The following is a 72,089-nucleotide window of genomic DNA, read 5'->3' on the forward strand; positions in this document are numbered from 1 at the left end:
GATTTTGGTTCTGTTGTTAGGGATTTTACTTGTGAAGTTATTTAAGTTATGACGTCATGTTTAATGTTATCAAAGAAACGCGACCATCAGGTAACGGTTATTCATGTTTCTTGAGTTGCTATATTTTACTAGACTTCTCAAAGTCTCATGACAACGAGACCGGAAGAAGGAAGTAGATGCGCAAATGCGGGAATTAAAAAAAGTGACAAAAAAAAAGTTAGTACAATGATTTTTTTTTTTTGATATTTTTTTTTTTATTTTGCACTGTAATTGAGGACTTCGTCCCATATGATCATACAATTTCAGAATCAGTTCATGCGCAGGCAGTATCGACAAGAACAAGGAATGAAAACAACACATAACTATCTCCACCAGAAACGCTCAAATCCAAAAATTGAAAAGCCGGGTGTGTAGTAAAATAAACACGTGGAATTATATTACCACAAAGAACATGGATAAGAACAGCCAAATCTATCATAGTTCAACTTCGTCTGAAAAAAAACTTAGTTTTTTCATAACTTTTAAGATTTGATAACAGAGAATTTTAGAAACATATGTAATAAGTCCTGACAGTACCGAGCACCAGAGCTAAGGATTTCGTAGGGTATTACATGTCCACCAGCATGGTGTCAATCCAGTTCTAAAAAAATGGAATTAACACTTTATTTGTTGTGTCAGTGGCGTTTTTCTGGATGTACCTTTATTTAGAAAGCCCAAATCCCAAAATTGAACACCTAGGGATCTTTAAATATTTTAATACGTGTGTAGCTATATGACCATGGTGGACGTAAAAGAGAATAGCCAAATTTATATAAGGTCAACGTGTCTGTGGGAGTATAAGTATGGGATAATTGCACAATGTGTGTCTTAGTATTTTGTGTATGAACATATTACTATGAAAAAAATATAATTATTAAAATATACCTTTGACACAGATCCTCTTTTTGAAACTACACTTGTGCGTCTGTCACGGTTATCTGTTTTAGAAATCTCAGTTCGCTTGTGTAAACGATTGTTCTCTGATTTCTTCATTTTTAAGTTAGACTTGCTCTGTTTAGATGTATCATTAGGGTTTCCTTCTTTCGCCGGAATTTCTTGGCTGCTATCATCATACCTTGTCTTTTCTGTACTTTTGTTTAATCCCGATAATTTAGACTGAGATTTTCCTTTCACTTGTTTGTCTTTCACTCCGGTTTTATTTTTTGAGACAACATCTGTCTTGCTTTTTACTACTCTTATATTATCAGAACTCGATTTTAGTTTTTCTTCTTGATTTTCACCAAATTCTCTCTCTGTTTCTACTTGTTGTTTTTCTCCGATTAATTTGTCTTCTTCAATAATGTCACTTTTTCTGACATCTTCTTCCCTTTTACTACTACCATTTTCTACTTTATTATCAGACATAATAATTGCGTTTTTATTAAAACGTGGAATATCGCTCGCTTCATCGGGATTATTATTTTCCTCGCTTGAGTTATGCATTGTCGACGTATGCTCCCTATCTTCATCTATGACAGGTAAAACAATAGGCTTTTCTTTGTGGTTTACAGGTATTTCAATATTTACATTCAAAATTTCGTCTTCCTGACTTCTACTACTCGTTATTTCTGTATCCTCATTTACTAGTTCATCATGTTGTGATCCCTCAACAATTGAAAGAAGATTCCGAGTCTTTTTAGGTGTTATTGTAACTTTTGTTATGTGTTTAACTGTTTCGTCCTCTTTTGAATTACTGGGGCCTTGAGTAGTGTTAGGCTTTGAAGATTTTCCTTCATTTGTTTCTATTTGTAATTGATTGCATCCATGATAATTATCCTCAATGGAAACATTGTCGTTACGTCTCAGTTCTTCTTTAATTATTGTATTTTCACGTGATCTACTTGAATTTGAAATATCGCAAACGCTTTTCTTTGATCCTAGATCTTTTATAACATCTGCCAAAGGTCTAGTTAGAGACGACGGCCTTCGTCTATTTTCTGCACTATTAGAATCCCCATATACAACACGACTTCTAGGACTATATTGGGTGGACAAAGTTCTCATACTCTGTTTTCTTTTGCGTATACTTATAAGGCTTTGTGAATCGCTTTCTATTGTAGCTTCTGTGGTCGGCGTAACATTTTCTTTATAAAAAGTGGTACTTTGTTCCATTTCTGTGTCGTAATTGATCTGAACATTCTGTTTTGTTTCTTTTTTTCTCTTTTTTATTCTGTAATTAATAACATCTTCTAACGATGACACAGTGCTAGTTCCTTTGGTTGAAGCCGAATTAAGATTTCGTATATCTGAACTTGACGTTGAATTCGATGCTGGAGTAGATATACTGGATGGATTGTCTTGTCTTATTTTTATAATACGTTCAGCTAGTGTATTCTTTTGCATGTCTTAAATTATAAAAATATCAACATTGAAAACGACAAGTGCTACAAGCCGTTAACCTAGCTTCGTTAGTTGGATAGGATCATGAAAAGGTTGTTCTCGGACTGACATCTGCTCAACATTTGTTTTTAATACTGTAAAACGATCAAACTTTCTTAAAATGGTTGTCAGCTAGAAATATTTTCGTATTATTGATGATAAATATTTGTTCTAGTGAGTAGGGTCGATGAAATAAAGATAGAATTATAAAAACCTACTAAAGACAAGGAGAAAAAAAACTTCGAAGGAATTCATTTGCCAGATTCCTAAGTTTTACAGTATTTGTATGAACAATGCATATTAAAGAGCAAACTTTGGGGACAAAAACTAACAGCAAATATTGAGAGTTTTTTAAAAGGTGAACAGCGTATTTGATGTACAAATAATTAATTATAAAACTTTATATTCGTTTTGTTGATTGTTTTACGCACAATTTTATTTCTTAATTTTATATAAAAAGAGCAAACATAAATCTAAATAAAAATTACATTACTTACTGTATGATCGAATGTTGTCAAAATAAATGTCTCTGATGCTTTCAGAGTCAAAATTGAATTAAATTAATGACAATCAAGTTATATATGAAAGATAAAAATATCAATAAATCACTTTCATATACGGTTACTCTTTACAAAATCCTACTCAGTCAATACAAGGGGATTTATACAGTTAATTAAAACATGTATATAAAATTATCTATATATTATCAATAAAGTGCTCTCCATGGAATTTACAAAATCAACAACGGCAAAATATTGATTATTGTTAGTCTCTGACAAATTTTTACTGTAAACTAAGTTTCAGTTTTAATTTAAGTTTTGTTTGGTTAATGCGATGTAGATTAAATAATTGATTGAATTCAATAGAAATGTATCCATAGTCTAAAAAATATTAAGCTTATGCTCGGTTGAGCCATTGAAATAATAATTAAAAAAATTAACACTAAAAGCTTTTTTAATTTGTTGATGGGTATGGAATGCTTAAATCTACAAATTATTTTAAAATAAAATTAAGCTGTAGCACTGTAATATCAATATCTGGAATTTGAAACAATCATAATGATAATCCAAATAAAGCCAGCCCAACAAACATGGTTTTATACCTGGACACGTATTGAACTATAGTTGAATATAAAGTTTGAAGAAAGTGGATACCTGAAAATTATCAATGAGCAATCTACTCAACCCCTAGACACCTTCAAGATGTTAACATATTTCTTTACAATAGACACATGTCGATAAAATATTTCTAGCTCTCAGTTACTTGGAGTTTAAACAAGATATCACAGAAAGTCTCAAATATCTTCCAAGAACAATACATATTCATTAAACATTATCATTATCACAACCACGAGCGATTGATTGATTGAGTAGTGTGTAAAATGCAATTTTCAGCACTATTGGTCTATTTCGTGGCGGTTAGTTTATATTGGTGGAGGAGTACCTAGAGAGAACCATCGACTTTCGGTCAGAAAACTTATTGGTCTATTTCGTGTCGGTTAGTTTGTATTGGTGGAGGAGTACCTAGAGAGAACCATCGACTTTCGGTCAGAAAACTTATTGGTCTATTTCGTGGCGGTTAGTTTGTATTGGTGGAGGAGTACCTAGAGAGAACCATCGACTTTCGGTCAGAAAACTTATTGGTCTATTTCGTGTCGGTTAGTTTGTATTGGTGGAGGAAGCCGGAGTACCTAGAGAGAACCATCGACTTTCGGTCAGAAAACTAATTGGTCTATTTCGTGTCGGTTAGTTTATATTGGTTGAGGAAGCCGGAGTACCTAGAGAGAACCATCGACCTTCGGTAAGAAAACTAATTGGTCTATTTCGTGGCGGTTAGTTTATATTGGTGGAGGAAGCCAGAGTACTTAGAGAGAACCATCGACCTTCGGTAAGAAATCTAATTGGTCTATTTCGTGGCGGTTAGTATATATTGGTGGAGGAAGCCGGAGTACCTAGAGAGAACCATCGACCTTCGGTCAGAAAACTAATGGGTCTATTTCGTGGCGGTTAGTTTATATTGGCGGAGGGACCCGGAGTACCTAGAGAGAACCATCGACCTTCGGTAAGAAAACTAATTGGTCTATTTCGTGGCGGTTAGTTTATATTGGTGGAGGAAGCCGGTGTACCTAGAGAGAAACATCGACTTTCGGAAAGAAAACTAATAATCTTAGTCAATTAAGATTGGAGTTGAGCGCACCAGAATTTGGACTTACAACCTCAGTGTTGACAGGCTAGCGATAGAGTAAGCTCGACTACTTTGACCACTCGGTCACCGAGGTTCTAAACAATTATCGAGGTTATAAACTTGAGATTGAAACAATAATAAGTGGCGAAGGTTCTTATAAGCTTTTTCCACTTTTCCTTTTAATTTCGATCAGTGGAATACTGAAAGGAACTTCGAAAGAACCACGATGTCTTTTTTGAAGAGAGTGCTTGTATATATACGTGTATCGGTGTAAGCATAAATATTAAACAGCTTTTTTTGCATAATAAAAAGCATTTACTGGGTATCCTAGTATGTATTTTTTATCGCTTACCCTTTGATTGTAGTTGGTTAATTGGATAACTGTGCTAGTATTATTCTCGGTAGAAAATGTGTAATCCCTTGTGGTCTTGCAATTTTCAAGTTTGTACGTAAATTTTACCTTAAATGGTCTCTTCTCGTCTAGAAATACATATCTCAGATCAATTACGTGGAGAACAAAATAGAAAGCAAATATTTTGTAAATGATCTTGTGGAAAATAGTTACTCATTTAGATTTAGATTTTTATGGAGAATAACTTCTTCGTGGATACAAAATTGTACTTGAAGTTTTTGTCTGATTTTAGCAGAAATATAACATATTAAATGTTTTACATAACTTATACAACTCTTGAAATCATAATATATTGTATAAACAATATCAGAACAATATCTCATAGAAGTTTGATAGTTTCCAAAAGCTCATGTTATATTTTAGTTATACCAGTAACGTAGATCGAACTGAGAGTGAATCCACAAAAAATCCACCGCAAATACGATTATCTCACCTTATGCATGTTGGTCTAGGTTTATGTTCCTTTTCGCACATCATCGGTAGTTAACTACAACTGTGCAAAGTTTCTTTAAATTCTATTTAGCCTATTTAAAGGAGTTGCGCTTATACATCACAGGGACAAACACACAGATAGACAAGCGGTCAGGTTGATTTCTATTACAGACCTGTTTTTAGAAATATCAGTACTCATGAGTCTTGTAATTAGTCATACAATGTCGATAGAGGTCTAACAGGGTAAAAATAACCTCTTAAAAGACATCAGATACCTGATTTTTATTTCAAGTAGCCTAAGATATGTCAATTGATATATATATAAGGACAAAGTAGTATGTTCGTGAAGAGTTTATAATGGCACAAACATTTTGATGGTTTTTTTTAATCAGACCAAAATATTACAAATTTCATATAGAAGTAGCTGTGATAAATCTTATTTTTTGAATATTATATTTAAAATAAGAAATATAGAAAAAATATACCCCTCACGTATGGATCATTTGTGTTGTAAGGTAAATGTTGGTTAGATTTTCAATAAGAACAGTAACAGTTTTTAGCATGATTTACTTTTGTCGCCACCTCTGATCCAGAAAGTTTTTATGTCTAGGGATTCAATTATCTTTGTTTTTATGTCGTAGGAATCAATATCATCTTCAGCAACTTTTGACTTCAGAAGAAGTGTTTCCTAAAACTATTAGTTCAGAATAATGCGCAAAATCATCTTATTCGACGCAACGTCAATAAAGAGACTTAGAAGTCTAGAATGTACTCTAATGAAGCACATTGTTTAACCTAGTGGTAACATTTTTGAAATAGATCCACGAAAGACCCAAATTATTGTTATTTTGAAATTTGATGTAAAAGTTCATATTTGGCCTAAAGTGAAAAGTAAAATCACAAAAATACTGAGTCCCTCATCAAATGCAAAATCAAAAACTTAAACACATCAAATAGTTATCAAAGGTAACAGGCTTATAATTTAATACGCCAGACGCGCGTTTCGACTACATAAGACTCATCAGTAACGCTCAGATTCAAAAAGTAATAAAGACAAATAAGAAAATTCTTGGTATTAAAGAAAAATTACGAATAGACAACAGCTGTCTTATTCCTGACTTGAAACGCGCATTTCTCATATAGAAAATGGATTATACCTGCATTTATAGTTAGCTAAACCTCTCACTTGTATAACAGTCGCATAAAATTCCATTATATTTACAACGATGTGTGAATTTTTATGCTATCATATGACATGTTATAGAATGCAAATCAAAGTAGTCCTAGTATAGGCATACATATTATGCTCTGATGACCTACAATTGTTAAAAATCAAGTTATGAAGCAATCCTTCTAGTATCAGTAGCACCCTTAATTTTAAGTTCACTGGAATATATGAGATACAAGTACTGACTGAGATATGGGTTATTCAGTAATAGGACATCATTAATATATCTGAAAATAAAATTAAAGAATTTTGCAGGGTGCTTTTTCTTTTTGTCTTTTAGAAGGTTCTGAATGCATTCTTCTTTATACGAGTACAAAAAAAAGTCGACCAGAAGAGGTGCACAATAAGTACTTATTGGATTACCGACTGCATGTCTGTTGAAATATTAATCCTCCAAACTCAACAAATAAATTGTCGATTAAAGTCCAGATTAATGATAATATCATCTTCAGTGTATTTTCTGATAGAATTATTATATATCAAAACAATATATCCACGATTCTCATGTTCATAGAAAAAGCTCTGTTAAATGAAATGTTGAAGGAGGTCTTTCAATTGCGCATGGGTAATAGAAGTGTAAAGCGCAGAAAAGAGTCGCAAGGTTGCTGGATAATTGCAGAGATGTGATCTTAGATATAGCAGTAGATCCCTATTATTTTAATAATTGACCCCATTTTTTGTATATTTTGAACACCTGAATACCTCTGTTGCCTTTATTGTTCTTTTTTATGACCTTGTTGAAGCAGTGTTAAATGTGTTTGATCACACCTATGTGATTAAAGTCAGTAAATTATGAAAGAGAGGTGAGAAAATGAAAATCTTGACCAAATCAATATACAGAAAACATTAACTTTATTGAACTTTTATATTGTATTATTTCAAAAGAAACATTTGAAATATACACGTTTAAAACAAAAAAAGGCATGCTACTTACACAAGAGCTACCCAAAGAAAATCATTACATTGAAGCATACATATACAAGATAAATGATAGGAGATAGTTGAATATGTAAATGGTAATCAAAGGTACCAGGCTGATAATGTCTAAAAATGAAAAAAGACAAACAGACAAACAATAGTACACTTGACATAACATAGAAAACTAAAGAATAAACAACACGAACCCCACAAAAAACTAGGGGTGATCTCAGGTGCTCCGGAAGGGTAAGCAGATCCTGCTCCACATGTGGCACCAGTTGTGTTGCTTATGTAATCATAAATCCGGTAAATAGTCTTATTCGGTAGGATACATTCATGAAAGGGAAGGGGATTGTAGTTACGACGTAAGGAACATATCCGATATTATTTATTCCATAACGGTCAACCAACTCGTGATGGCGTCCGTAAAATTTACGAAGTGATGATTTCAACTTCACCATTTGGAACTCTTGGTTTAATAGCTTCCTTGTGAGCAGCAGCCCTCTTTTAAGAAAATCATGATAGGAAATACATGCACGGGAATATCGTATCAATTGGGAGATATCTACACCGTATGCATGTGCTGCTGGAATGTTACTACTAAGAAATGGAAAGTTCACAATTGGAAAGCTGAAATCATGTCTTTTGTCGTAAAATTTAGTTTTCAACCGACCCTCATTGTCAATTTCTAGATGTAAGTCAAGATATGAGGCCGATTTAACTGTATCTGTTGTATCCTTTAAAGCACATGAGCAATTATAGCACATTAAGCAGAAAAAAAATACTAAAAATCAAATTAAGAATACCATTGAAAGTAACAATAAGTTTATAAAATTTGTTAACATCTTTTTCTTCTCTATAACTCTTTTGTTGTTCAATCCAAAATTTTGCAGTTGTGTATCGAACAGAATTGGTGCCATAGCTTGTTGTTCCCACCTTTGGCTGTTCCACTGTTTTATATATGAAGAAATATTAGTAATCTATTGTATATCAATCAAAACATATAAATAAGATGGACTTTTTTGTGTTTATCTTTTAAAGTTGCTCTATCCATTGATTGTAATCTTCTGACTTTAAGACATACAAGTTTTGACTTGGGTACAATATAATCATACGAGTTATCATAATCCACGTCAAGAAATCTCGAGGCGCTTTCTATGATTTTTTCCATCTGAAATGTTTTTTTTTATTAATACAAAAATGCAAGGTGACTGAGCCAAAATTAAGAGTATACATGAGTACGACCAAGTCTATTGAGATATCTACCAATACGTTTGCGAATATCAAGTTGACGAGAGGACATCTTACAAATCATAGTTACCGTATATATTTGTCAAAATTTAATTGTCAGTCAAGTGTAACTACATTATTTTCATTTTTCTATCATATCTCCTTTCAGATTAAAAAACAATGTCACGATTGCAAGTTTTTGCCAATTGACAGAGCTTGAAATTTATCTGGATTAGCTTTCATTAAATTGTAATCAAACCAGTCCAGCATTTTGATACCACATTGTTTTTTTATGACATTCTGTATGTCAGTATTGAATAATTTGTTGTCCACATAATTATATTTAGTACTATTGTCAACTACACCAAATTTTTTTATTTATGAATATATTAAAAAGTTAATAAAAGCCAAACGTTTCAAGCTGATCCTTTTAAATAAGTTTAAATAACACGAAGTAGAAGTCTGTTTGAGTGATATTTAAATTGTTTACACTTTAACAAAAAAAAAATATATGTTGATTTTTGAATGTGCATATCATATGAACTCGTATCTCATTTCTTAAAGGGTGCGTTGATTCAGAACAAGGAAGTGAGTTTTGGAAATTCGGTTAGCTATCGCCTAATATGTAGCAGGATCCTGTTTTAAGATATGAACATTATATAAAAACGGTGACTATATCAACGTTGTTCTGGCAGTTTAATGTAAGTGTAAATTTGGTTTTTAACAAAATCTATTTAATTTGGTCTTCCAATTGTTTATATACAAATGCCACTGATGATTCTTATGAATACGAATTAAATGCTTGTACATGCGTACTATATTAAAAGGCAAGTAAACGTACACTTAAATGTCATTCATTAAATGTACTTATATTTTCCGCATTTATCATGCTTTATTATAATATGAGACCATACTGCTGAAAAAACCCTCTCCTAATTCATTTTCATTAATATCAAATCATTCAAAATGAATATTAAGATAATGAGGTGTGGTATAATATATAGTCAATGAGATAACTATTCATAAGAACTAAAAGAAAAATGAAGTCATAGGTAATATAGCGATAAACAGATTATCATTGGTCATCTCAACTCGATTGCTTTTCTCACTTTCGCAGTCCCGGCTCAAGCGAGAAAATCAATTTCGTTGAGATGATCAACGTTAATCTATAATTATTTGTTGAAACTAAGGGTGCACATGCCTGTGGTCAATGAAATAAATGAAATTAACAACGTCGTCATATGTAAAATAGCGATAAACAGATTATCATTGGTCATTTTAACTCGATTGTTTTTTCTCACTTTCGCTGTACCGGCCCAAGCGAGAAAATCAATCTCGTTGAGATGGCCAACAATAATCAATAATTACAGGTCACCATACGAACACGACTATATATTATAGAACGCTGTAAACGTGCATTACTAGTATATGATAAATTGTGATGTAATTCAGAAAATAACACCAACGCCGAGATTTATGCTATAAACAGAGACATATATAAATACAATTGTATTGTATGTCTCTGCTATAAAAAAAATAAAAAAATAAAACAAATGTGACAGACAGACAAGAAGCATAAACAACAACTTTATTAAAGGAAATGCAGAACGAGATGAGACGGGTCTAATAGGTTTATGAGCGCTTAACCATTCCCTTACACTGGAAGGGGTGTAGCAATGCAACCTACGAACACACTGTTAAAATAAGTTGACAGGGCTTTAATTAGAGGCGAAAGATATCAAATGGACATTCAAGTTAAAAAGAAAAAAATAAACTGACAATTTTCTGGCGAAAAAAATAAAATATCAACATAGAAAACTAGACTAAGCAATAAGAACCACACCAAAAACTTGGGATGATTTCCGATGCTCCAAAGGGTAAGCAGATCATGCCCAACATGTTGTTTTACTCATGAAATAGGTTCAGAGAGTTTACCAAAACTTTAATAAGAAGACAAAAATCACGAAGTTTCGATTCAAATTGTCATTTGAAAGAAGATTCAAAGAAGTCAGATTTCTACCAATAAATACATGTAAATATTTTCGTAGACAAAAATATCTGTAATTTACTGAAAATTTATCATGTTTTCTTATGAAACTTAGGGATAGTATGGATTAAAAAAAAAATTTATACAATTTTTTTCTCCATCATTATTTAAACATTAAATCCAAATGCAGAAAAATATTAAATTACGTTTATATATCCTTCAGCATTGACAATAACATATTGGTTTAGATTAGGTAATGAAAGTATCTAATACATGAACATTGTTATGAATAAAATAAATGTTTTTACAATATAAATATAAGGACATGTGACTAAGATTGTCAATGAGACAACTATCACCTAAAGTTCAAATGAAGTGGAAGCAAGCAACTAAAGGCAAACGTGCAGACTTCAACAATGAGAAAAAACATATACCGGATAGTCTGCTATAAAAGTCCCCGCCACAATAAACATGAAAATAAAATCAATTAAGAAAACGGCCGAATTTATAACAAAACAATTTAAATAAAACAAATTAGACAGACATGAACCAAAAACAACCAACATGACCAATGAAGTATAGGATCCTGACTTTGGACAGTATATACAGTATTTGTCACGGTTGCACATGTTTGAAGGCGCTAACCCTTTCCTAACTTGGGGCACTGGTGTAACAGTTAAACATAAGAACAAATTTTACAAATCAGTTGAAAAAAGGCTTTTTCTATTACTAGAATACAGATGGCACTCCACCGAGAAGTTTTTGACCGCTAAATTGGAAAATACAAAAATGTTTGATATAATGATAGCTATGTAACCAAGAATGTTCTGAAAAGAATAAATAATATCATTGACGCAAGAAGTGTTTATTTTGATATTCAGTATTATAAATTTGTGTTATAAATTGTAGTATTTTCATCACAAACACCTCTATTTATAGGTAAACATCATCACTGGTGCAACATTTTGTTTTTAAATTTAAACTCCTATAAACAGTTATTATAATATTTTAAATACTTCCTTTTTTTAGCGCAATATGTCGAATAAAAAAAAAAATGATAAAAAGTCCTTTTCAAAAGATTTTTATAATTTGTTCTTATGTTGTATTGTCCCAGGTTAGTGCAGTGTTGGTGAGTTCAAACATGTTATTGTGATTGTCCCTTTGGTATCTTTCGTCCCTCTCTTAAACTCCACCACATTATGTTTTTACCTGTCAAAAATCTGCAGGCTGCAGTCAGGGGTTGTTGTTGGTTCATGTTTGTTATATTTGTTTTTCGTAAGTTGTTTTGTTATAAAGAAACATGCAAACGACTCATTCTTGATTGCATCTGAGTGAGAGGACATCTATATGATTCCATGCCATTGAAAACATGCATGCTAGTTACAATATTTGTTCTTATAATGCTAAAAATAGGAAATATTAAACAACTATCCTGACTGTTTATAAATGATTTCAATCTTTAAAATGTAATGCATCAGTGATGATGTGTTCCTTTAAATAGAGTTTTTCATGATGAAAATATTTAAGATATTTTTATTCAAAAGAAATATTGAATGACTGCATACGAATTTAAACTTGTGTTGCATCAAGGATGAAAATAGTTCTTTTCATAACATCCTTGGCGTATACTAAATTTAGTCCTGGTATCTATGATGAGTTTATTTATTATTTAGCTGTCATTTGAATTATACATCTTTGGCTTTACCAAATCAAATGTCTAAAATTTCCTGTTGGAGGGTATTTCCTTCAATTTTAAAAGTAAGATATGATAAGAAATTCAAAAGCTTGCAAATTACATTAATAATGAAAAAAACCTAATTCAAATAGTTTATGAATAAGTCCGGACAATTAAGGAATAACAGTACTGTAGTTAAAGAGTTGCCAGCGTCAATTGTAGATTTGACGGTCGCAAATGCAGTTTACCTGGCGACGTAGCGGATAAGTTTCTATAACAATGATTATTTAAAACATTATTGTACCGTAAGATACGATTTTTATAAAATTGTTCATAATATACTATACACGTAACACGAGTCTGTTTCATATATGTTATTCGTACAAATAGGTTAAACGTTAATAACTATTGAACACGAACTTTCTGATAAAACTCGACAAAATTTTGTTACCACGTCCACGTCCACTTTTCACTTATTACCCAATTCAATGTATCACCGAACTTATACTTGCCGTGATATAACAGGTGAAATAAGACCTGCTTACCCTTCTGAATCACCTGATGTGACCGTTTTATCTCTTCTAGGCCTCTAATTCGTGACAAATGTATCGTTTTTATTATAAACTTCTTATTCAGTTTAAGCAGCGTCCTATTATACCGATTTGAAAGTATTTGTCAATGTTTTCGAACAGAGAACCAACCGTCTAGATCATACGAGGATGAAGCGGTGTCCTTTTTTTTTCTTTATTGTTGGACTGTTTTAATACTATTAGTTGTTTGTAGGTGTATAGAAAACGTGAAGGCCTTTCAACCTCTCACAAGTTTGAGTACCGTGTGATTCGTCATTTTGTTCTGCATTTATCTTTACATTTTGATTTTAATTGTTTCTTCAGATACACGCCTTTTAATGGCAGAGAAAAGGGGGAACCACAGCGAGTCCACTTTCTTAAACAATCCATCGACTGAATCCGATGAACTGTTGTGCAAGATACATCAGAAGGAAATTGTCTTCTTTTGCCGATGTCATGATAAATTATTGTGTATGGTGTGTAATCGTTTGGATCATTCAAAATGCAAGGACCAAATCTTTGAAATTGCAGTTGCAGCACAAAAAGTAAAAACATCAACAGCAATGGGCAAACTTGAACTGGACATTCTAAATCTTTTGCAAAACGTAAAAGACAGCCTACAAATCCAGAAACATAATTTATCAAGCTTACAAGAAGTTGAAAAAACAATCCGAAAGGAAGTTCAAATGATTATAGAACGAATTTATATACAACAAGAAAGTGTTCTGTGTGAATTGAAAACCCATAATGATAAAGTGAAACAGGCAGAACAAGATTTATTTCAACAGGAGTTGAGAATTTGCAAAATACAGGAAAGACTTTTCGCCCTTAAACGATCTGGTACAGATAAACAATTTTTTATTGAAATGAAAATGGCTGAAGAAAATGCATTCAAAGAACGAAAGTCATTTTTGGCAGAAAGTAATATGAAATATAAAATCGGTTTTCAGATTAATCCCTTCTTTTCCTCGGCGGACAATACATTGGGAGAGATCAAATTTATGTCAAAATTGAGATCATATTCTACTTCGTCATTACATGAAGCACAGATAGAGCGGCCGATTGGTTCAGATATTACCAAAAATGTCCTAAAAATTGAACGCACTTTTAACATTCACCAAGCAAAACATCTGATGGAATTATACGGCTGCGCTATTTTACCTAATACAAATGTAGTATTTATTGACAGCAGTAATAAGCGACTAGTCATACATCATGAAAGCGGAGCATATTTAAAGGAGATACTGCTACCTGAAAAGCCATTTTATATAACTGCTGTTGGTATGGATGAGGTTGCTATATCTTTTTCGCCAAGACTGATAAGAATAATAAACATAAAAACCAACCAATTTGAGTCAAAACTTACAAAGTATATTGAAAATTACAGTCGTGGTATCTGCTATGATGATGGAAAGTTCTATTTTGTAGATCATGACGTTGGAATAAAGGAAGTAAGAATTGATAAAGAAGTGGTACGAAAAATACACGTCGATATAGCCGGAATCGGGAATATTGCTGTATTTAAAAAGAGGATATACTACACGGCTGATCACAACAATAAACTGTATTGTTCTGATACATCAGGAAAACAAATATGGACGATAAGCGACGACCGACTCAAAGCAAAAAAGAATTCAGCTCCGATAGCCGTAGATAATGATGGAAATATTTTTGTAGCTGGACCCGATACCGGGGTCGTCATAATAATTTCCCGTGATGGTAAGCACCAAAAGGTACTTACTGACGAGGTTAATGCCATACTACATCCACGTGGACTTTTCTATGACAAGCATCACAAGAAACTACTATTATGTTATAAGAAAAATGGCTTGGCGCACCTTTTTCGTCTTCGATAAATGAATACGAGCTTGAAGAACAAAGACATGGAGAAAGCTTTAAACCAAATGTGCTAATTTTTTTACTATCAGTATAATGTACATAGAGTTACATTATGCGAGTTTTATTGTTACAAAAACTTTTAAAAAAATTCTAAATTTTAAGCTGCTAGATTAGTTTTGAAGTTAAAACTTTCGAGATGACATAAATCTAAAAAAAGCTACGCGGGTTTGTTCATATCTATTTAAGCTATACAAGCTATAAGCGAAACTGCATCTTAGTTAAACACCAACCTTTTTATAATTTACGAACCTTCTTTTTTTACGCATTGGTTAGAGTTGTATTCATGACTCAACAATTGCTTTTAATTAAATCATACGAAGGAAAAAAGATATGATTATACTTTTGATTTGATCTTTTAATTTTATTTCATACTAGTATTTTCTTGTCAGAAAAAACGCGCGCCTGGTGGAAAAAATTGTAAGCATAGTATATTTAAAGGTTTTTTCTACCAGAATTGTCAAACGACTTCTTACAGGGTGCATTGCCCTTACAAGACAATTTTTCAAAGTTTTTGAAAACTATATGATTATAGGTAAAAATTACATGACGGAAAAATAACGAGCAAAATAGTATTTACAAATAAGTCATTTACTCAAAACAGTTAGTCGACACCTTACAGGAGTTAATGTTTCTAAAATACTAGCTTTTTTGGATTTTGTCTTTTTTTTAGAAAAAAAATAATAAACAGAGAGAAACTTTGCTAAACACAATCATAAAGACAAGATTTATCAATAAGTCAAATAGCTTAAATTGTTGTAAAATATATGACTCTTTTCGGCTGTTTTTTATAACTTAAATTACGTTTTTACACTGCTATGACCTGCTATTCTACATGGTCAATTGACATATAGACTTTATCACCTTATTGAACTTAGAATAGATACATATCATCTTTCTTTGTGAAAACGCAAACGGGTTCCTATTATGAATACAATTAATAAAATAAAATATAATTAAAAAGATTTTTTTTAACAACTTCATATTTTTTTAGTTTGGTTGATTGACAGCAGTAGTCAGTGTTCCAATGTGCTTTTTGTGTAACGCTACTGATTAATATGTTTATATGCATCTTTAGCAGATTCCATACACAACCTTCTCTAAGCCATACAGAAAACGAACATTCCTTTGGCACCATCTTACGGTGTTTATATCGCTATGCCCGTGTCTGTTGTGACGTTTTTGATTTTAACGAACGCAACCTATGTATTACTGGTAAATTATTAAACCAGGGATACCGTTACCATAAATTACTTAAAACCTTTACTAATTTTTTCCATAGATATAAAGATTTGGTTTTGAAGTTTGGTTGTACCTGTAGAAAACTTATTTCAAACGGGATAGCACATCCTCATTTTTACGGAAATGTTGTTACCGTGCCCGGAAATTTAGAAATGATCCATGTAAACTTGTCGCTCCTTCAAATAAACTTTTTTTAAAAGGTTACCTATTCAACACTGTAATAAGATCATTGAATATTGTTTTTATTGGTATAAATATTGATTTTGTTATCAGTAAATTAGAAGCTAACTAAATATTACTAGTATGTTATATACATATACATATTCATGGATCTACAATCTGTCGATACCTGTAACTTGGCATTCGTTGCACACGGTCATGGTTTTCTCTGGCTGTTTATGACGTCTTTACACTAAATCCATTGGATGTTGGATGTGTACGGATTGATAGTTTAGTCTTAGATGCATGATTTTTTTATTAGTTGTTAGTGGCTTTGAACTAGCTGTCAGATAACTGCGAGTACTATCAGATCTGTCCATTGTGTCTTTTGGTGTCGGGATGTATAAGTACCCGGCCACGTCCACTTGTATCACTTGTATTTTTGTCCATCTGATGAGTTAAGCCTTTTTCAACTGATTTTTATAGTTCGTTCTTATGTTGTACTGTTATACCACTGTCCCAGGTTAGGGCGAGGGTTGGAATCCCGCTAACATGTTTAACCCCGCCACATTATTTATGTATGTGCCTGTCCCAAGTCAGGAGCCTGCAATTCAGTGGTTGTCGTTTGTTTATGTGTTACATATTTGTTTTTTTAACATAAATAAGGCCGTTAGTTTTCTCGTTTGAATTATTTTACATTGTCTTATCGGGGCCTATTATAGCTGACTATGCGGTATGGGCTTTGCTCATTGTTGAAGGCCGTACGGTGACCTATAGTTGTTAATGTCTGTGTAATTTTGGTCTTTTGTGGATAGTTGTCTCATTGGCAATCATACCACATCTTCTTTTTTATATCTTACAAAGTTAATTAATTTCTCTTCAGATATTTCAATGATGTCCTGTTAATAATCAATAATTCACATTTCAATAGGTGCTTACATCTTATATATCCATGTGAACTTGCTGTTAATTATACTACCGTAGAATATATGCTTCATATTTTAATTTTTTCAAAATATAAACACATATAGACGACTTCAAACTAAAATCCATGACAAACTTGATGACTTTAACTTTCCATCTCTCAGCAGAAATATGCTCGTCGTTATATGGAGTTTATAAGAATAAATATTAAATAATACGATGCGCTCACGACGAGGGGAGGTTCTCCTCTCACAAAAACTACTTAAACAGGAGATATGTGGAGGAATGATTGGATTCGACACTATACATGTTTTATGGTCACACTCCGAAATAGGTTGATTAAAACGTTGCATCGTTGTTGTAACTAACAAGCTATATGTTTTGCAGTCTTATATCTTTAAATTCCATTGTAGACGTTTAATTTGTAATTTTATCAATTACAAAACTTTGAGTGAGTTCGAATTCGAGAATGGAGGTTGATAAATGCATAGCAATATAGAAGTTTACCCTACCGAGGCACCCGAACTTGCTCCTGGTGGAGTTCATCCGATATCAGTGTCTCTACTTAAACAATTAAAGAGACTTGACCATTGGTATACTACTGTCGCAGTAATGTAGTATACTGTTCCTTATTTGTGTAATGAGAAAGACAGTTTCATTTTACTTCATTGCATCTTAGTACTGTTTTTACTTTATTTGCAATTATATGTAATGATATCTCTCCTTTACTGGGGTCTCCATATTTCATTACAATGATAAGCCAAATGTTAAGATGCATTGGGTAACTCATCATAAAAGGAAACCATGTGCTTACATTTCATCTTATTATATAAGAATACTTTAGTCATATGTTAGCACAATCAACAGAAATAACCGAAAAACAACAGACAACACTGGTCTTGAAGAAAAGTTATTTAAGAAAAGATAATGAATGGAGATTTCAACGCATGAAATAACCTCTCTTAACAAATCAACATCATCTAGCGTTGAACTAGTCACAACCTTGAAACCAAGCTTCTGATAAGCTTTACATTTGAGATATACTAATATACAATGTATGTACGTATACTGATGCAAAGAAAAAAGTTAATATGCTTAAATAACGAATTTACAAATATTTAATTATAACATTAAACTTGTTCTAAGAACTGACGAATTTACAAATATTTAATGATAACTCTCAACTTGTTCTAAGAACTGTGAACATCAAAATGGCGCTACAAACTTTTCATGAAAAAATGTAGCTAATAAATCATCGTTGTTCGCATATGGTCTCCAAGATAGGAACATGTGTCCTTGGGCATGTTTCGACACTGAATCCATGAAGTTACTGGCGCAATAAACGAAGTTTTGGCCATTATCAAGTCCTGATTTCAATGGCATCTGGTTCTGCGTTATCAGATTTGATTTCAATTTTCTCATTTTCTTCATTCATGTGGTCGTATAACGGAAACTCACAACAACAAAGACATTTTAGGAAATGTGGACACGCTCCATAACATGACTGAGGTAACGGAACTAAAGCACTTGTTCGGTTCTTGTAGTCAATATATAACTCATTCCTGAAATTAAGAAAAAATATTTTTTTCAGTAAAAGAAAGATACAATTTACATGATAAAGATATGATGCAATCATGTGTCGGCATACAAAGAATAAGATCAAAACGTTATAAGTGCAATACTTCATTAAAAATTAAATAAAAACAAGAAAATAAAATCTGTTTACTTCAGAAGCCAAATTTTATTCCAATGATTTATAATATAGTATGCTTGGAGTGACAAATACATATGTTCTATTATGGCCTTTTCTCCTGTATAAATGTGTTACAATTCATAGTGGAATATCATCTCGAAACAAACCCAATTCATGTTCAATGTACTCGACAGCAAGCACAAATGGAGCATATGAATCACATTGTAAAGTTAAATTGGGTCATGAATTCCAATGTAAACGGTATATGTCGTATTGCTTATTGGCAATGATACAAATCTCTTTAATTTATATTGTTTCATACAACGACACGATTTACATACTTTTAAAACAAAGATTATAATTTCTTAGTGTTTAAAATGTGTTTCTGAAATAATTAACTGGAAATTCTTTACTTACTTTCTATAGCGTTCATCTGATTTCTTTTCCAAAAGAGGTATTCCACTAAGGAATAACAGTATGGTCATTGTGAAAAGTGGACTAAGTATGGCAGCCCACTGACCGTAGGTCAGTATACTTGTACTGATGATAAATACTCCCCACCAGATTACTATTTCTCCAAAATAGTTAGGATGTCTGCTGAATTTCCACAAACCTGAAATTAAAGCTAAACTTAAGGCAACTGAACGTACCATACACCACATAAACAATCAACATAAAATGGAAATAATATTTAATTTAAAGACTTTGATTGTGCACAGCAATTGCAGAATTAACTTTATACAAATAAATAGATGTTGTATGAGTGTCAATGATAAAATTGAGAATGGAGACAACTCTACATCCAAATCACAATTTATAAAAAGTTTAAAGTTATAGGTTAAAGTACGGCCTTCAAAGATGGCTCACACCGAACAGCCAGCTATTAAAGTCCTATAGTCAGTTTAGAGTTGCATGTCTGATACGAAAGACATTAGAAGAGTCTGTCATATTCTATTTGTCCTACTTTCGGAAGAGATTGCAATCAGAAAAATAAAAATATACAATGTATATAGAAATTTACACTCGGCAGTTATAAATATGTTGGGATTAAAAATCACTACTGTGAACCATTCTGCAGGGGAATAAACATCTGGGAATAAAACATTTGAACAGCCCATTGTAGACCTTATATGGAGAGTATGAATTTTTAATTAAAATAAGCAAACTTAAATATAGACATACAGTTTACTATAAAAATGAATAGTTGTCGAAATTCTTCTATTATTTTATCTCATGACAATGATTTATCATAGAGTTAGAAAATTATTGAGGCATATATAGACAAACAACACCATGGCCAAACGAAAAGACTAACAGCAGTCCACAAGGTACTGAACAAATTAATCTCCTCGAGTGATAAGAAGATACTGATTGGAAATCAAATAGGAATCTGAAGTAAAGAATTCAAAGAAAATTATTTGGCAATAAGAAACAAAATTGAGAATGGAAAAACACACAAAACAAACGGCGGTAAACCAAATATCTATGGAAAGGAAAGCTGTTTCTGTTCTAGTGGTGCACATCGTCTCACTGGAGACAGGTGCAAGTCTGATCATATATTCCATTCGTAGATAGTCACAAACGAGGAAAATATTTTTTTTATATCTCAATTCGATCTCGATACGCTGATGATAGGTATAACACTCTATGATTATTTAATGATTTGACATAATTTGTACAGGAGAACATGCTTGCTTTATTTCTTTCTTCTTAAAGAACCTTGTTTGAATATGATTAAGTTTTTGGATACATTTCTATCGAATGACAAAAACAATAAATAGGTGAACAATAAACAGCCGTCTACAGAAATAGACAGGTATATTACGTTAAGCTCTTAGATGGCAAAAGTTTAGTTAGAACGAAATTTCAAACATCTACTATTAACATACAATCATCAAATAACAAAAACATTAAGTCAGGATGATGACAATATAAAACCTGTTGTCGAAGTCTGACTTGAACATATATGATTAAAGGACAAGTTGGACAAGAGAGGAGCGCCATGGATTGTAAACCTTTGGTATAAACACGTCACACTAAGCACTAAAGAAACGTTGCCATTTAACTGTAAACTAATATATGAAACTATTCAGTTTACTCAATGAGTTATTATGCCATAAAAATTTGTAAATTCATGTTGATAACTGTCGTACAAAATCTAATGTAAATTGGTGGTTTTTTTTTTAATATCAGTTATCTTTCAATAATTTCTACATCATGTACATGTTACATTTTAGCATTTCCTCATCTATTTATAATATATTTACCAATATCGCACCATTTTCCTTTATTGATAGGATTGTTACGAAAGTTAAACTTCTGTATATCAGCAAAAGCTTCACATAACAATCCTACAATAAAGAAGATAGCTCCAACTATATCTTGTGGTGTCCAATTATCTTCTGGATTTAACTTTTTAGCACTAGCTGGTGCATTTACAAAGATAACTGGTAAACTTACTGTGAACACCCAAACTGCCTGGAAGATATTGAGAATCATTAATTCTTTATACAGTATTTTTTTTTGTTCAGAGTTTATTTTACAAAGATAAAAGTGGTAAACTAATTGTAAACACCCTAACAGCCTAAAATATATTCAGTATTATTAATTCTCTAATTACTTTTAATGTGCGTATTGTTATGCGTTTACTTTTCTACATTGGCTACAGGTATAGGGGGAGGGTTGGGATCTCATAAACATGTTTAACCCCGCCGCATTTTTGCGCCTGTCCCAAGTCAGGAGCCTCTGGCCTTTGCTAGTCTTGTATTATTTTTACTTTTAGTTTCTTGTGTATAATTTGGAGTTAAATATGACGTCCATTATCACTGAACTAGTATATATATTTGTTTAGGGGCCAGCTGAAGGATGCCTCCGGATGCGGGAATTTCCCGCTGCATTGAAGACCCATTGGTGAACTTCTGTTGTTGTCTGTTCTGTGGTCGGGTTGTTGTCTCTTTGGCAGATACCCCATTTCCTTTCTCAATTTTATTCAAACGGTACATTTTGTGTGTTGTGTATTACTTAGCAAATATTGTCAGGTATATAATTTTAATACTTTTATATGCATGCGACAGGCATATGAAAAGAGATGAATATGAAAACGCATGCTAACATAAAGCCGGATCTCAAATTTGAAGTAGCTCTGAATTATGGTTTTTGAGGAATGTGTAACGGAGGTTTCATGTGATGGACAGACAGACGGGTGTTTAACAGTATGGTCCATATATTGTTAAAACCAGAGTTTATATTTCTCTGTTCATTGATCGTTCGTTATATACCATTCGTCCAAATAAATAAAAGGAAATTATAAAGGTTCTTTTAACATTCTATTACACTTTTTAGGTGCAAATGTGACTGTCAATATCTAACTTGAATCAAACAGACTTTCTAATACGGCTTTTACCACGGCAGATACAATATTATGTGTTTTTATTGCAATAAAATACACTTGTTTTTGATATTGGGAACAGCAGGTTTTTGTCTGAAATTCAATTGAATCCGATTTGCTATTGTGTACAGCCGAGTTTGGTATATGTTACTGCTTACATCTGCAGTTAAGATAACCAGTAATAGGGTGCACCTGAACAAATACAAATGTTCATGGATCGAATACTACCTGAAATGTCCAAAATCCTGCAAAAGCCAGACAGTTTTCTCTTTTGTCATCAAATCTTTTATCTTCTCCAATTTTTATGATTCTGTATAGTAGATATCCAGACAATCGTAAACCCCAAATTACTATAAAAGCCGTCAGCACAATTTGACGCCAATTCCATGTCTGCAAATAAAGCTACACATTTATTTACATGAATATTTACGATTCTATTGAGAAAAAATTCAAAATAGTTTACGATTACAATAAAATATTGCTTCTGTAACCCTGGTGCCAATGTTGTGATAAAAGTCATACTTTAAGCCCCAGTCACACTGTCACGTTTAACTACGTTTTAAAATGCTACGTTTCAACTACATTTTGAATAAAAATGTCCCTTTATTTTGAAAGCTATGTTTTACTAGGTTTGTGCTACGTTCTTACCACCTTTTGCTCTGTAAAAGTACGTGAAAATCCACGTTTCCACCGCGCATTGATACGTTTCGATACGTAGTAAGCACGTTTTCTTACGTTTCGTTAAGCTTTGATATGTATTATCTAGGTTTATACTTCGTTTCAATTTTCGCTACGTTTGTGGTGGAATTTCAAAACATACCGGGCAGGTCCAGTTTGAACAAAGAACCACTACGTTTTTTACGTTTCTACTTCGTTTCGATACGCTTCGTTACGTATACTCCCGTTTCGCTACGCTTTCAAAACGTAGTAAACGTAGCTCTTGAAACGTGACAGTGTGACTGGGGCTGAATTTACATGGAACTGCCAGAAAAGTCAAGAAATGAATGTCATTTGGACTCGCTTTAGAAGGAAATTGAAACTTTTGTACACATGGATTTAAGGAAGTCTATCACAACATTCAAACAAAAGTGTGTCTCAGTGGTCTACATGCCATGTATCACTGACTAAGTATTCAATAAAGACTGAACTTGGATGACATATGAAAGTAATTGAAACATGATGATAAATAGTAGCAATGTCAGCTTACCATTGCTAGGCAGAACGTAAACACCGCTAAAACTACAAAATTTGTTCCACCAGCAAAATCTGTAACTTTGTCAAATTTACATGTGCATGCAACCAAAAAGAATATGAACTGCATCGCGACAGTTATTATGGCACATATTGCCAAGTTGTTTTCATCAGCGTCGAAGATAATCATGATCGTCTTTCTAAAATATAGTATAAAACAAAACATAGACGAGAGAGTAATAAATAAAAATAAATGTTTGTTTTCTGCAGCAGCTAATCTTCGAATGACACAAAGGTGTTACAAAGGTTAGTTTAGGGTACGCCTGAACTACCCCCCCCCCCCCCCCCCCCCAACAAAAACAAACAAACAAACAAAAAAACAAAAAAACTGTACTACAATATTCTATGAATCAATGGTAAAATAATAATGAAAAAGCAGGCCTTAAAAGAGTTGCCTAATGTGAATAGGCAAATATTCTAGAAGTTTTTACAAAAATTGTAATTTTTTGAGAAAAAACTTCTTGTTCTTCATAAGTATGTCAATTCCGATTAATTTCAAATAAAAGCATTTGCATTACAAGTTTTATTTGTGGTAATGATCAATTCTTGAGGTTTTGTAAATTTTAGTTTCGAAAATTGTTTCATAGACTTTTTTATTTTAACCGTGTGCATTTATGTTCATACTGTTTTTCTTATTATTTTTTAACAGCATGATTGTGTAGTGTGTTTTTAATATCTTATTATTTTCCAATCAAAATTATAAGTTCCGAATCATTAGGATATTATGTACATCAACATTTAAACTTTGAGAATGAAGCCATCAGTCATTTATATATGTAGAATATAAAAGACGACCTCAAATGGATCCTTATAGAACTCCAGGTTTTTTTTTACAATTGTTCTATCAGATTTATTATTTTCGTATTGAACTTCTTGCTGTCTGTCAGACTAATACGGTTTTATCTTATTTACCATGTGTTCTTCGATTTGACAAAAATATATAAGGATTAAAAGGGTCAAAAGACTGACTAAAATTAAAAAAAAACCCGCTGTATCAACTTCGTCTCACTTATATCTATATTTTATCCATTCATCAATCAGTAGTAGGCATAGCGCTTCGGCATGACTGAGCTATCGTGCGGGTTCCCGAATTGCACCTATATTGACATTTTTACACTTACGTTTTCTTCAAAGGATAAACAATTCATAAGCAGAAGTCTCACATGAAATTCTTCTTTTTGCGTCGTTTTGAAGTTTGCATAAAGCAATAGAACTTATTCCTTCACAAGACACCTGAATCGTATCTACGACGTCACACCACCAACGTTCCATAGACAAGTACAATTTTTCGCGAAATTTTGAGATATATGAGATTTTTGCCCCGAAATAATGTCTTCAATTCAATATCTGTTGAGTTTGCACTCTTAAAGTGAGAAGGGGGTCAAAAAGATGTTTCAGTAAAATGTCACTGTAGGGACATGAATTAGTTTTGCTTAAAACATGTTCAGATAAATAATTTCTTGCAAGGATTCTTTAACGTACACAGCATTGCAATCCTCGGCCGCAATCTCCCTACACGAGGCTTCGGGTTTTACGTCTCCATTTCGGTCGGACGTGCCTGCGTATTTATACATCCAGCCGAAACCAAACGTAAGTCACTTTTTGGTATGTGTGGTACTGTCGGATTGGAGAAACATATCATATAAGACTCTAATTTGAATAATTAATGCATTATTGATTTAGTCAATCAATATTTTATTTTCTGTACGGGATGTAACAAGTGTATTCATAGTGGTTTAACTGAAACGCCTATGACGTTATCTATGCATCACTGTTTTAATTGATCTATGCCAAAAACATGAAATAAATACTTCATTGTGACTTATTTCCGCCAGTGAAGATCAGTAAAGTCTTGAACGTTCCTTGATGTTGTTAGCATTTATAAATCATTTAAACAAAATACATCTTATCTCGATTTTGGACTCTCGCTAATTTGCCTTTTCTAATGTTAGTCGTTTTTCGTTTGTATATAATGTTATTGTCAGTTCGTTTTCGACTAGACAGGTATCATGTGGTATACTTTTGCGGGTATGTTTGATCTCTCGGCTCGGATAATTATAAATAACTAAAACTTTAACACATTTGACGTGACTTTAATACTGTTAGGTATACATGATTTTTAATGTTTCAGCAAAGTAAGGATGTAAATTGCAACACGCTTTTACTCTTAAATTGATTGACACTTTGACATCCGATTTGTGTTTAATTTTCCGGTCACATCTTTGCGATTAAAATGGGGTTAAGCGTTTTAGTCATGAGACCCCAAATCTATCGTCTGAAGGTTTAGGATTTTCTGTTTATGAAATATATGGATTACGGTATCTGGTATTACATTCGGTACATCTTGTAAACTTTTGATTTAAAGCTTTCTTTATCGAGTTCAAACATTAAAAGCACTATACACCCCTCGTGATACACCCTGTATATTTTTAAGAACCAATAACGGTTACAGTAGATAATTTATTTCTTATCTACGTGTTTTGACTAAATATTTGCTATTCAATAATAGTATAAAAACGGTCCGATAGTAAATATAATCTTAAATATAAATATGTAATATAGTATTCGTACGTACCCTTGGTATCTAAGATATATACGTATTGCTACAACCAGATACAAGATATGTATTGCATAGAAAATATGTACATGTAGGACGCCTCCGAGTGCGGGAATTTCTCGCTACATTGAAGACCTGTTGGTGACCCTCTGCTGTTGTTTTTTATTTGGTCGGGTTGTTGTCTCTTTGACACATTCCCCATTTCCATTCTCAATTTTATGGATGTAACTTAAACTAAGATCAATGTTTACTTATTTTATCATAAACATTTATTGCTAACATTGAGTCCTCAATGCTCTCGAACTTCGTACTTTAGTTGCCTTGTAAATTTTTTGATTCGAGCGTCACTGATGAGTCTTTTCGTCACAAAACTCGCATCTGACGTAACCGAATCTACACAAGTTTGATCCTGATGAGTTTATTGACCTCTGCCACTTAAATACGTTGTGCATGTATCAACACCTACAATTAAATGCTTATTATCACTGAGAACAGTTAAATTTATTGGGGTCTATTATGTTCTGATATGTTTACCGAAAACAAATGTGATTAAATCAATATACCGCATAAATATTGTCTAAGACTATAAAAGCATAAAATTTCCTATTTTAACATTGTTTAAGTACCACCTAGAACGACAACAACTTTAGATACCATACATGATCACTCAAATGTCACAAAATGAAACAACAAATGAGCTTATACATTATAGTATGTATATCTTCTTTAATATCTTTATGTTTCATCTATCGAATCTTAAAAAACAACATTATATCATTTTGACAAGCATCTATATAGATAACATAGAAAGTTTTTTGTTTTTTTGTTTGTTCAGGTTTACTGGTCTCTCATGATTTTAGTTACGGGTATTGAATATGACAGTTTGACACATTTCACACCTATAACTTTATCTTAAAATCAGACAGACATCACCAAAGGGTAAATAATAAATTAAAAAATACAATGTAAAGACACATCAGTAACAATTAAATGGTCAACAAAACATTACAAGAGAAAGTTTTAAACAAGGGATTGACAAAGCGGAACCTAAAGTGCTAGTTTCCCATGAGAGAATGATCCCTCACCACTGGGTATATGAACTCGCCCCTCCCTTCATCGAATTCTTCAACGTAAACATATCATGATGATCATCAATTTATTATCATGATTATACTCAAAATAGATAGCTGAAAATATATTAAACTACAGATGCAACAAGTAATCCTTTACCCGCATCCAATTCATCATTTTGTAAAAAATAAAATAAAGAACCTACCTTTTCACCAGTCAAGCAAGATAATTTTTAAGTTGTTCACAATAAAGTTGTGTAACGATAAACATGTGTGTAAATACACGTGATTACCGGCCTTCGGGTAACTGGTATCTTACTACCCAGCTAAAGAGTGGAAATAAAAATAACAGGGAACGAGTGTAATATTTACATTAGCCTGGGATCCGGCCCAATCTAGCTGCGCGTATACTGACAAGATTAGCCAGGACCCCAGGCTATATTTACATAACAACATTGGGCCAGCTCTTTTGTGTGAAAACGGCGTGGTATGAAACATAAAAACCAAGTTTTTTTTTTCAACCAAGACAAATAAAAATCCGACGCAAATATAATCAGGGGAAAGTGACGCTGATGAAGAGGAACCTGAAGGGAATCTATACTGGAAATCAACTATAAGTAACTGTTTCTATAAAGAATTTTAAAAAGTGATCAAATATTAACATAATTTTGGTTTTAAATTGTACGTTTGTTTAATTTAAGTGTTTTTATCTTTAAATTCCTATAATCATTTTTAATCCGATTTCCTTAAAAGTGTGATTTCAAGACAATCTTTTTAATTAAGCCTAGGCTAAGTTCATTGAAAGGGTCATGTATCGCTACATTATTTTACAAAGTTTGAGGCTATAAGGACACCGCATTATTATATAAGATTGGACAATAGTATATAATATATATTTTATAAAGAACTGATTAACTTTAAATGAATGAAGGATTGATCTTATCAACTGTTGTTTACGCGTTCTTAGCCTGTATTTCAGACTGTAAAATGTCTAAATAAATCTGAATTTTATATTGAAAACGCTATATCGTTTAGACTTTACTGAAAGCAGTATGTAATCCACAATTTCACGGGATTATACTAACATGCACACTTCTTGTGGCCATAAGTATTCGTCACTTGAGATTTTTCGCTATTGTATATAGAACTACATTTTTTTCTAAAAAATATTATTTTGGGGTCATTTTTGGTTTGATTTTAAGCAACTTGTGTACCAACAGAAGCAGAATTGTCGCAGGTTTATTTCTTTATATTTTTGGTGTTGATCATTTTCATTTTTTCACAAGATAAACCCAAATATTATTCAGTTTTGTTCAGAAATTCCTTATATATTCAACCAAATTAAATTATAAAAATTTATTGTATGTGTTCACATCAAGAGAAAACAAAAACACCTGTAGACAAAACTATTACCAAATAAACAAACATACTTTAGACAATTCTACGTCTTTTAAGGCCTTGTTGATAAAAATCCAACCTTAAATGCCCTCAAAATATTTTTTTGGAAAAATGTAAAATTGAGAATGGAAATGGGGAATGTTTCAAAGAGACAACAACCCGACCATAGAGAAGACAACAGCAGAAGGTCACCAACAGGTCTTCAATGCAGCGAGAAATTCCCGCACCCGGAGGCGTCCTTCAGCTGGCCCCTAAACAAATATATATACTAGTTCAGTGATAATGAACGCCATACTAAACTCCAAATTGTACACAAGAAACTAAAATTAAAAATAATACAAGACTAAAAAAGGCCAGAGGCTCCTGACTTGGGACAGGCGCAAAAATACGTCGGGGTTAAACATGTTTCTGAGATCTCAACCTTCCCCCTATACCTCTAGCCAATGCAGAAAAGTAAACGCATAACAATACGCACATTAAAATTCAGTTCAAGAGAAGTCTGAGTCTGATGTCAGAAGATGTAACCAAAGAAAATAAACAAAATGACAATAATACATAAATAACATTAGACTGTTAACTGACATGCCAGCTCCAGACTTCAAAAACTGATTGAAAGATTATGTCTTCATCATATGAATATCAGGCACAATCCTTCCCGTGAGGGTTAAGTATCATACCATCATAACATATATGAGAAGAACATGTGTTTTTATATGAAATATATAGCAAAAAACTGCAGGTGACAAATACTTTTGGCACTAAACGGTCGATTGTATTCACTAAAACGTTGACATCCTGTAAAGATACGGTTTATATTTTTGAATCTTTATAAATACTGATTTTGGTCACAAGTTTTGTAAGGGAAATTTCTATTATTTATTTACTTTCTTTTCAATTTCCTTATTTTATTAAGTTTAAAGTTCCATAATTTGCTGGATTACTATATATAATTCTTTGGTTTTTGCTGAATCTCGGGGAAACGTCTTTTTTAGTCGGCCAAAAGTCAATGGTGTATACATTTATCACATTTATTAATAGTCAAAGAGATTTTACCAAATATGGAAGATTTTATCAAATTAATTGAGTGATTGGAGAAAATTTAGATACGATTCGGGTGAACTTTTCGTCAAGGTCGTGTTTTTCTCTTACTATGTGCCGATTAATACGTTTACGCGTATAGTTGTTTACGTGTTCTTTTAAAAATATGCATTATAATGACTGTACAGTAGTTATAGTAAGCTAGAACGACATGTGTTTCATAAGGAATGTCAGAGTTCTCTTTCTTTTCACCAAGTATTTTTTTATGAAAGTATAATAGCATATTTCACCCCATTTCACATACTAGCAATATCTAAGTTATTTATTCTTTGTCTTAGATACGTGAATTTTTTTTTAGTTGTTATTGGCTTTGAACTAGCTGTCATTAACTTCGAGCACTATGTTCTTAGTGTCTTTGTTTTGTTGTTATAGAAATTGATAAGTACCTTGCTATGTCTGGTCCGTGTTTATGGCGCCTGGTTTTACATTTGTCATTTCGTTGTGTTTCAAAACTGACTATGCGGTATGGGTTTGGCTAATTTTTGAAGGCCGTATAGCTGTTTTAAAACTTCTATGTCATTTGGTCTCCGTTGGAGAGATGTCTCACTTGCATGTATACCACATCTCAGTTTAATTTAAAAAATTGCTGTTTTGTCAATTTCATTTACTAATACATGTCGAAGTATATTTGTTGTGTATGGACATAGAATATTCATTACAAAATTAAATTAGTTTATGGGCTGCATAAACAATTTAGAGAAACAAGTTCCATTGGGGTCTATGATGCAGAAAAACCCAAATATACATTAAAATGACAATATATTAGATTTAGTAAGAACGATAGAATGTACGAGTTATCTTTCTTTTCATCAAGTATTGCTATCAACGTATAAAGCATATTCCACTTGGTTTCACATGCTAGCAATATCCAATGTATGGAACTCTTCAATCTGAAATAACAGCTTCCGAAGTGCTAATGTTTTACCTTTTTCAGCTGGACCTAATCACTACTTTACATTAATATTTATGACCCAAATGTTTTTACAGTGTCATTTCAACCCCCTTCTTGCTATATGAGGCATAAAACAAGGAGAAATAAATTTGGAAGGGGTATAAAAAAAAAGTTGGCAAGTAACACACTTTCCACACTAAGGACTATATTAACTGTGTACTCGGACCAGGTGCAACGGAATGGTAAACAGTCCCTGCTTCATACGTGGCACCTATCGTGTGTTAGAACAAACACGATGATATGTCTCATTCGGTAGGTCACATAATGGGTAGAGAGGACAGGATTGTGATTACGATTGGAACACGGATTTTCTACCCCAAGGTATAGATTACCTAGCTAAAGTTGGTTTAGAATGAAATTCAAAACAGTTTGGCTGTGGCCATTGATTGACACATTAAATTCATCCATTGACTGGGACAATTTAGGTGAACGTTTGTATGTAACGACCACTGCTCACTATGAACTTTTTAAAGACACCTAAACTATGGGGTCACCAAAGGTCCTCAACACCTTTATAAAGTAATTCGAAAAATTAATCAGGAATGACACGATGTTTTGATTTATATCAATTGTATAAATCAAAACATAAAGGTTATTCCTGATTAATTTTTCGAATTGTTTTATAATTAAAGGCGTTAAGAAACCTTTGGTGACCCCACAGTTTAAATGTCTATCGTAGGTACGTCGTGAACAGTGGTCGTTACAGATACACGTTCACGTAAATTGTCCCAGTCAATGGATGAATTCAATTTGTCAATCAATGGCCACAGCCACACTGTTTTGAATTTCATTCTATCTATTCGGAATATTGGGTCATCAACATCTTTAACATCGTACTTTATTGGGCTTTTTTTAACTTTTGGATAATGAGTCTTTTGTAGACAAAACGTACGACAGGTGTAAATAATTTTTATCCTGGGACCAGTTTCACGTCGGAAGCTGTCTTAGGATGGTCTTACGACATATAGTAGTTCTAAGTGGGTTCACAAAGTGGTCCTTAATTAGGACATCTCTTTATTAAGTTGATCCTAAAGTTAACTTATGACTACACGAGAGGTGTCTTATGATAGTCATACGTTTGTTTATATTAATTACACTCATTTTTTTAAATTTAATATTGCAAATTATCTTATTATTATTATCTAATTACTCTGTTCTCCTTTTCCTGCTTTTACCTAATTAGTAAATCTTTATTAGTTGATTATTATCATGATTTGATAACAATGAACATTCGATGTATTGATATCAAGAATGCACGAGTTTTTCATATTACCCTATTTTAACCGATACAGCGACACATAACTTATCGCTATTCCCGCCTGACCCGAGAATCTGTCCCGCTTGAACTATTGACGTCATACAACAATAAATTTTCTCTTGCGTCAGCTATTTTGTATTATGACGTCAAATTTTACGAGAACCTTTGTGATGTCCAGTAATGGCGGACAAATAGCGATAAGGTGTATTGAATTATTTTATTCTTTTTTTTTCAATTTAAATATTCCACGTCCATCTTTGTTCGTCCGTCTCATCATTTCCTGGTTTAAGAAACGGAATCTTGTGAAAGATTGACAGATATTATTTTTAGTATAATATATTAAGTTGCACGGTCTAGGTGTTGGTTGTACTAAATTTCTAGAGATTCCATGAAATTCACTTCCGGACACTTTTACATGGTTTTCTGTAAGAGACAAATGAATATAAACCGCTTTTAGATTGCCTTAATTTTATGTATAATCTAACAACTAGCATATAAATACTATAATTTCTAAATGTTTGCGAACATGAATATGCGAAGATCTACAATTTGTATTGAAATCAGAATCAAATTTGAAAGAGAGGAGGAAGATACCAAATCAGACATTCAAACCGATAAGTCAAAAATAAATAAACTGACAACGCCATGTCAAAAAAAAAAATAAGGAAAAATACAAACAATAGTAAACAAACCATAACACAGAAAACTAAGACTGCGCAACTGTAACCCGAACAGAAACCGAGAATGATTTCAGGTGGTCCGAGTACACAGTTATTTCGTAGTGCATTTCTTTTAGACGGGCAATAAATGAAAATTAAAAAAATCTCACCTGCGCTTTCTCAATGATATTTTTACAGTGTGTTGTACTACTTTTGGGAAAAATTATATCAAAATTATAGAAAACTTCATCAGCTCTAACTCAAAATATGGACGATTTTTATGTTAAGGGGGTCTTGAAATCTTTTGACAGCTTCCGAAGTGCTAATGTTTTACCTTTTTCAGCTGGACCTAATCACTACTTTACATTAATATTTATGACCCAAATGTTTTTACAGTGTCATTTCAACCCCCTTCTTGCTATATGAGGCATAAAACAAGGAGAAATAAATTTGGAAGGGGTATAAAAAAAAAGTTGGCAAGTAACACACTTTCCACACTAAGGACTATATTAACTGTGTACTCTGACCAGGTGCAACGGAATGGTAAACAGTCCCTGCTTCATACGTGGCACCTATCGTGTGTTAGAACAAACACGATGATATGTCTCATTCGGTAGGTCACATAATGGGTAGAGAGGACAGGATTGTGATTACGATTGGAACACGGATTTTCTACCCCAAGGTATAGATTACCTAGCTAAAGTTGGTTTATCTATTCGGAATATTGGGTCATCAACATCTTTAACATCGTACTTTATTGGGCTTTTTTTAACTTTTGGATAATGAGTCTTTTGTAGACAAAACGTACGACAGGTGTAAATAATTTTTATCCTGGGACCAGTTTCACGTCGGAAGCTGTCTTAGGATGGTCTTACGACATATAGTAGTTCTAAGTGGGTTCACAAAGTGGTCCTTAATTAGGACATCTCTTTATTAAGTTGATCCTAAAGTTAACTTATGACTACACGAGAGGTGTCTTATGATAGTCATACGTTTGTTTATATTAATTACACTCATTTTTTTTATTTTAATATTGCAAATTATCTTATTATTATTATCTAATTACTCTGTTCTCCTTTTCCTGCTTTTACCTAATTAGTAAATCTTTATTAGTTGATTATTATCATGATTTGATAACAATGAACATTCCATGTATTGATATCAAGAATGCACGAGTTTTTCATATTACCCTATTTTAACCGATACAGCGACACATAACTTATCGCTATTCCCGCCTGACCCGAGAATCTGTCCCGCTTGAACTATTGACGTCATACAACAATAAATTTTCTCTTGCGTCAGCTATTTTGTATTATGACGTCAAATTTTACGAGAACCTTTGTGATGTCCAGTAATGGCGGACAAATAGCGATAAGGTGTATTGAATTATTTTATTCTTTTTTTTTCAATTTTGTATTCAAAGTTTCATATGTATATTGGTGTATTATTCACATAGATTATTTATAAAAAAAATACACTTATTCTTTATAATAATTTTACCAATTATGTTACTAAAAAATACTAGCTGTCAAATTCAGTGTTCACCGATTTTGATCAAATTCTCATATTTTATTTATAACAATGTTAAACATTTATCCAAAGTATTAAAAATCTAAAATAAATAATAAACAGGGCATGAGCATGAAAATAGGTAGCTTCGTTTCGTAGTTCACACGCCATCTAATTAATTATCGAGTTGACCTTTAAAGTCATGCGATGACCATATAAGCGATGCAAACAAAAATATAGATATGAATAGATTAAGCAAACTCCTGCTGTTGGATTATTCTAGGACGGTCTATTGAATTTCATATTGTAGATGAAAAATAAATGGTTATCATCCTTTTTACCTGTATATGAATTTTTGTGGATCGAATCAGTCAATCAAATGATTTATCTTTGTTTCACTTTCAATGTTGATATTCTTTTCCTTTAAATACTTTACACATACAATTCACGTGTTATCCTTCTCAAGCTAAGGGGTTAAATTGAAGTTCACATGAATACGGATTCAATGAGGTCGAATCATTCACTTGCAAGTGAATAATTCATAATCAATGTTTTTTTTAGCTTATTTTGACAAAATTGAACCATACTTGCTACTAAAAGCTAATTATTATTTCACTTTTTGCAAGACATTATTGATTAAGCAAAACATAAAAGTTAATATAATTTGTTTTATACATCTCGTAGCTAGTGCCCCTTTAAATTAATCAATTCGTTTATAAATTTATGGTAACGAATACTACATTTACATGAGTTTTTCGGTAAATCCATATTTTTCCATAATTCCATTTGAAAATTAAAAGAAGTTGCGACAGGTTTAGGATATCTTTGCTAAGATCTTATATAAAACCAACAAATGCGGTGTTTTACATACATTGTATAGTCACATAAGACGAATTTTCTAGTTTCCTGTTTTCGGTGATTTTTATGATAAACATCTAAGTTTGTATATCATCAACATACTTACTTAATATTTTTTGGTTATGACATTTTGTCAGTTTACAATCTGTACAATCATATTTGTGACGTTTTTCCTAGAATAAAATTTTAAATTTTACCTCAAAATACTTATTTCTGGGCATGAAATTGTGGTAGGCGTGCAATCAGATTTGTAATGTTTCAAACAGAGTTACATTGTAATTTAAAAGATGTTGCTCCATTAATTTCATATATACCAAAACTTCCAAGTTTTCACGACAATTTTAACCCCACATCTGTAATATTTTTAAATACAGTAGGTAAACTTTAAGTATATCAAATATGGAGACATCATTGAAAAGAAATTTTATATCCAGGTATCTCTCATTTGCCAATTCTTTATTCAATTCATATATCTTAAAATTTGCAACGTTCATACTATTGTTGATACAATGTTCAAGTTGTTTTTGAAATACTCGTACAAGTTCTAAATAGGAAATTTTTCTTGAGGCTATGATTTGATTTTTTGTTTGTTTTTCAAAAGTACAGGATAAGATTTTTTTAATCTCAATGTTAAAAGTTGCCAACTTGGCCTCACACAAGATAAAAGTGGTGCCTACCAACCTTTTTATCTGATTTTCATAATTGTGGTCCATCATCAAGCTAATTTTTAATTATATGCTATATGTACGTAGAAATTTTTTTTTCATTATACTCTGATTTCCTAAAACCATTCATATTGTATGAAATCCGAGAACTATATTTGAATAAGAATGTGGTATTTTTCGTCATATTTAACACTTTAAATACATGCACGGATGTATGTTCATCAGTGTGCAACTTGAGGAAGTAATTTCCAATTACGATCTCCTTGAATATAAACTATAATACGCTAGACTTGTACAAGTACACATCTGAGGATATGACATATATCAAAGGTGAGTACATGTATATGATTAGCCGTTGAAAAACGTTCTGAAAACAGTCGATGTCAGATTTTTAATGATGACATAGTTTGTAAATTTTCGTATATTGAGTTACAAGTAAGTAAGTAAGTAAGAGTGACATTATTGATAATATTACATATTAATAAGAATACAATGTTAAATAAATTTACACCCGGCCCGTTGGACCTATAAGTCACCTTAGATCTTATGTTCAAATTTTCAATACGCAATGTGATTTTTACTTATAAAGAAGTTCCTTTCTTTTACAGAAAAATAGATTTAAATATTTGGCAGTTTGTCTTTGATGAAGTGTCATTAAACTAGCAAATGTTCTATAATCAATAAAATTATTATCAAGGTTCACTGATTCAAATAATAATAGTCTTAAATTATGGTAAGCTTTACAGTACAACAAACAATGTTTATCATCTTCAACAGATCCGTCAGAAAGTGCAAACTCGTTACATGTAAAGATAAGAAGACATGGTGTCATGAAATTTGAGCCCTGATTTCGTTATTCACATCAGAGTAATCGAGTAACGATAAATCTGAAGTTTAATCAGATTGACTACCATCGCCAATGCGACAACTATCACATCAGAAACGAAAGTTCAAAAATTTAAACAACTGTATATCACCAGTTTGCCCTAATAAAATAAGCTATGACCTACGAATTGAGTAGTATTTTCAAAAATAAATTAGATTAATACAAGATGTCAGTCGTATCTGTTTGGTTCACCATTAAACGTTCTGTTTTGTATTTTATACACATACATTCTTTTATTTCTAATAAAGGAACTTACGAGGAAATCACAAGTATGAAGTTTTTATGTATTAATAATATTGTTTTGGTTTACTCAGGGGAGGATAAGTTTCAATTATGAGTGTCTAGAAGGGAGTCTCCGATTCATTATTTGTTTGTTTTTTAAACCTATTAGTTTGCTCACTTTTATATTAACACCCTATCATTCACTATTCTTTTAAATTACAAGTCCCTTTTTCTAATTCTATATTTTTTTCGCCTATTTTTCTCTGATCTGTTGAATATTATTTATCTAGGGTTTGTCTGTACTTGCTTGTATTTTGAGGTGGAAACGAAGTGATTTTAGCCTCAACCTTATAGAAAGGTACTTAGATCAATACTATTTAAAAGGGTATACAAGCATGTCAAGTGCGCATGGAAAGCATGTCATCTATTTTCTTACCTAATATTTCTATTTTTATATAAATTAACCTTCCTTGTAGGCTTTAACAGGTAAGAGTTTTAGTTTTGAGATATTTAGATTTTAAAATTAGTATGTATGTGTGTATGGTTGGGGCAACACAAGAATAATTTTATAGCCCCTGACATTTTAGTCGATCATACATCCATGAAAGGTATTTTATTGTCCTATCAGACATATCATACACAGTGCTTGATAAAAGGAAGTAGATACTTATCAATTTACCCCCCAAAAAAAAGCCCCCATATACTATTTAGTACCTTTCTCTGCGCCTTCATTTCATCTACTGAACACAAACTACTTATTTGTTTTGATATTCAACCTTATCAGACTTGGTTTGTAAGCATGTTCTAAGAAAACCTTTTATTCAAATACGACATATTTACCTTATACCGGAGCAGCAATGTTTAACCCATTGAATTTTGGTGCGGTTCATTTAAACTTATTATATTTGTTTGTTACACTCATCCAAAGAGAATTGAACGGGGAAAAATGAAAGAACCGCTCATTAATCTACGATATATCTAAGTACTCGTCTATCCTTATAATTTTTTGTAGAAATATGACAGAGACCAGTCATTGTGCTAACTGTATGAGATTTGAAAAGAAATCTAATGCAAAAAAATGGTGTCAAAACTGTTCAGTAAAGATTTGCTTAGCGTGTGCAAGAGTTCATCGCCAGTTCAAACCTCCACATACAGTTGTACTCATAGAAGACGTTGCTTATCTTCTTTCCTCTATCACAAAAGAATCAAAATTCTGCGATTATCATCCAGATGAAAAAGCTGTTTTATTTTGTAGTCAGCACGATTCAATAATATGCAGTCTATGTGTACCGCAGACGCACCAAAACTGCGATCCTATTATACCGATTGATAGAGCATCAAGGGGAGTTAAGTCTTCAACATCATTACAGGACATAGAGAGAAGAATCAAACAACTTAATGAAGAAATGTCGAGAATTTCATTTGAATTGAAAAATTCGTGCACTATTTTATTCGACAAAGAAGTAGAAATCAAATCAATTATTAAAGATTTCCGAAAAAAGGTTAATGAATATTTCGATAAAATTGAAAAAGAACTTATTGAAGAAATGGATAAAATATGTAATCATTGTCGAACAATTATGGGTCAACAGATATCAAAACTAGAAGCAGAATGTGCAGAATTAACCGGTTACAGTGATTTTATTTCAGATCTGAAAGAAACAGGATCTGAAATTGATTTGTTCCAGACGATTAAGATGCTAGACAGAAAAACCCATGAGCAAGAAATACATATTCAAGAGCGAGCGACAGTCTATACATTCGAATTTTTGCCGCTTGAAAAACTTATCGAATTTAACACAACTATTCCATCATTTGGGAGTATACAGTGTACAAACAAACCATTAGCTATACCGTCCATTAGTCAAACTGACCAACAAGGTCAATGTCTTGCTCATCCCGATGACCATAACATCCAAATGATTTCAACATTTAACATGGATAAATTACCGGGTGAAAATTTATTAGTTTCAGAGTCACATTTTTTACCAGGTGGGAAAATCATTCTAAGTTTTATGAATAAAAAATGTGTTATCGTTTGTGAAACTGACGGGTCTGGTTTAGACAAATTAGAATTAGAGTATGAACCTCAAAGAATAGCTGTGTTCGATAGAAAAGGGGTTGTTACTTTAAATGAAAAAGGTGTAGCTTTTATTTCACTAAAACCACTTAAATCGGGCCAAGAAATCTTACGAGGCAGTTTCTATGCAATATCGTGCTCAAAAGAACTTATTTGTGTAAGTAGCCACCGCAAGTTAACATTAGTTAATATAGATGGCCAAATCATCCGAGAAATGAAAGTAAATTTCGATCCAAGGGACATCTTCTTATGCGAAGACCGACATATTTACTGCTCACTTGCTATACGACCTGAAATTAACGTTATAGATCCGGACGGAAAATCTAGATCCATCCATCGTGATAAATATCTGTTGAATGCAATAGGCATGGTTGTCAATGATAATGGTGACGTATTTTCATGTAGCAGTAAATACAATTGTGTCTTTAAGATGTGTCAAGACGGACAAGATGGAAGTAAAAGTACTGTGATATTGAATGTTGCAAATGACGTTTCTAATATTACTGGATTTGATTTTTGCATTGAATCGAAAGACATCTTAGTCATAAGTAATCATGGCAAATCTGTTAGTGTTTTTAAAAAGCGGCGAACGTAGTATCATCAAATCAAATGCATGACGTCCGTAGAAAGCAATAGGTCATTATATTAATCTATAAAGTACTACTAAGTATCAACTACATTGTTTTTATGAAATCACGTACAGAATAACAGAACAGCATCATCTACATTGTATATGAACGCGTTGAAACACCCAATAAATAATGTGTTTGGCAGAAGAGTAGTGACTGTAGTGCGGAGGGGTTGGGCAAAATATATTCCGTCAATCCATCCAGGTATTTCCACTAAAGGGCTTCATAATATATCTGCCAAAATTCTTCTCCGTTATTCAAAGTACAAAGTGTTTATCTTGTAAAATACTATCGCATACTTGTGTTGAGCAAACACAGACGAAGGCCACCAATGGGTTTTCAACCATGCGAGAAAATCACCGCACCCGGAGGCAGGCTTCAGCTGTCCCCTAAACAAAACCCATATTACCTGCTGCCTAATCATTGACGTATGCAAAATAACTTTTATTCTAAGGTTTCTTTATCAGCATGATGATTACCTTGAGCATGTTTATGAGCCTCAACTAAACAGCATGTAGAGACCAAATAACGTCGATGTTGGTAAAAATTTGTCACCGCACAGCCTTCAACAATACCGATTAATAAACTATAAAAGGCCTGACATTACAAAATGTAAAATCAATTGCTTGAGAAAACCAAATCATGACTTATGTACAAAGTAACAAACAAAAATCAAAAATGATTTACAACAACAAGCGTCAACAACTACATTACGGGCCTCTGACGTCAAGATTCAAAATGCACATATAAAAATATAAACAGAATGTGACAGGGAGAAACATGTGTTGGTTTTTGATTAAGTTCTTTGGTTAAATTTTCTTTTAGAAAAACATTACTATCTTTACATTCTTTATACGCATATAATTTGATTTTTTACATAATATTTCTTTTCATATAAATTAATTTTCCTTGTTGACTTCAACAGGTAGGAGGTTTTTTTTTTTCTAGATTTCTAGATTTCAAAAAAATGTAGTCTACAATCATTTATTCAAAGATAAAACACTTTTCCCTGTATTTATTTCACAGCTTTACCATTTTAAAAATGTCATTTGATTTAGTTTTTAGTACTTTTTACTCAAATTTATTCTTCAAAGGTTCATGTGCGTCTTCTGAAATCTTTACCTGCATTGTAATAAACACATTTCTGCAAAACATAAAAGCGAAGATGATCCATAAATTGGAAACATTATCTTCAAGTTCTTAAGGATTCTGTAAAGAATTATCCAAGATAATGCACAAGAAGAGACCGTGGTTCACCTACCCCGTGTTGCAGTCAAAGCAAACTTCGAAGTCGACCTTTAGCTGTATGCGATATGTAAATATGAAGGAACGTTCGATCAAAATATGGTTGTTGAATCCGTAAAACCCGTGTTCAGAGTGTCGAACTTTCTGCACGTTGAATACCTATAAAATTTAGAACATATTTGTTACGTTTTGATGACGTGTTTTTCAGCAGACTGTCGGAATTCCAATGGGAACCAATTGTGCCCCTCTTCTTGTCAATCTGTTTCTTAATTATTACGAGACTGACTTCATACAGGAACTTCTTAGAAAGAAAGATAAGAAGTTAGCAATATCCTTTAACTTTACGTTCCGCTATATAGATTATGTTCTCTCACTAAATCATACAAAATTTGGTGACTATGTTGAACGAATCTATTCCATTGAACTAGAGATAAAGGATACTACAGATACAGTTAAGTCTGCATCATATCTTGACTTACATCTAGAAATTGACAATGAGGGTTGGTTGAAAACAAAACTTTTCGACAAAAGAGATGATTTCAGCTACCCAATTGTGAACATTCCATTTCTATGTAGCAACATTCCAGCAGCGCCTGCATACGGAGTATATATCTCCCATTGATACGATATTCCCGGGCATGTATTTCCTATCATGATTTTTTTGATAGAAGATTTCTGCTCACAAGGAAGCTATTAAACCAAGAGTTCCAAATAGTGAAGTTGAAATCATTCCTTCGTAAATTTTACGGACGCCATAACGAGTTGGTTGACTGTTATGGAATAACTGTATCACAGAAGATATCGGATATGTTCCTTATGTCGTAAGTACAATACCCTTCCATTTTCACGAATGTGGCTTACCGAATTAGACTATTTACCGGATTTGTAATAACATAAGCAACACGACGGGTACCACATGTGGAGCAGGATCTGCTTACCCTTCCGGAGCACCTGAGATCACCCCAGTTTTTGGTGGGGTTCGTGTCTTAGTCTTTAGTTTTCTGTGCTGTGTCTTCTGTACTTTTATTTGTATTTGTCTGATTGTCTTTTTTTATTTAGACATGGCCTTGTCAGTTTATTTTCTATCTATGAGTTTGACTGTTCCTCTGGTATCTTTTGTCCCTCTTTTAGAATAGTTGCGATTTTTTTCTATCAAATTCAGGTTCACTGTCAATACTTTCTTACCCTTAAAAGATATACAATCAGTAGGCTGTAACAGTGTGTGTATTTGGGTCAAATTTTGAAAGTGAAAAAGAAAAACACAAATAGATAGTCCCTGAAAAGTTTGTCGATGGACAACAGCAAAACATAAATAAATTAGTCATGCATCCATTACAAATATTTTATTGTCCTATCAGACAATGTATTGCTGTTCGTGTAATAACATTAATGTACTTATCAATGTACCAAAAATAATAGCAATTTTGGAAAAACTATAGCGCACGCAGTTTACCCTGACAAATGTAATATCTTGAGGGTAACAAACAAGAACACACCAATTCAAATATCATATTATCTCCACGGTCACAATTGTAAGAAGTGCAGGCAGATAAATACTTAGGTCTCACCATTCAAAACAGCCTGAAATGAGATCAACACATGCAGTAAATAACGTCCAAGGCAAATAAAGCACTCGGATTTTTGCGGAGAAACATCAGAATTTCATCATTAAAAGTAAAGAGCCAAGCTTATGAGACTAGTTAGACCACAACTAGAATATGCCTTAATTGTATGGGACCCAGCCACAAAAGAATCTATCTTCAAAATAAAACATATACAAAGGATAGTTTCCAGATGTGTGACAAATAAGTAAAAACCAACTGCAAATGTCACAGAAATGATAGATCACCTTCAATGGAAATCACTACAACAACGAATAAAGGAAACCAGACTAGTTATGTTCTATAAAATAGAGAATAATTTGGTAGCGATATCTAAAGTGTAACTCACACAACCAGTGTGAAAAAGGAGAAATATACATTATAAATCATACCAAGTACCACACGTACGTATTGATGCATTTACCATGCCATACTTACCACAGACCAGACGGAACTGGAACGACTAACCACCAGACAGCCAGAAACACTAGGTGCCTTTAAGTCTCTTCGTACTATGAACATCAAGATTATCCTCCTTAAATCTGTACAGGGAAGTTTTATCTGGATCTAATTGTATAGTTTTATTGTTGATATTCACCCCATATATGGGAACAAACTGTGCCCCTCTAATTGCCGACTTGTTTCTTTATTATTATGAGGCTGACTTCATGCAGGAACTTCTTAGGAAGAAAAATAAGAAGTTAGCAATATCCTTTAACTCTACTTTCCGCTATATAGATGATGTTCTTTCACTAAATAATTCAAAATTTGGTGACTATGTGGAACGCATCTATCCCATCGAGCTACAGATAAAGGATACTACAGATACAGTTAAGTTGGCCTCATATATTGACTTACATCTAGAAATTGACAATGAGGATCGGTTAAAAACAGAACTTTACGACAAAAGAGATGATTTCAGCTTTCCAATTGTGAACATTCCATTTCTAAGTAGCAACATTCCAGCAACACCTGCATACGGGGTTTACATCTCCCAATTGATACGATATTCCCGTGCTTGCATTTCCTATCATGATTTTATTGATAGAGGGTTGCTGCTCACAAGGAAGCTATTAAACCAAGAGCTCCAAATGGTGAAGTTGAAATCATCCCTTTGTTAATTTTACGGACGCCATCACGAGTTGGTTGACCGTTATGGAATAACCGTTTCACAAATGATATCGGATATGTCCCTTACGTCGTAACTACAATCCCCTTCCCTTTCATGAATGTGACCTACCGAGTAAGAGTATTTACCGGATTTGTTATCACATAAGCAACACGACGGGTGCCACATGTGGAGCAGGCAGGATCTGCTTACCCTTCCGGAGCACCTGAGATCACACCTAGTTTTTTGGTGGGGTTCGTGTTGTTTATTCTTTGGTTTTCTATGTTGTGTCATGTGTGCTGTTGTTTGTTTGTCTTTTTCATTTTTAGCCATGGCGTTGTCAGTTTGTTTTAGATTTATGAGTTTGACTGTCCCTTTGGTATCTTTCGTCCCTCTTTTATCTAGTGTAAAATTAGGTATTTATATTACAGAACTTTCTTGGTATTCGTTATTGGAAGATTTTATATACACAGAAGTAGTCCACCTAAAACGTCAAAGTTATTTTTCATTTACCTGTATATCTTATAAATTTTTCGAAAGTGATTATCTTTTAAGGGTTGTTAAATATTTCGCGGTGGCGTCTTGCCATGGCTTTGTTTGGACTTGTTTGTTTGCATTTTGACATTTTATCGTGTGATTTTCTATGTTGTGATGTTATACTATTGTTTCAGAAAAAGGAAGAAGGTTTGGTACCATTAAAACGGTTAATCCCGCTGCAAATGTTTGCACCTGTCCTAAGTCAGGAATCAGATGTACAGTAATTGTCGTTTGTTTATGTTATTTATACGTGTTTTCGTTTCTCGTTTTTTTATTTATATTAGACCGTTTGTTTTCCCGTTTAAATGGTTTTACACTAGTGATTTTGGGGCCCTTTATAGCTTGTTGTTCGGTGTGAGACAATGCTCCGTGTTGAAGGCCGTACATTGACCTATAATGGTTTATTTTTATAAATTGTTATTTGGATGGAGAGTTGTCTCATTGGCACTCATACCACATCTTCCTATATCTAGGTAGTTGAACATAGTCAGCATTTGCTTATATTTCATATACGGTACCAACCTTATTCATTCAACTTAAACATTTCTCAACAGTGGATTTCAGTTTAATTGAATCAATCATAACTGATGTATATTAAAGTAAAAAAAACCAAGGAACAGTTCTAGTTTATCGTTTTGATCAAATATTCATTTCATACTGATCATTCAAGCAGAGTCACGGATTTAAATATTGTGAATTAGGGATTTGCATTATCAGTCATAAACAACTGAATATAAATTGATCAATAGTATCATAAACGCTTTTGAAGATAGGTTTTTCTTTTAGAATGACAAGATTGATAAACGTTATTTGCTGGAGATCAGGTCACTTGAATTATTGATTAAATAGACAGAGGAGAATGAAGTGTTAATATAAGTACTTATTTGACTATTCTACCCATTACACAAGTATACCACAGTATAAACTTTAAACCTTTCAAAACATTGCCTGTCAAAAATTTTATAGTTTCGCTTGCCGTCAATGATAGAAAAACTGTTTTGTCATTTGATTTTGCCTTTTGATTAAAGACTTTACGATTGAATTTTCCGCGGAGTTCAGTATTTTGTAATTTTACTTTTGAATAAACTCTAGCAAGGCAGTATCAAAATATAGTTCATCATTGAAGAAAAAAAATATTGCTATACATGAAAAGCAACATTCATAAGTGTACAAAGAAACACAAGTGTTGTTTTAACTAATAACAATCTGTAAAAAGTAAAATCTGAAAAATACTGAACTCTGAGGAAAATTTAAAAAAATCAAAACGGAAAGTGCCTTATCAAATGGCAAAGCATATTAGCAAAAGATGGAAGATAAGCATACATAAATTATCATAAAACAGTTACACAATGACGGAATATACTAGTACAGAGCCATGTAAAATAAATGCTTTAAATTTGTCAGTGTGATAATTATTCTTTTTTTTTCTTTTCTTTAAGAACCTCTGGAATTTACACTTGATTCAATCTCTTTGATACTTTAAAGCGCTGCGAACATGAGAAACGTAAAAAGTGTCTTTTGGAAAAATCCAAATGTCACATATGATTTTGTTTGGAATAATGGAGTAAATTTGGAATAGAACACATAAACGTTAAAAGAGCTGTTGATACGATGATGTTATTTTTAGCAATGCGAAAGCGTTAATGACACGCGATGTTAGAACGCTGGCTGTGAAATGTTTATTTTACCTTGTAAAACTGTTTAAATTGGAATAGAATTTGAGCAAACTATGTTCTTCTGGGAAATTAACAGTATAACATTATTACAAAATACTTTACACTGACTAAAAAGTATCTGATATGTGTGGTCGTCGGACCAGCCATTTCCTGTTAAAACCTTGTAATATTTCATAAATCGAAAATCAGAAAGGTTTTAGTTTTTGTTTGAAAAAAAGTCGCGAAAATTCTAAAATGCCCTCATCTTGCCACAATAGATTTGTTTATTGAAATAATTCAATCGTAAATTTTACGGACGACATAACGAGTTGGTTGACCGGTATACAATATCTGTTTCACAGATGACGACGGATATGTTCCAATTGTCGTAACCATAATTATGTTTAGTCCCGTCCTCCCTTTCCCGAATATGACCTACCTATCACAGGGTCTCTGTTTACATATGGCACATGTAGAGCATGATACTCTACCAAAGCACCTGAGATCACCCCGGATTTTGGTGGGGTGAGTTTTTAGTTTTCTATGTTGTGTATTTTTGTAAAATTGTTTGTCATTTTCTTATTTTACAATGGCGTTGTCACTTCATTTTTGACTTATGAGTTTGATTCCATTTGGTATCATTTGCCTTTCTTTGAATTGATATATTTTTTATTTTTTTTGTGAGAAAGCTTAAAACATACCCGAGACAATAACCCTGTGTGCGTCTCTGTTGTGTTAGTACTAGTTGCGCGATTTTGATAGTAAATCTAGGGTAGGAGGAGCAGGAAAACACAAGCACACAAACACACATATGCGCACATTTTTGCAAAAATTGTTTTGTCATAGAATTACTTCTTCTTCATGTAACAGAAGTATACAGTTTTAGTTTTGAGGACTTGCCTTTCTATGGCTCTCGTGAACATTTCAAAGGGAAAAACGACAACTGTTCAATTAATAACTACAGCAATGACAACACAGATATAACTGTTCAAACACTACAAGAATGAAGATATGTACTTTTAATTGTAAGTTATCTTTGATTATTGGGAAAATCTTTACATGTTAAAATTAATACAATTATCTGCTTCTAAATTATTGAAACCATATTACTAAAATATATTGATTCTGTTTCTGTTTCCATTGTCATAGAGATCAATTGTGTGAAACATTATTTTCTTGTTATTTCTTTTAAAGAACTATTAAAAAGAAAAATGATTTTAAAAAGACGTTTTCAAAACTATTTCTGAGAAAAGATATACGAGGCAGTAGAAAAGATCATAATCATGATAAATAACATTAAACACGTGTCAAACAATTGTAAAAGATAGTCTATGATCAATTATTGGGCCTGATGTTTGGTACAGTTGCGTAGTATATGCTATGCAAGTAAAAAATCAAAACATATAGTTTAAATCATCTTGGTACCAAATAACTGGCTAGTAAACAATATCCTCGGTGACTACTTGACCATCATATTGTATCTTTCCAGTGATAGTTATACAAATGTATGATACAAATTATAGAAAACAAGACTGCAAAACCAGTCAAACAAAATTGATATTTCATCTTTAGAGAGCAGTATACAGACAACACAAGTGTATTGTCTTGACATTATATTAGTATAAGGATTGGCGCAAAACGGAGAATATTTTCAACAGAGCATCGTATTTTGCGTTATTCATATTAGTTTTTAATTCAGTACACTTTTATTTTATATATACTGAGCCAAAAAAGTTTAGCAACAAAAATATGAAATTTTATTTTATTGCCAAATCATAACAACATGTAATTTTAATAATAACACAACGAAATTATGACATGTCAGAAGCAACATGAATGTTTATCACTCACATTCATTTTAATTTTCTTTGTACGGAGCGCGGGAAGGTCAAAATGCGGACATATGTATAGTGTTATTCAAAACCAATTTCTCAGCCATGCCCTAAGTGCACCAATGAAGGATTGGCAGGCACACCAGCAGCTGTCCTTAGTCATGCACCACTTTTGTGGTCGGAAAAAAATTATCACGTGTTGTCGTAAAGCAAAGGTATCGCTCCTCCACTGACGATAGTTCAGCCTACGAGATATCGACCTATCCTGTGCAGTTTTAATTTTTTGATATCTGCTTGTTAGCCTCTAAACTGTTGCCTTAAAACATTAAATCGAGCCATGATGTCAGCAACACTCATTCCGACATCAACCATTCCAGGACCTTTCTGACGGTCATTTTGGGGTTGGCCTGGTTGATGCCCAACGCAATTTGTTTAAAGGTGTATGTTTTTCTTACCAATAGTGTGTTTCTGAACGTTAGTGGAAAAGATTTTTTTAATATTTTTAAATATTTTGAAAGTTCAGGTACGGAAGGTCAAACATCAATTACACGTGCAAAGCTGAAATAGTACCAAATCAATCACCAGGAAAAAAAAATACGACTGTTTTCAAGTACAGGTAAAGCTAAGAATTATATCAATGATGTTTAAGTAATTATTTTCCAAAAACAACAAAAAAGAAATCATTTATATTATTTCAATAATCGATAAAAACGAAAAAACTAGAAATAAAAACAACTATACAGTCATAGCAGCGCTTTTATAATCAGTGGAATAAATGTCTTTTTAGAAATGTGTAGGAATTTACATTGAAAACAAATAAAAAAAGAAAATCACATTAAATTATTCAAATCGATCATATTAAACTAATGCATTTAGTTGACTTTGAAATATATGAATAGCTCCTTCCAATAAATTTAACCTTTTGTAACATTTTCTCAATATGGAACTTGGCGTTTAGTTCGCAATCAGCTTATTGTCAAGCAGTGTTATAAATCATCTTATTGTTCTACCTAAAGAAATCATGAAATATGGAATTATACTGCAGATATGAAATGGATATGGCCTAATAAGTTTGATAGATAATTTGCCTTCAAGTAATTGCAATCGACACTAGTTTAACAGCGAACACTGGTCTTTCTTTTCATTTTGACCCAACTTTCATATCTACCTGGTGAGATCTAGGTATTACAATGCAGTCATGACGTATTTCCGCAGAGTTAATCAAATTTTATTGATATTTTGATATGCAGTATTTAGTTGAACAGTCATTCTTCGAAATTGTTTCATAAATATTCAACTGTTGCTAAAAAAAAACAAATATGTTAATTTTGTCTATACTTTAAACATTTTAGATGGTATTTTTTCTTGGTATAATTTTACAACAGATGATCTGGTAATTTCATTACAAAAATAATATCTTACAAGATAGATAATATACAATTAATAGTTCGTTGAAGTGAATAAACAATAGGATTCTTATTACGGTACCGGTCTTCACTTTCACAGGATTCAAGGACGAATCGCAGGAATCATGCTCCCCAAAATATATTTAGTCCCGTTTGTCGTAAGCTTGTTAAATCGAACGTTTTGTAGGGAAATGTATATTCAGAACGAATATAAATACTAACTCAACGTTTTTTTACTTCCTGTCTTATAAAACCCATTAAACGTATCAGTATTTTGGAATTCGTTTTTTATTTTACTATACATAAGAGTCATCAGAGATAGATACTTAGTAAATGAATTAAAAACAGGGGAGATATCTAGGACGGATAAATTAGAGCTACTAAAAAACAAAGGCGCACTTCGTAAACTAAAAAAATATGCACTTCGTATATGCAAAAACTAAAAAAATATGCACTTCGTAAACTAAACAAATATGCCTTTTAACAAGTTGATTTAAATTTCTTGTCCGTGAATTTCTAACATGCCAAACAAGTGTGGTTCTGCTAACACTTGCTTTAGATTTAACTCCCTTAACAAGGCTGGTATGACTGCAAATTCAACACTACAAAGTGTACAAACTTTATTAAGCCACAAGTCTTTTTCTCAGACCAAATACATCGTATATCAAGGTATCCAATCTTCAATTGGGCTTCTTAAAACATGCGACAGCAATATTACTACAAGCGATTTAATCACGCAATCTTACAAGCACACGCACATATTGTAATTCAGTGCCCTTCAGTTTGTTTACGTGTTAAATCTTATAGCATATGTTGCAATTTGTCGATTGTAATTGCTTACAGATATAATCAATAAAAAAGAACAAACATAATTTGACTAAAGATTTTAATAACAGTCAGCCATTCGTAATCCCCAATGATTTAAGAAATGTTGTTTTTTCCATTTGGCTGCATGTTCCACTAGAACAGTTTAATTATCTTTAATTTACCTAACAGTTTGTTGTAAAAAGGAAGTATCATCAATATCCCTGTAAGAACCGAATAAAACGAACATATCTGTTGAATAATCAAGTCCAACATCTAATAGACAAAGACATGTGAAAAGCCTATTTAATTCTTTGCGTAAGCATAGGTCAAGCAGTAAACAAGCATTCTATGAGTTGTAGAGACTTTGGCACTGACTTGTTTTCTTGTAAATAGATATACATTTCTTTGTTAATAGTCCGCATAAGGACAGACTGAAAAAATACTATTGCCAAAAACGCAATTTATGTGTTCGGAACGTTATTGTACTGGTCTTCATTACCCACACCAAGTAATCTCATTAGCTCATCAATCAGCAGAAAGAAACAAAATAAAAGCTGAAACTTAATATATGAGTAAAAATATCGTGGTTTTTCGTTTTCAATGGATCGTTGTCGATTGCTATTGAATGGTTGGCTGCTTGTTCCAGAGGGTGTCAGCAGCTCAATTGTTAGTTCTTTTAAAGTACTGACATGATTTTTTATATATTTTTCCTAAGTTCTCCTTTGAAAAATTAAGAATTTATCAGGCAAAGCTTACCTCAGAAAATATAAGCTATACCAGGTATCTTTTGGTCACAAGATTCCCCTACTATTTAAATATTTATGCATTCTCGTCTATAACTATGTCGGATTAAACGTTTCTGATGCAGGATAACCCAGAAAAGGGCATCGGACTAGCCAAATTTACTCTGTGCACAAAAGACACTTACAAGAGAACATGATTGCGGCATCATGGAAACGTATGTCATACGTCGGCGCTTTATATGTTTTGACAATGAAACAATCTTGAGGCTTTATTTACTTACTTTGGTATTTTACATGAAAACTATTTGGAAGTTGACGTAGAAAGGTATTTGTAAGTTGAATATAAGTTAGTATTAAACTACAAACGATTGATAATGTTTTTCTACAAGGGGACAAGAAACTGCATTTTTTTTATTTTATTGAGAAAGTGTATCTTATATATTATCTAAGTGCTTTCGACGACAAAAACTTTTTGCTGAGGTTAATATCAAGTACAAAATTTACAATAAACTACAACCTTTGTGTGTGTTGGCGTCTTTGTTGGACTAATTGTATGTTCGTTTGATTTATTTTGTCAATAGACAACTTTCGAGTTCGATGCATTTCCGTCAAAAACTCTGGTTTTAGTGAACGTCATTTGTGCGTTTAGGGGCGTCGTCACTTCCATTCCAATGTTGAGCGAGTGGTTGGAAAACTATAATTCTATATTGTACGAATTATTCGGCAAATCGAATTCTCAAAATTGACAATCAGCATTGCTGTCATTAGGAAATGGTCATTAAGTACCTACAGAACAACCATTATTTCTAGTTTATCCTGCACAATGACGATCACTAAGATGCTCGATGAACGTAAATAGTGCAGGGATACAGGCGACCCCCTTTAACTGGTAAATGACGTCATAAAGGCGCGTATTATTGATGAGTTTTTTCCGGTGACGGATGAACTCGAAAGTGGTCTATTGTGTTGTATGACTGTGATGTTTGTTTACACATTTTTGGCTGTTGGATCCAAATTATTGTCACATTAACCTATTATGTATGTTGTGTTTGCTCACCCAATTGTTTCAATATAAAGAAACTATATAATAAAGAGATACAAGTGGAAGGTTTATCTAGCTATAAACCAGGTATTACCCACAACCAAACATTTTCTTCGGAAAATGTCTGTCCAAAGTCAGATGGGTTTTTTTTTTAACATTTTTTTACCTTTGATTTTGTAATTTTTTTGTGGACTCATCCTTTTTGAAATTACTTCAGAGTTCGTTATTTTTTGTAAAAATCCTGAAAAACCATCACATCCCTGACTATCAACTCCCAATTAGTCCGTATATAACTCTTTTTAATCTTCATTTACAAAAATAAGATTTAAACAGCAGCAGAAAAAAACATAAAGACTATAAATTGGGTTCCAATAGAGCTGCGGTAGCAACAATACACAAACCCAAACAGAAGTAGACAAATGGTGATAACCCTCAAAAAGATTGCAATGAACACGACTGGAGCCGTAAAAATCCATATTGACGGATACTCACGAAAATATACAACTAAACAATGTAAGATACTTGTAAAAAAGCATGAACATTCACTCTCAATCTGCCCCTAAAGAATGGAATTATCTTCCTTTTTACCAAAATATACTCATCATTGATACCAGGATTATTTTGTTTTTGTAAGTCAGGCAGTCTTTTCGTCTTCAAAAGACTTAGAAAAGGCAGACAGTAAATACACAGATACTTTCGTTTATGAACATTATGAAAATGTGAGTCAGTTTTAGCTTACCAAAGAAATTAACGTTAAACATTGGGGTAAGTCAGACTCAAAGTTAAACACACAGACTATCGGATAAGTCGAACTATTGTACAACCTCAATACACTTTACGACGATCTTTTTGAAAGCATTGGGGTCAAAGGCCGAGAAACAAACACTTAGAGTTACGACTTTTCTCCTTCTCAGATACAATGAATTAGTAAAATTGATCGTTGGCTATTGATGCAAGAAAAAAGTAAAATCACAAAAATACTGAACTCAGAGGAAAATCTAATCGGAAAGTCCATAATCACATAGCAAAATTAAATGACAAAACACACCAAAAACGAACTGTTTCCCTTACCCAGCATCGTATTTCACCTGTGATTTATGTTTGTTCTTTTCGTTTCTAATTACAAAATGTATATGCATTATATACTCTACTTTGATTTATTGAAGTGATGAGTATTGTTTTGGATCAGGTGAAGATTTTAAGATAGGATATATGAAAAAAAAAACCAATCACTTTTTATTTGAGTACCTTTGATGCTTTTTAATTAGCTTGTGTGATGAAAACATATCTGTAAGAACTGTTTCAACTAATTAATTTATAACTAACGAGATCAATTAGGTTGGTCAACAACTTATTGAACATGACTAAATTTATTTAACTAAAGTGATTAATGGGTTAAGACTGCGATGGTCGTATCTTGTTTTTGACGTAGAGTCAAATATTTAAAAGTTGTATATAATTATAATGTTATTGATCAGAACTATCTTTATATCTTTATTTAAAAAAAAAAAGAATTAGGAGCAAGATCAGAATCATTTTAAGATACAACAAATAAGATGTAAGCAATCAAAATATTAAGAACACGTTCAGTTTTAAGTTTTAAAAGCCACAGAAAGAGACATATATAAATATTTCAAATTATCGATTTATTGAGAGAGAAAAATTATTTGTATGATGCATTTGGATGCATAAGAATTATTGAAGGATTTATTTCCAAAATGTCCTTTCATAGGGTACCATGTTTTATTATATAATTATCATATTGTTAGAAATGATAAATGGGAATGACATTGTAACAGTGGAAGAGAATGAATCGAGTACAATAAAAAATTTAATTTCAAAATGGAAAAAAAACGTAAAAGTTGAATAGAATTTATTTTTATTAGATTTGTTTTTCTACATATAAATGGATCGATTACTTGAAAAGTATGATGATATCAAATGATTAAGTGTGCCTATGAGATTTACATTGGTATGTCAACGAAAAACAAACATATAATTACAAGGATTCCCTTGCGACTTTGGACTCACGATCTGTATATGATTTATTTATTTAAATACCAATAATGCAATACTAACACAAACAAGTGGAATGAGGAGTTGCAATGAATTGTAGAAACATTTAAGGATAATGATTAGTTTTTTAATTTTTGTAATTTCTGGATATTTTGGTAATATTTTGTGTGCAGGTAAGTGATTTATATATAACATAATAACGTAAATTTAACTATTGTTATCCTTTGCATTATGCTTGAATTTAAATGTAAATGGTACACGTATCTTATTGTCATTGTGAAAATAGGCTTAAGACCAAACAGCAGTCGTTGGTCTGGTTTGCGAATCGAAATCATGAACACGAAAGTAAAAGAAAAAAGTTTCAAGATGTTAAAGGTAGGACAATATACTTGAAGGGTTTATAAAACAAAATCGAGCGGGATAATTTTCCCATTAAACAGAAGTTCATTGGCAATAACAATATTTTGAGAGAGAAAAAACCATCATAGATACATAAATTGAATGACATTTGCAATTTTTACCACATGTACATTCCTAATATGAGCCCAGAGTCTTCTGAACAGTTTTTCAGGAAAAAAGGTATGAGCAATTCAACTTGAAACATGTACTGTACGACAAAGCCTAAGTGCATAATAAAAAATAAGAAAATAAACTTAAATATATTGGTTTCTGTTTTGAAAATGACTTAAATGACAGTTGAGGAATTATAGGTCCTCTTCAAGAAGCTGAAGAAAAAGAAAGACACAAACTGACCCGTTTTGGCTATAAAACCTGAACGATACTTATCTATGTACACTTATATTTTTTAAAGACTCTTTTACTTGTTTTCAATAGGAATGTTTAAACTTTCAAATAAGTGTCCTTGCAAACAAAGTTATTTTGCTGGATTTTCATGAAACCTATTTCTGAATTATTATTATCAATGCTATCAGCAAGCAAACAAGGCCTTAACGTTATTGTGAAACTACACGCCGTAGAGGCGACGTAAATCAGATGTTGATACTAAAAATTCCAAAATTATCATAATACATACAATCTTAGTATCTTCTAGTATTAAAACATTTGCACAGTGAGGGTCGGTTGAAAACAAAAATTTTACGACACATGAGATGATTTCAGCTACAAAATTGTGAACTTTCCTTTTTTTTGAAGCAATATTTAAGAAGCTCTTGCATAAGGAGTATATATCTCCCAGTTGATACGATTTTCCAGAGCTTTTAAATCCTACTAAGATTTCTTTGATGGAGGGTTGCTGCTCAAAAAGATTATATGTTTCACTGATGACGGCAACGTGTGGAACAGGATCTGTTTACTACTCCGGAGCATCGAAAATCAACCCGATTTTATGGTGGGGTTTGTCTTCCGTTGTCTTTGGTTGCGTTTTTGAGGATGTCCGCGTCATGTATGTTTTCACATTTATATTTTGTGTCGGGAGAGTTCTGAGAGCTCTCTCAATGTAAAAAAATCCCTGTTATTCTAGGAGCGGTGTCTGTGAGTTACCTATTGCAAGTTTTTCTGTCAAGATTTTATAAAATTTGCAGAAACAGTCCAATGTCCAGGTCAACTCGCTCTGCAGGACTTGAACAATTGTTTTATTTGTTGTTTATTCGAGTAATAAAATATGTATGACCTATTGTCAAGCAAGCACCATTATTCCAATCTCCCAACCTCAATATTTTGTAACAACATCTGGCTTTTAGGATTATAATCTTTTAGCAATAGAAATCTACTAAAAGAATTTGCTCTCCATCAATTGATGACAAGTTAAGCTATGACAGTTGGTATCCATTCATTTGATGTGTTTGAGATTTTGAATTTGACATTTGATTAGGGACTTTTCGTTTTGAGTTTTCCTCGGAGTTCAGTATTTGTGTGATTTTCCTTTATGCTTTCCAATTTCACACTGATCATTTTGTTTCATGAAATAAGTTGGACTAATCCTTCCAACTTGTCTTAGTTAAGAATAAGAAATACAGTTGTACTAGTAAAGAAGTCAAATGTTGTATACTATTGTACCAGTAGAGCGTCTTATATTGTAACTGTTAAACATCTTTATTTTTTGCAGTATCAATATTTGATTTGCACATCCTCTAGAGTAGAAAGTTTCACACTAACTCTGAAGTCACGTTCGTTGGCTTATTAAATAAGTGTTTAAAATTTTAAAAGGGCAGTTGGCAGATCTAGCAATTTAACATTTTGTGTAAGATAATCGCGATAATTATGGTACTAGTATTCAGTTTTGCCTCTTTAGTAAACGCCTTGGGAATATTTATTGGATTTTAACGCCGAAATCATTTATGATTATGTTAATACAATGGGATACAAGCACAAATGATATCGTCAGGGTCTTTGTCTGATGGAAGAATACATAATAATATATTTGAAATGAAAGTAGGACAGTTAGGTCCTTGCAGATAGATGTAGCATCAGTGTTCAAAAACCCATTCAGTTTTATATTCTTCTTTGCGTCATCAAGTTCATTAAAAAAATGCAAACTGGCATGAATAAACTGAATGATCAGACTGAATTGTAATTAACAGCTGATGTATGGCTGCGCATTTAACTACCGTGCATTCATAACAATATGTCAGTACACAAAAGGAGATGTAGTATGGTTGACAATGATTTAAATGTCTAACAAAAATTAGCAGCAAACATTTGATGTTGGGTATCTACTGATTTATAAATTAATCTTGGTTAACTGATGTTTTTTATGATTTGTTATTAGCTCTGAACTAGTTTTCAGAAAGGATGAGTGTTCTCAGATCGGTACTTATGTGTTTTGTGCGTTTTTTTTTTGTGCTTTATATTGATCAGATAAATTCATACCTTTCAACGGTTGTTTAAAGTTTGTTCTTATGTTATGCTGTTAAATCTATGTCCGCGATTAGGGTGTCAGCAAACATGTTGACCCCGCCACATTCTGTAAGTGCCTGTTCTAAGTCAGAAGCCTGTAATTAAGTAGTTGTTGTTTGTTTCTGTATATCAGATGTTCGAAAAATTAATATTTCACCCCCTATTTCCATGTTAAAATAATACAATAAAAAGATTAATTTAAGTGGAGTATTTTTTTATGTAAATTAGCCGATTTTCTTAAACTTTTAAGCATATTTCATTGTCAAATCATGATACATGACTAAAGATAAAACATGAGTTAAAACTTCGTAATGTAATTCATCAAAAATATCAAGTTTTTCTTTATCATTAAAGTAAATTTGAATTACATGACAGTAGTAGTGTCCTTGAAATTAGCCCCGACCATAGATGTATCAACACTTTTTTTTAGTCGACATACACATGTATTAATTTTTAAACAATAATAATAAATGTTCCTCAAAAAGTATCATCAACATACGAATAAACCATACATATTATAATTAAAAGAGGGACGAAAGATACCAGAGGGACAGTCAAACTCATAAATCGAAAATAAACTGACAGAGCCATGGCTAAAAACAATAAGAGTAATGCAAAAATATATTTACACTTTTTTTTTAACAGATGTTTTTCGCCCCCTTCATTAATTTTCAAAATTTTTCAATTTGATTGAGAGAAGATGTGGTATACACAACAATAAGACAACAAACCATTCACATTAAGAATTAAGATGTCATAACAACAAACTGAGGTGAAATTTTTATCCCGGTAATGGAGACCTCACTGTGACTTTGAAATGAAGAACAGCAATTAAAACGTTTTTCCTTTTCGTTGTGTGTTGTGATCTGCATATACTGATTTGTGTCATGGATGGATACCCTATATCCTTCGTTTTCTTCTACTGAGTATGTATATGAAAAAAAGAAAAAAAGGTTGCATCACTCTTTTTACCTCCATTATATTTTTGTCAGAAATTAGAAGAGACAGTTGCAATTAAAATCGGTAAATGGGAACTAGAAACATTATTTATTTATATTGATATAATTTTCTTAAAGTTGTATGATATCTTTAAACAGAAACATGCCACTCATATATATCGAAATCAATACAATCTAATAAATGATTCTTTGCTTACAGATATCTATTTAACAACGAATGGAAGTTATGAATATACAGTTTTAGAGGATCTAGAACTCCTTTCAGACATTTGCGGAGAAATGAATTTCGAGATTCGAGGTACAAAAAATGCTTTCGTTGCATTACTCTCTGGAAATGACGATTCAGACCCTCTATATGAAATAGCATTTGGTATAGGGGATATGTATTCATTAATCAGGAGGTGGAAAGGTGAGCTAAACACCACGGGCGTTCTCGATAATTATGACGTTTTCTTAGGGCATCACGAATATAAAAACTTCAAAATCATCTGGTGGAACAATGGCACTGTATACGCAAAAACACCATATAAACCTATGACTTTGAATGACGATTCTCCTTTACCTATAAAGAAAATTGCAGTTACAACAGCAGGTGGCGTATCTGCAGATTGGCACTTCAACACAGAAGGTATGTATTTTTATAAAGTCCCTTTCCCTATACTATTTTGTTTTATCATATTAACTAATATTATAGGAACTAAACAGTCTTACCAATAACTGAAGTAATATTTATGTTATAGTACGAATTGGAATTCAGTAGGATACTGAATTCGTCTTGTACAAATCTGAATTCCAAAATCTGCTAGTAAACATTTGAACCAGTAATATGATTCTGAACTGTACTTGAGTAGGATCCAGAATATTACTAAAGCATTAGTTATAAGTAATAAGATTCTGGACCTTAATATACACTTGTTTTTAATTTTACTATCCACTTGAGAAAGAAAACTAAATAATACATGCCAAATCTTCTTATATCTACCAATTAAGGAAGATACAATGCCACTTTCAATACTTTTCGTTACATATGTGAAATATATAAATTTCTTGGAAATTCTTTAAATTAAGCATCATCTGCTTACACTTTTTTTAATGGTATTTCGATAAGCAAATAATTTTTACTTAACAACCTGAATAGAATTAAGGGAACCGATTGTTTTTTTAAAAAAAGTAGCAAGATTGTCTTCTGAATATTAATTTGAAGACATTGAAAATTTTGTTGTATTTCTAAAAAAAAATGTATCGAAAGACATAATGAATATAAATGAATTGAACCTAACCTATGAGACAACATTTGAAATACTTCCAATAAAATTTCAATTTTGGTCAAAATATCCTTCTGATTATTCACAATTTGTCACAATTGAAGGGTTTAACAATACCTACATATGCATAGGTATCTATATTTTTTTTATCAAGTATTATGGAACACGTGCACATTAGATTGCTGTTATACTCTTCAAGTGCTTCGCATGAACCTATTTTCTTTTTCTTAATTCAGACAAGTTTGATAAATTGGGCTTACTAGAAAGAAAATTAAAAAAATATATTTTTTGTTGCTGTCATCTATAGTACAATCAAAGATCCTCCTAGTACAATCTGGAAATCACAATGTTTTACAAATGGATATTTGGAATTCTGTTTTGTACTGGCCTGACACAAGTGTAAATCAGAATTCCAGTTTCTACAAGTGTTTATTGAAATTCAAATTTATATACTTAAATAATTCTGAAGCGGACTGAATTCCGATATATACTGTCAAATTTACATACTTATAATTGAAAGAGAAAAACCTTGACAAGTGTATTTTACGTATTATAAAGCAAAAAATTATATTTTTATTCATCAAATAGTTGTCAACGGTACCAGGATTATACTTTAATACACCAGACGCGCGTTTCGTCTACATTAGACTCATCAGTGACGCTCAAATCAAAATAGTTATAAAGCACAAAGTACAAAGTTGAAGAGCATTGAGAACCCGAAATTCAAAAAAGTTCAAATACAGCTAAGGTAATCGAATCATGGGATAAGAAAATCCTTAGTTTTTTTCAGAAAAATTAAAAGTTTTGTCAACAGGTAATTTATTAAAAGTCCATATTATTGATATTCATGTCAACACCGAAGTGCTGACTACTGGGCTGGTGAAACCCTCGGGGATGAAACGTCCACCAGTAGTGGCATCGACACAGTGGTGTAAATAGTTGTCAAAAGTACCAGGATTATAGTTTAATACACCAGACGCGCGTTTCGTCTACATAAGAATCATCAGTGATACTCAAATCAAAATAGTTATGAAGCTAAACAAGTACAAAGTTGAAGAGCATTGAGAACCCGAAATTCTAAAAAGTTGTGTCAAATACAGCTAAGGTAATCGATTCCTGGGATAAAAAAATCCTTAGTTTTTCAAGAAAATTTGAAGTTTTGTCACCAGGAAATTTATTACAAGTCCATATAATTGATATTCATGTCAACACCGAAGTGCTGACTACTGGGCGGGTGATACCATCGGGGACGACACGTCCACCAGCAGTGGCACCGATCCAGTGGTGTAAAAATTAAGTTCTTAAATAGTCATATTTTCTCGTTCAGAAATTCAATGCATATATTCAATGTTATAGTAAGGATAACAATAACAAGTATTTAGTCTCCAATTTTATTTTAACCGTCAGGATTTTACTTCGTCAAAATTATCTTTCCATTATTCTAGGTAATTTTTTACAATCGTACAAATTGAAGGCATTGTGATAGCCTAGCCCGCTGTCAATTAAGCTCTTGAAAACCGATAAATTTATCCACCATTACGATCCTTATATGTCATTTGTATTTAAAAACAAATAGCTATTGAGCATCATCAAATGTAATTTCCTGCATTCAGTAAACTTTCTCCCTTAAATAAAGAAATATTTTTTCATTCTTTAATATATTTCTAAAACACATTTCACCTCCTTACTTTACTATTTTTATATATATATATATATGTCGTGTATATGTTATTATTTTGTACAGGTTATTACCTGTACAAAAAATTATACAAATAATTACTTGTATGATGCCATCATACAAGTTATTACTTGTGCAAATACAATTGTACAAGTAATTACTAGTACAATTTTTACTGAGAAAAAGATAATAACTTGTGCAAATCATTATTTTACCTTGGCCTATTCTATTTGATGTTCACAACAAATCGTTTCCCTTTTTTAACAAATGAGCTGCGTCGGGTAGAAATCGACCTTATGCAAACGAAAATCAATACCTCTGTTAACCTATTTTGGGTTAAAATAATTTCTACGGAAGGTCTGTAATTGTTCCAAAAGTAGGTTTTCTTAAGAAGACAACCCTTTTAAACGGACCAAAATGCAGATTTTATATCTTAATTATTCCAAAATCGATCAAAGTCTTAGATATGTATCTGTGTACATGCACTTGCATAAGATCGATTTCTATCCGACGCAGCTGAAATTATACATTACTTAGCCTAAAGATATAAACTCCTAATAAGTGAGTACATTTTATATATCATATTTATGATTAAAACTGTTCAGTTAAGTGGTCAAAACTAAAGTGAAGAGATAGGAAACAGTATAGAAAACAAATTTCACGATAAAATAACTAAATTGTGTGAAGACAATAAATCTTCTAATAATTAAATATTTACACGTAAAAAGATACAGAGAGGCTATTGGTAATGCAAAGGAAGCAAAATTAAGTTCCCAAAAGACTGCTCTTTAAAGATATTTCTTAAAGCAGTATGGTGTTTTGAGTGAAGCAGGAATTGAAAAAAATATTATTGTACAGTAGATGAACTTTACCCGTTGATTAGAACTGCACATTCTGGAGTTGGTTATGGAGGCATCCACACAACATATAAGGAGTTAAAAAAACAATTTGCAAATATCAGCTGAGAAATTATTAAACTTTTTATTCAGATGTGTGAACAGTGTTTTTTGAAAAAAAAGTCGCTCTGAAATCATCAAATTAGTTGTTCGTCGTATCACATCCTGTAAACTTCGAACATTTCAAAAGAAATACTAATAAACACTTGAAAATAAGAAAAGAAAAACAAACACAATACAAATTTAAAAAATACGAAAAAATGCCCGAAAAATCCAGACTAACAAAGAATAGTTTTTAAATAAAAAAAAAACAAATATAACTTAAAGATAGTGAGTTGTACAAGTTATTATCTTTTTCTCCCCAAAAATTGTACAGGTAATTCCTTGTACAATTGTATCTGTACAAGTAATTACTTGTATAAAGTTTTTGTACAAGTAATAACCTGAACAAAATAAGAAAATGTACACAACATATATATGAATAAACTTAAAATATTTCTCTCTATGTTATTGTAATCAGTGACTACATTCGTTTGCTATGCAGCATGTAATTATAGCTAGTAATTTTATTTTGAATTTAAGGAGACGGATTTTTATAAGAGCACTGGTCTTTTTTCCTTATCCCAGTTATTGAATCATTTCTATATTTCGTATTTATGTCTTTACCCTTAAGCTGTATGTATAATGACTTCCTTTATAAAAATATGTTTCGCAATGAGGTAATGAGGATCGCAATTTTTCAATGAGGATCAATTATCAGTTTTCAAGAGCTAAATTGAAAGCGCGACATCCCTATAATGACTTCCATTTTCACGATTTAACGCAATAGAATCCTGAGAGTTCAGTCTGTTTCTGTGTAAAGTTCTGCTTACTTACACAAAGCCATCCCCCTTTATTTTATAAAAGAATACACGACGGTTGATCAATTTCAGCTTCAGTACAGTGCCAGTAAATTAATGAAATAATTGAAAATGAGGTTTTTGTACATTATTCAAAATGTTAATTAGATAAATATGTACCTCTGCTCACTGAACATCTTGAGATAATCCCTCCTCAAAAATTTTGCCTGTCGTACTAGGCATATGTGAAGCGTCACTGTTGATATGTTTTCGAAAATGTATATTTGTCCGCGAAAAACGGTCAAACAATACCACAAATGAATTCCTAATATAAAAGTATTCTCAGTTTCGATTTTTTGTTTGTTGGAAAAGGTGGTGGGATAAAAAAAAACCTAAACATTAGGTTTGATTCAGATAGGAGGGCTAAGTTGAATATGGAATTAAAATCCGATTAAGACAAAGCTTGTTCAACCAGAGATAATCAGATTACCAATAAGTAGTGAAAACAAAAAAAATAAAAAGCGAAAATTATTGGCAAAAGTTTGTGAAAAACCGCAAAAGTTTTGCAAAAAAACAAAAGAATATAAGAAATTGTATAGCACTACTTTGATTCCATAAGAAATATTGTTCCGTACTATGATTGTTACTTTGATTTTTATTAAATTTTTACTATAACGTATAATTTTTTTTTCTTTTAGTTTCAATCCCAGACGGATGCAATATTCCATTTCAACAAACAACTACCATAGTTGGCGAAAGTACTCAAGAAAACCAAGTATGCAAGTGTCCATGTTCGCGCGTCCCGAATAATAAATGGCTCTATCTTAAAAACTTAAATCTTACAATGGATGAAATACGAGTGATTCTTACTGATGAACTTGAAAATTTGCGAAAAAATTTAACAATCGATAAGACGAACACATCGGCATATTTACGTACAAAAATATCTGCACCAGATAATCGTCCTTCTGCAAAATCGATTGGTGCAGTCGGCGTACTATTTCTGGTCACAATCGCCGTTTTAATTTTCGGGTCTGATATTATTAATTTGTTTAAAGCAGCACAACAACTTTATAAACGCTGAATCAATCAAAAATATTTCTGTAAAATATCAATGCGTAGTTTTACTTGGAAAGGCTGAAAATTACATTGAAGTGACGTGTGCTAAGCATGTTCATTCACACATTTTATATGTTGCTAGATTATACAAGTCGTACATATATCATATGCACTATTTACCCCGGTCTTTAACAGAAGTACGGTGCTATTTTCTTTAAAGCAAGTTCTTGCGAAATAATAATAAAATATGACAAACGTTTTTTTTCCATTTCAATGCAAAAAGATATCTTAGTTATCTACATTTTTGTCAATTTATATCTTTCCCTACTAAAACTTCTTTGGTATTGTCAACTTTAATATCACAACAACATCTTTTTCTTTACGTCTTTTTTTATTTTTAGATTTATTTGAATGTTTCTTTTTAGTATTTAAGTCAGTTGTATGTATGTAATGCACGTATTGTTATGCGTTTACTTTTCTACATTGGCTAGAGGTATAGGGGGAGGGTTGAGATCTCACAAACATGTTTAACCCCGCCACATTTTTGCGCCTGTCCCAAGTCAGGAGCCTCTGGCCTTTGTTAGTCTTGTATTATTTTAATTTTAGTTTCTTGTGTACAATTTTGAAATTAGTATGGCGTTCATTATCACTGAACTAGTATATATTTGTTTAGGGGCCAGCTGAAGGACGCCTCCGGGTGCTGGAATTTTTTGCTACATTGAAGACCTGTTGGTGACCTTCTGCTGTTGTTTTTTTTTTTCTATGGTCGGGTTGTTGTCTCTTTGGCACATTCCCCATTTCCATTCTCAATTTTATAATCAACCAATTACGTCTGTTTGGGTTACCCACTCATATGTGTCAATATAACGGAACTATAAATAACTTTCATATAAGTGGGAGACTATACTTTTTTTCTTTTTCCGTGGTTGATGGATGACGTTAATTTTTTTAAGTTTTTAAGAAGTTAGGTAATTTTGTTTTACTTTTCTTCCTTTTGTTAATATTGTTGTCATTTCAATAAACAAAGACAGATAGGTGGCAATAAATAGTATCAATTTCTTAATCGCCCCCTAATATTTTGCAAAAGTTGAAACTTCGCAGTTTGATTATTATAAATGCAATAACTAATCATTTCAAACCAAAACAAAACTGTTAAAAAGACATGTAAGTAAATGATTTTTCTTTTCAAAGACAAAACCTTATTTCAGTTCATGCGAGACACAATTAAAAAGTATCAATTATCATATCACCTGCTTATGGCAATAAATATTTTACTTTGATTGCTGTATAATAACATTCAATCAACTTGGGTTCGTGTTGTTTATTCTTTAGTTTTCTATGTTGTGTCATGTGTACTATTGTTTTTCTGTTTGTCTTTTTCATTTTTAGCCATGGCGTTGTCAGTTTGTTTTAGATTTATGAGTTTGACTGTCCCTTTGGTATCTTTCGTCCCCCTTTTTTTGGCCACACGTGGAACTGAATATTGTCTCATCGTTTGTGCACTCTATCCGTTTGGCGCAATCAAAATAAAGTAAAGCAAAATGCTTACAACATTTAAGGACATCAAAACAAAAACGCAGCAAGCTGTGGTATCTTTTGTTTTAAGTTGAAGAGTATTGTGAGCTTGCTAGTCAAGTTATTACAGTGTGTTATGTGTTGTACCTATCGTACTTGTCTTTACTCAATTAAGGATACGTCACAGATACGATTTAAAAAATGAGATAACAATCAAACAAATTTCATGCAACAGACTCACTTGAAATTTTGCAAAAGGACACAGCAAGTTAGCAACACTACGCATGGTTTATGAAGGAATGGGAAGATTTCCTCTGAAGGTAAAGGTGAAAGTTAAATTGATTTTAAATATGTGTTAAACTGTGAATAATGAATCAAAACTTTGTACTTTATTGTATAGATTTATGCTTTGCTTAAAGCCAATTACACAATTAAACCTGAAATGGGATAATTCTGTTCTGGCATTGAATATATAATCAAATGGGCTACTCTTTTTAATTGTTTATACTTTTTAACACGAGAGTTAAAAAGTAGTATAGTGATATAAAAGTTTGATGACATGGACGATTTTAATCGATGTCTAAAATAAAATTCTTTAGAAAGCTTCTTTACCTTCATATATAATTCAGGCATCGGATCACATATTTTAAGGAAATTCACATGTTTGTCTACTATACGAAATTCGAAGATAATATTTTCCGAAATAGAGGAGTTCGCTTCTCATTTTTTTAAATAATAAGCGTTTCAAACACTAGTTTATATTGATAGGGGATAAATAAAGGAATCAAAAGAGAAAAAAATATATATAGGTCAATGTGCTTGTTTTGGAGATATTAGACATTGAAATTTTGGCGGGAAAATGTTCTCTCTTGACTTTTTGTAGCTTTATCATTGACAAGTTTAAGTTCTCAAAAACAATTAAAAAATAATTAAATTTTTATAAGACTTTTACAGATGGCCTATCATTAAACATGTAACAGATTTATGAAAAGAAAAATGGGGGTCAATGGGCAATTTTTTTAAGGTATTCAAATGGATGAAACCAGAGGATTCTGAAAATCTGACAAAAATTCCAAAACATGACAAGCGAACATCCTTAAAATTTTATTGTTTACCTACCTACGTTACAGTGAATCCTAATAAAAGTAAAAGGACTGCTTTCAATATATAGTGTACATCTGTGTGTGCAATTTTCTGTGTTTTATCAAAAATGTTAACAAGTGTTGAAATGTTTTTATATGTAATTGTTATTTCTACATTTATGAATTTATTGATACCGCTGTTACACATGTATCTGTGTTTGCGTTTTCAAACAAAATCTTAAAACATTGTCTGATTTCTTTTTGGACCCAATATCTTTTATATATAAGTTGAAGAGCATTGAGGATAAAAAAAAACCAGTTATGGTAATCTATTCCTGAGGTAGAAAAGCCACAGTATTTAAAAATTTCAAAGTTTTGTGAACAGTTAATTTATAAATTATGACCATATCAATGATAATTCACGTCAACGCAGAAGTGCTGACTACTGGGATGGTGAAACCCTCAGTGAAGTTAGAGGAATTATATGACGGAGCTGTTCATAAAAAAAAAGAAAACAGCGGTATACTACTGTTTATTTATCGATGAAACATGAAAGTAAGACAATTGACATATGTATCTTTCTTTCACTGCACACACGTTTTGCAAATGATCATGTCTATGTGGGAAAAGGGATAATTAATAAACAGTGGCGGATCCAGGGGGGGGGGGGGGGTTCCGGGGGTTGGAACCCTCTTTTTTTGGACGATCAATACATTTGAATTGGAGCATATAGTTGGAACCCCCCCCCCTTTTACTCTGGGTTGGGACCCCCCTTTTTTAAATGGCTGGATCCGCCCCTGATAAATCAATATTATAAAAGGACAACTGTTTTAAACTAAAAGGATCGTCCCGAAGATGAATTATTTACTAGTATTTGCGAATGAACGCTAAGCAACTAACAACCATCTTTTTATCATCATATCCCGTCTTTTACAAAATCAAAAATAAAAATAAAGTCGGATCTTTTAAATTCCATTTGTAATGTGGAACATTAAAGTAAGTAACAGCAGGGGATTGCAATTAAACTTTGCACAGTTCTTTTTATAGCAGAAATGTCATCATGACATAGTTTCATTGCATTGACTATTATCGTTGCTTTGTATTCATTAAAAAAATAATTGTTATTGATATTTTCCTTTTTTCTGTCTTGAATGTCCCATATTGATCCATGTCAACAAACCTATAATCATTTGGAAGAAGAAGAGATGCGTAATAATTTATATATTAATAATAACCACTCAAAATATGTTTTAAAATTTTGAGTTAAACTGTTTTCTATTATATTCAGATGAACATCACTATCTTATAGTTTTTCTCTTTTCTATAAATTACAAGGACTGGAGATACGTGTCCATTTGATTAGTTTTTAATTAAACCGCTTTAAAAGAAAGGTCGTCGTATAAAATTGTGAACATTCAAAAACAAATCAGCAAAAATCTAAAAAAAACAACAAACAAAAACTACCACTATAGCTACAAAGCTATTTTGTGAAATCATACAATGGTAGATTTCTTTATAAAAATGCATCTGTCCGATTTAGCAAACATTCGAAGACTTTTGAACATTCGATGTTTCACGATTCCAATAAACTTTAGATAAGATGGGTGGTTGTTGTATTAACTTATAATAGTAGTTTTCTTTACAATTATTACAATTTTAATGACCTACATTAATTTGCTCTACGGCAAAAAAAAGTAACAAACTTTATCATTTAACGTTACACGGTATGCGACATATAAATCTATGATTCGTAGCGCAAATAATTATTATTAAACATAATTATTGCAGAGAATACAGTTGCGTAATTCAATGTTAGGACTAAAAAAGTATCCCAAATAAAGCAGTTTGCGATATCTTTAACTATTACAATGCATATTTTTTTTGCTTGAAAATTGCCAGAATGAAATATGTTAGTCATGCATGCTATAAATTATAATGATTTGTATTTCCTATACTATCTTGAAACATTTAATACAATCTATTACGTTTTCGGAAATTGATTTACATAATGTTAACAATAAAAAGTAAAATCACAAAAATACTGAACTTAGAGGAAAATCAATTCGGAAAGTCCATAATCACATGCCAAAATCAAATAACAAAACGCATCAAAAACGAATGGACAATAACTGTCATATTCCTGACTTGGTACAGGCATTTTCAGATGTAGAAAATGGTGGATTAAACCTGGTTCTATAGAGCTAACCCTCTCCCTTTAATGACAGTCTCATCAATTTCCGATGTATTTACATTGAACCATTAAACAATAACCATTAAAAACTGTAAAATACCCAATTACTTCATTGTCTCGACAATTTCTTCATAAAGAACTTTCAAGTTGAATAAATTATTTAGCGAGTGAAATTATCAACTAAATGTGAATAATAACGAAAGCATATGCTATGACAAGAATGGTAAAATAACAAATTCAGATGAAAACACAATACTTTATAGAATTGAAAAAACTAAGGATATGGCCCGATAGATATCCATTAATGACACAAAATCTGTACATACACAGTTAAAACAAAACCCACTTGATTAGCAAAGGAACAGTCTGTTCCTATATTGGTAGCTTTGAAATGACAAAAATTAAGCAAATATTATTCGCATAAGGTTCACCGGATATCTTAGATTTATGCAATTATCAATTATGACAACATAACAGACTGTGGTGTTTGTATCTGCCATGGTCGATGTTTAATCTGCCTAACGCAATTTCTTTAATAAGCTTTAAAGTAACCAGTGTAAAGTCAAAAGACAACTAAGGTTCACTGGCGTCAACGTGATGATCGTAACTGCAGTTACGATCATCCCAATATGGCGGACGAAAATTCAGGTAAATTTTATATTGCCAATTTCTCCACTTTTTTCCTAAATGACGGAAAAGCAAAGAGTAGAACGAAAATCGTGATACAAAAAAACACGATGATGATCGTAACTGCGTCTAGTGATGATCGTAACTTGGACTTGTTGTAATATAAAGATGATCGTAACTCAAAATTCACATTCCGTTTCTTCGTAAATAAATCCAGAGACATATAATACAAGAGATTGGCAACTCGGCCACATTTAAACCTCGCGAGATCTCTTTGGGTAATAGAGTCTTTATCAAAGTATTAAAAGTACTCGAAGTAAGGGTGAATGTTTAAGCATAAATTAACTGTTCCAGTGTTAAATTTAACATAATTAATTAAATAATTTGAGTTCATGCATAAATATTTATTTCAATGTCATTTTAATTTTGATTTGTATTATTGAAAAAGAGACATAATTTGATATTGAATTAAAAAAAAAAGATATTAAATAGTTGACACTTAATAAATTGTGTCAGAGTTCATTTTATTTGATAGTTTCATAATGGGTTCCTATTTAATATACACCTGTGTCGGAGACATAATTTCACAGTGTGACATGTATATTAGGCTTGAATTATTCGATGGTCAGGTAAATCACAACCTGTTTAAAAGAGTTTTAATTGACACCTGGTACACAAGAAGTTGTTACACCACAGGTGTCCACAATCTTTCCAAAAATACAAAATATAAAATTAATTAATGAGTAGAAAAAAAAACTTAATTTGTTTGTTTATTTACCGTTAATCATGATCAACTTTGTCTTGTATTCATTATTTTTATAGATCATTAAAAAATTATTACTTTTTGTGTTCATTATTAATTGGGCATGTATCAAGTTGTTTTTTTTGGGGATTGTCGGTATTGTTTTCTACGTGTGTTTTTCGAAATTTACATTATGAGCTTTCATTGAGGTTATTTGTTATGATTGTCGGTTAATTTATGGTTTCTCCTTTTCACGGATTGTGTATTTAGGACTTACATTTAATGATCATTTAATAGAAAATGGCAATGTAAGTCTCACTTTTCACCTCGAATGTAAGGAGATTAAACCATAGTTTAAGTGTAAGGAACTGCTAAATATACGATAAAAACTTACAGCAGCAGGTATTGCTGCCTTTTCATGTAACAATTTTTGTAAGAATAAAAATTCTACTATGCTATACTTCTGTTAACATGGCAAGTTAACTTCAAAGCAAACACCAGTTTAAATGCCATATTGATATCTAAATGTTTTGAAATGTACATGTTTCCCTTCTTTTTAATATACTTTTTGACTAGTTAAAATCTCCTTTTAGTTTTGAAACAGACATGCACATGTGTAAATAGTTTAACAACTACTTGACTTGATTTGCTAGTTAATACCTTTTTCTTTTACTTTATACAAACTGCACGAAAATGTGTCTACCTTTATTGTTGATCAGGCTGATTTAATTGATGGTTGCCTAACGTCCAGTGGCAAATATTTCATATTCTTTACATATTGATGTGCGAGTGTATGACATTTCTTTTCTATACAGTATATGCAATATAATATTTTACTCTCCACAAGAAACCAAATTACACAGACATTAACAACTTTAGGTAACCATTAGGCTCTTAGCAATGAGAAAAATTCATACTGCACTGTCAACTATACAAGGTCTATTTGTGAAAAAGGTTTAACAATTCAATCAAGAAAACTAATGGCCCGATTTATGTACAAAATAATAACAAAAAAATCCAAATATTGTATACAGCAACAAACCACAAGTGAATTACAGGCTCTTCACTTTGGAAAGGCAAAAACATAATAAAGGAATGATGCTCTTTACTTTGGAAAGGCACAAACATAATAAATGCATGATAATAGATTTCACAAGCCGTACAATTTTTTGTTCCTATTTGGTTTTTTTTTTTGTTATGTTTTTTTCCCCAATCAACCAAATAACATCTGAAAAAAAAACACGACATACATCCCAGTACTAAAGTATTCTGAAATGAAAAGGACCAGTCAGTCTGGTGATCAGAACAATATATCTAGACTATCACTACATATGATTCCATCCTTTTTCAATAATTAAACCAAGATATATGAAAACAAAAATCATTCCAGGTATAAATAATATTTTTATTATCAAACATTCATTTATAATGTTACTGTCAATGATAACTGAGAGTTTTATGCTCATTTCCTTGCAACTGAAATGGTACAGTTCAACTATGCAAATTTCGGTATCTGTACAGCTAAGGATATATGTATCAGTGATGATAATTTGTAATAAATTACATAAAGTCTGAAAGGGAGAAAGGCAAGGTTCTTCATGTTCATTCTGTGTCTCATTTACTGCAAATATCTCAATTTTTTGTGTTATCAGTTGCTCTGTGCCTCCCACTGGTGCTAGAAAACAATCAGCATGACAATCAAATTCAAGCGTACATATAATGAACCTTTTCATCTTCAGTGTGGATTGAACGGCAACATGTATCTCCTCCATAATGGTACCAACAGCTGTCCATGGCCGAGGATTACTTTTCTTTTTAACTCTTTTTGTTAACTTACTACATCTTTTCCTCTTTGGCATTCTAAATTAAAAAAAAAATATATTTTAGAGTTGAAAAGAAATTTGAAGCCTTGTATACAACATCTATTTGTCTTACTTTTAAACGTAACTTCCTACATGTATGTAATATAACATTCTGCAGGTTTTTATTATGCTAAATCTATTTTAAATTTCTTTTGTCATGTATAGACCTTTCAAGCTTGCTATTAGGTACAAATATTTGATATGTTTATCAATTGTTAAACGTTATACAGTGAACATACAATGTAAGTTGCTGACATAAACTTTATTTAGTCTCTGCTTCTATATATTTTGTAGATCTCATGAGGGTATTAAAGGGGTTTACAATGAGGGTCTGGAAGCAGGGGCGGATCCACCCATTTTAAAAAGGGGGGTTCCCCACTCAAGATAAAGGGGATTCCAACCACATGTACCCATTCAAATGCATTGGTCGTCCAAGAAAAGGGGGGGGGGGGGGGGTTCCAACCCCTGTAACCCCCCACTGGATCCGCCAATGGGAAGGTGTTTACAAAAGGTAAACGAACAGAAAGCCACAGGACATAAAGTCACAAATTTAATAGGACAAAATGTCACAAATAATCTGTTGACAATTGTTTGTATATATAAGCATATGACAAGAGAAATATTTTTTTTGGATACATGTATTCATATTAAAGTTTAAGAAATGTGTCATTATATTTGAAAAATGAAGATTTATTTAATTTTAATCATGCAAAAGAAAGATTTTTTGGCACCATGAAGCCATTTAAGTGCCAAACCAGTTTGACATTTTTTTTTTTTTAACAATTATTTGATCATCTTTGATATGTTTTTGATAATTTTATTTGGACTAGGTTTTTTGGTATCAATATGAAAATATAAGTCACCTTTGCTAAAATTTTTAGAAACCACTATAGGATCGATCTTTACGAAACTGGTCTTATTTTAACAAGATAACATTTGGAAGTAATATAAGATTATTAAATTGCATATTTATTCGTTAATTTCTAAGTTTTATGAAAAAAAAATGGTAGTTCATAGCTGGATTTGGGTATCAATGCGAAAAAAAAATCCCCTTTGATTGTATTTTATGAAAACACTAT

General features: G+C 32.1%; 4 protein-coding genes and 1 long non-coding RNA gene across 8 annotated transcripts in view; 3 read left to right on the forward strand and 2 right to left on the reverse strand.

Annotated features, from left to right (window-relative positions):
* The window catches only part of LOC139523942 (micronuclear linker histone polyprotein-like), a 15,673-nt gene extending 12,721 nt beyond the window's left edge, over window positions 1-2,952 (reverse strand). The window contains exons 1-2 of the mRNA XM_071318376.1: window positions 2,916-2,952; window positions 925-2,384 (exon numbers count right to left, since the gene is read on the reverse strand). Of these exons, the coding sequence (XP_071174477.1) occupies window positions 925-2,382 (1,458 nt within the window). The 5' untranslated portion in view covers window positions 2,383-2,384; window positions 2,916-2,952. The remainder of the gene's footprint in view (window positions 1-924; window positions 2,385-2,915) is intronic.
* Window positions 2,953-9,282: 6,330 nt separating this feature from the next.
* On the forward strand, window positions 9,283-15,912 carry LOC139523943 (uncharacterized). 2 transcript variants are annotated; one of them, XR_011664715.1, is made up of 3 exons: window positions 9,325-9,523; window positions 13,378-15,065; window positions 15,461-15,912. XR_011664715.1 is itself a non-coding variant. In XM_071318377.1 (2 exons), exon 2 carries the CDS (start codon window positions 13,392-13,394, stop codon window positions 14,907-14,909), a length of 1,518 nt encoding a protein of 505 aa, XP_071174478.1. In that variant the 5' UTR covers window positions 9,283-9,523; window positions 13,378-13,391; the 3' UTR covers window positions 14,910-15,912. The 2 variants fall into 2 exon arrangements, 1 of the variants encoding a protein (XP_071174478.1); XM_071318377.1 differs by having other exon boundaries at window positions 9,283-9,523; window positions 13,378-15,912.
* A 2,462-nt stretch (window positions 15,913-18,374) lies between these two features.
* LOC139523944 (uncharacterized) lies at window positions 18,375-27,578 on the reverse strand. 3 transcript variants are annotated; one of them, XM_071318378.1, is made up of 6 exons: window positions 27,436-27,578; window positions 23,563-23,742; window positions 22,584-22,745; window positions 21,235-21,445; window positions 19,385-19,580; window positions 18,375-18,836 (listed from the first exon to the last, which is right to left on the reverse strand). In XM_071318378.1, exons 2-6 carry the CDS (start codon window positions 23,734-23,736, stop codon window positions 18,635-18,637), a joined length of 945 nt encoding a protein of 314 aa, XP_071174479.1. In that variant the 5' UTR covers window positions 23,737-23,742; window positions 27,436-27,578; the 3' UTR covers window positions 18,375-18,634. The 3 variants fall into 3 exon arrangements, with proteins under 3 accessions (XP_071174479.1, XP_071174480.1, XP_071174481.1); XM_071318379.1 differs by having other exon boundaries at window positions 23,563-23,746; window positions 27,440-27,575; XM_071318380.1 differs by lacking the exon at window positions 27,436-27,578 and adding an exon at window positions 26,182-26,204 and having other exon boundaries at window positions 23,563-23,746.
* An 8,291-nt stretch (window positions 27,579-35,869) lies between these two features.
* Window positions 35,870-39,591, forward strand: LOC139523946 (uncharacterized). Its single transcript, XM_071318381.1, has 2 exons — window positions 35,870-35,960; window positions 37,751-39,591. The coding sequence occupies exon 2, from the start codon at window positions 37,755-37,757 to the stop codon at window positions 39,411-39,413; it is 1,659 nt and encodes a 552-aa protein (XP_071174482.1). The 5' UTR covers window positions 35,870-35,960; window positions 37,751-37,754; the 3' UTR covers window positions 39,414-39,591.
* A 13,694-nt stretch (window positions 39,592-53,285) lies between these two features.
* LOC139523947 (uncharacterized) lies at window positions 53,286-63,805 on the forward strand. The gene is made up of 3 exons (XR_011664716.1): window positions 53,286-53,612; window positions 57,454-57,882; window positions 62,631-63,805. It is a non-coding gene; the product is annotated as an uncharacterized lncRNA (long non-coding RNA).
* Window positions 63,806-72,089: the final 8,284 nt, after the last annotated feature.

This window comes from Mytilus edulis, chromosome 5 (genome assembly GCF_963676685.1).
Source record: "Mytilus edulis chromosome 5, xbMytEdul2.2, whole genome shotgun sequence".
NCBI classification, from domain to species: domain Eukaryota; kingdom Metazoa; phylum Mollusca; class Bivalvia; order Mytilida; family Mytilidae; genus Mytilus; species Mytilus edulis.

Excerpts from the sequence above, each read along its gene's own strand:
- LOC139523943 (XM_071318377.1), top strand. The coding sequence starts at position 13,392 with ATGGCAGAGAAAAGGGGGAACCACAGCGAGTCCACTTTCTTAAACAAT.
- LOC139523944 (XM_071318378.1), bottom strand. The coding sequence starts at position 23,736 with ATGATTATCTTCGACGCTGATGAAAACAACTTGGCAATATGTGCCATA. Across the intron at positions 21,446-22,583 it reads CAGGATTTTGGACATTTCAG|GCAGTTTGGGTGTTCACAGT; the intron begins GTAGTATTCGAT and ends AATATCTTCCAG. Across the intron at positions 19,581-21,234 it reads AGGAAAATGGTGCGATATTG|GTTTGTGGAAATTCAGCAGA; the intron begins GTAAATATATTA and ends CTTTAATTTCAG.
- LOC139523946 (XM_071318381.1), top strand. The coding sequence starts at position 37,755 with ATGACAGAGACCAGTCATTGTGCTAACTGTATGAGATTTGAAAAGAAA.